Consider the following 72,089-nt stretch of genomic DNA (forward strand, 5'->3'; position numbering starts at 1 on the left):
TAATAAAGACAGTCATGTGTAAGCATTCGTTTCAGTAACTTGTCTCCCTTCACACCTACATTGCGCTTACGCTTGAACACTGTTAAATCTCCTGCTCCGTTAATTATTCTCAACAAAATAGCCTTCGTAACCAAAATCAGTCAGGAGAACGTCATGATAAATTACAAAAAAAACATAGAAATATGTCAATTGTAATAATTGTATGCTGCAGTCCGGCTGTGATTTTTACTTAAATGATCTACTTACTACTCCAAAAAGTTGTGAAGTAGTAAACTTCAAAAAACCAAGTAACAAAATTAAATAATCACATAAGAAAAATGTATATTTTTAGTTTGCCATTATATAATTTCAATTATAACTAAATTTATCTTCAAAATGAATAGTAAAATTAACTCTGATGGTGGACAAGTGAATAGAAATAGAATAGAAGTGTTTTTAAGAATGATATTACAAGTATGTTAAAACTGCAAGAAATTTATAACTCTTTCTTAGTTTAAAAAGTAGTTACTAAGAGTTTAAGGCTTCAAGTACTGAGCTTATCTTTTCTAAAGTTCATATAAGGCAATGTTAAATATGAAAATGCTATTGAAAACATAATTCGTTTTTTTAATGTTGAGTATATGCAATAAATCCCAACAGACGATTTTTTCTATTAATATTTCAATTAATTAAAGACAAAGTAAATAACGATAATTATTTTAGCTTGTAATTTATCGATGAATTCTATTCGTTCTATCGCCAAATTTCAATACAAAATTGGCGTATTCTGGTTTGAAAGGTAAGCGAGCCAATTTAATTACTGGCACATAACATCTATAGTCCTATGCTTGGCGGTGCCTTGAAATTAGTATTTTGTTCTTATTACGGTGCCAGTATTTCAAAATTGAAAATTAAAAAAAAATCTTTATTTACGGCTCTTATAATTTTGAATCGCTAATTTACAAGATTATATTCAGAGTAAAGCTACCACTGATTCGAATTGTTTATTCCACTGCGAAGGACTGACAAGAAACTTGTTAGTAACTCTTTTACAGATGAAATAGGTATGAGAATAAAATACAATTCAATTTATAAATACTGTCTGAAAATCAACAAATATTAATGTCACGTTTTATCATCCATGTTATCCTGAATCGAGTAATTTAATTATTTTTATTTTATAACATAACGTTTCAATTCTTTTTAAATCGTTGGCAAAGTTAATCACGTCTTTAGGCGAAGGTGATAAAATAACCTCCTTATTCCACAAAAAATTAAGTTATCGTACAACATATCGAACAGCATTGAAATTAGGTTTCATTTTTAAAAACACGAAATCGGTCTATTTTTTCCTCTCGTACCACTCAAGCATTGATTTAGACGTTTCTTCGCTTGAAATCTACACTCTATTTTCTTTCATTTAAACGATAATTGGATATCAAATTGATTTCGTAATAAAAACAAGTCATTTCAAAAGCAAGAGAAAAGTATAAATTATTTATCCAATATCCAGTGTAGCAATTTTTCAAATATTATTCTTTTTTCAAGGAGCCTAAGGCAACAATTACAATAAAGAAATAACTTAGTATACGGTCAATCTGACTTTTTCTCGACTGAGGAAAGAGACTGTTCTACAAGAAATAATGTACTTAAGAGTTTATGTTTAAATCTAAATATGGATTGAAAATTATACTATTGGTAGAAAAATGAAGTATTATTTCTGTATTTTTTATCCATTTAGGATAACAAAAATTTTTATATAAAAATTTATCCATTTAGGATAAAAAATACAGAAATTATACCTTCTACCGGTAAACAGCAATACCAAGTAACGCTACATTTCGGTTAAGTGAGCCAGAGTCATTGCAGCGAACATAGACTCGTTACATTATTTTTTTTATTTACATAGTTGGCGGCTCATTGGCAGTGAAAGAAATAGTTTATATCTTTTTCAATCCCGGTCTCTATGGTCGAAGTTGGCCACTAATTATAAGGTAAAATAATTTGCTAAAATAATTTAAAAAAAAAACAAATTTCATGTCAGAGTTAATATATACACCTTATATATATATAAGGTGTCTCAAAAGTTATGACTTAATAGCAATTGTGTAGTTTTATATAAAATGCCAACGAGATGGTCCAGAAGCCAGAACTGGTGAATCTAAGCCGAAGATTACGGGATCAAACCCAGGAATCGCCTCTTCAAGTGCTTAATTTGTGTTGATAATTCATCTCGTGCACGGCGAGGAAAAACATCGTAAAGAAACCTGCATATTGTGTAAGATGCGAATATACCATAACAATGTGTATTTCACCAATACATGGACTTAGTTCAGCATTGAAACATTTGCGAAATCGAAACATTTGTTACTTTAACTTATGTGATATCAGCAGCATGCATTATTCTGCACTTATAAGTCTTAGAACGTTCTCTTAAATAGAAGAGAAGCTCAGTAGTGGGACAGACAGTTACGTTTACTTCATAAAAAGTGACCCGGTTTTCTTCACATAAAACAAGATTGAAACTTATTTTTCAATAGTATGGTTTTGCTAGTTTGTAGTGGCTATATTTTAAAATTGGCAATTTGTGCTTGTCATTCCAAAATGAATTCTAAAATCCATCAACATTAAAAGAATTTAATACCTTCCCCCGATTTTCCCCACATTCTTATACATAGTGACTTTTATCTTTAAGAAAAAAATGATTTGATGTCTGATCCACGTTATTGTAGCTCAAGAAAAACTCCACATAACGAGAACATTTTTCCTAGAAACGGGTCCCTGAGCGATCTATTTGATCTTCTTGTGGTATGCGCTGCAGTGCATTTTACTAGACTTAGAATTACTAGCAGAAAGGGACAAAAAAGTTCGCCTTTGTTGTTTGTTGAAGCCTGGGAAGCATCGTTTTTACCAGAAACTGACAAAACATATATAAACTTTCAACGAAGTATTAAAAGTAAAAGTATAGTAACAGACATTAATAAATGACCACTGCTGAGCTAAAGCTTCCTGTCCGTTTGAAGAAGTACCCACTTTTTAACTAATTATAATTGAAATAAAAAAACTAAAACTTAAAAATTCTTTAAAAGGCTTTACGATTTTATTGATACGTATTTACAAAATTTAAGATAAATATTGCATTAATTAGGAAGCAATATTATGTGAGTCATTAATTCTACGAAGTATTAAAAGAGTACTTACTCGACTCGACTACTTACAAATTGATATTTTACACCAAGATATTATATATTTATTTATGAACAAAAATGTATATTAAAATAATGACTAAATTGCCAATCGATCTCTCAAAGCTTTTCATCTTGTCGTTTCCAAAGATCTTGTAATATTTTTGAAATTACTAATCAAATTAAAAAGTATTTTGATCTTGTTAAAGAAAAGTTGTATTAATGAATTTTGTGGATATTTTGTAGACACTGGAGATTTACAAATATCTAGCAAATACATTTAGTCTACCTATTATGCTAACTTTGCCAGTAAATACCTAAAAAGAAAACATTAAATATATAATAAAAACATAATAAGATTTGGATAAAAAATATACATTATAATAAACTATAAACAATTATATAAAAATATTCGTAATAATGAAGCAGATTTATACCAATACAGTAAATCTGTCTGGTGGCATTAAAACAGAGAGATCGATCAACAAGCAAGAATCGTCTAAACGGACCCCTAGCCCCTTGTTTTATCTAACACATCGCTCGCATTGTCAGTATGAGGAGTATTAGTATCGTGCCAAATGATTTCTGTTTTCATAAACAATCCTCTTGTCACCCATTCTTAATACTCGCCTCATTGTATTATATATTACTGCAAAAAAGGTATCAACTGGTAAATCTGCGTTTATTTATTTACATAAATTACTTAAAAGGTTCTTATATTCGTATTTTATATATATCTAATAATAACATTAGACTATATCTAATAATAGTAACCTATTATTGAAATTTAATAGAATTAAAAAAAAGGAAATGAACTATGATTGACTTACAATTTCATTTGGAAAAGTGAAAGTTCTTAAGGATTCATTCATAAGTATTTCCATCTAGTAAATGTGAAATTGTCGACCCCGTCGACGGTGACAGGTGCGGCCGAGTAACAATGTAATTACGCGAACAATGGCAAACACACGGCTCAGCTATAGCCTTTTGTAAACGAAAACAAAGTCCCTAACACTCGCCTTACGAATGTAAGAGAAAAAAAATACAAATAAAAATTACATAAGCACCGGAGATGCACAAACCGCTGCTCAAACTGACTGTAAAAATGACAATTTAGAAAGAAATTTACATTCTAAATGTGTTAATATTATTCTGTGAGTAATAATAAAGCAAATAAACAGTGGAAGGGTTAATTTGCGGTTGGCTGCTGTTGCCGCAAACAATACAAGTGTTGTACATGTAGTTACATATGTTATGCATAAGCGAGCTGGCATTGACTACGGTAAGATCTGACCCCACTTTCAAATATTTAACTGAAGTTTGTTACATAAAATTTGCTATTAAATCAATCAAATGCAATTTATAATGAAAAACAAAATGGTAGAAATATAAGTGTCCGAAAATGTTTTTAAAAAGTTTAATACGAGCTGCAAAACGCTTTTGAATAAATTGTCCAGCGTCGGAAAATTGTTGGGCGTTGGCATTGTTTCTCAGTCTCACGAAGTCTATCCAACTTTCCTCATTAGGGCGATCTGTTACGGTGCTATGGAAATGCTTACAATATTTCGATCATGCTCCATAAACAGTAAATACATTTTTATTAAAAGTTATAAGAATCCTTTGACTTATTGGAAAATATACTATGGACAAGGAAAGAATTCCGAAAACATTTTAGCTCTTTAATAACAGGAACAATGTGTTTTATAAATATGTAAGTTGAGATGAGATTACCTAAACATCCAAAGAATTTTCAATCAAATTAAAACTTTCTTATTTTTAAAAACAGGCTTTTATTAGTCGTATCGATAGCAACAACAAAAACAAAGACAAATAAAAATACCTAAATATTATAGAAAAAAAAAATTATAAAATGTATTGTAATAATAAAAAAAAACTTCAATCGATTGTTTTGAAGCGTATATCAAATATAATGAAGTTGATACTGGGCTTATTAGTTTTGACGTATTATGTTATAGGTAAGCTAACGGAAAAATGGGCCACCTGATGTTAGGTGGTCACCACCGCCCAAAGGCATTGTCGGTGTAAGAAATAATAACCATTTCTTACATCGCCAATGCGCAATTAACTTTGGGAACGAAGATATTATATCCCTTGTGCCTGTAGTTACTTTGGCTAACTCATCCTTCAAACCAGAACGCAACAATCTTAGTATTGCTGTTTAGATGTAGAATATCCGGTGTTGTAGTTATGTGTCGGGGCTACCCCGCGATTGCGTGTCCGTTTATTATAAGCAAATTCATGTGACCGAGATACGGCATTTATTATCTTATTTGTTTTAACTATTTTCTATCTATATTATATAACCGTAAACCGTAACAGCCTGTGAATGTCCCACTGCTGGGATAAAGGCCTCCTCTCCTCTTTTTGAGGAGAAGGTTTGGAGCTTATTCCACCACGCTGCTCCAATGCGGGTTGGTAGAATTCACATGTGGCAGAATTTCAGTGAAATTAGACACTATATTATATAGAGATATAATATTAACAGAAATATATTATTGTTGAATTTGCTTAAGCAATAAATTATAAAATATGATAATTTTTATGTAAAAAAAATGTCTACATAAAATGGTTCTATCGTTATACTCTATTGATGCCTCTTGGCTATTACTTTTTATACTGAAAATTTGTAAACAGTTATAACACATTAAAAAAAAAAACAAAAGAAGTTCAATCATAATTTGAGGAACATGAATGAATTATAATTTACTAAGATTTCGTAAAGCCGAGATGGCCCTGTGGTAAGAACGCGTGAATCTTAACCGATGATCGTGGGTTCAAACCCGGGCAATAACCACTCAATTTTCATGTGCTTAATTTGTGTTTATAATTCATCTCGTGCTTAACGGTGAAGGAAAACATCGTGAGGAAACCTGCATGTGTCTAATTTCATTGAAATTCTGCCACATGTGAATTCTACCAACCCGCATTGGAGCAGCGTGGTGGAATAAGCTCCAAACCTTCTCCTTAAAAAGAGGAGAGGAGGCCTTTAGCCCAGCAGTGGGACATTCACAGGCTGTTACAAAAGATTTCGTATTTAATAATTCCCCTAGATCTTCCTCATAAATCTGAAAATCTGTTAGTTAGTTTTTGAATTTATCGCGTTCAAACAGACAGACTTTAAGGGACTCTGTTTTATATATTCTGTATTATATGAGAGTGATATATTAAGCAAATAAATACAAATTTTAATAAATTTGTGTATCCAGAAAATTTTTAACATTTTTTGTAATTATTATAATGTACTTTTATTTATACTGTTTTGTGGATAAACGAACGGTACTTAATTCTAAAAAAATAGATAGTAAATCTACTTTTAATTTAAAATAGTCTTGTCTGCATGTTAGTCTTACAAAAATAAAATATGTGATACATATGTGTATGTGTATTGTCCACTTTCATGCTCTCGAAGATATTGCTTAAAATCTATACTTGGTTTTTTTTTTATTTAGAATAATCGTCAAACTATATAAATAAAAATCCAATGCTGTTCATTGATTAACGTATCACGAGTGGACCAATTTGATTATTCTTGTTTTAAAATATTTGTAATCATAAAGCTTTTATAAAAAGAAAAATTGGAAAAGTTTGCCGGGAAATTCTCAAATTCGGAAAAAGTGAACGTACTTTTTACTATAGAATAGGGCCCTACGTAAACAAAAGAGTATCGTGGAAAATTTCGTTACTTAACTGACATTCGACATTTAAATTTAAATTGCCTCAACTTTGATGGTTATCCATCATCGTCCATTGTTTACGTTATGCGACATTATTATCTTGTTTTTTTTTTTAAATTTATTTCAAGAGATATATGTGTTGATAGTCTTTATTAGTTATCTGCATAACATTGTTTAAGTGTGTAAAAAGAAGAGTTGATGAATATATACTAGAGGGTTGGTTGCGTAATACCAACACTTTTATATGCTGTGATACTTCATCACTCATCAGACCGAAATCTACAGACACCTACCGACAGCTAGTTTGAATTTAAAAAGTTTCGAAAGATCTTACAAGTCCTTTAGTCCTTTTACGAGTATGAGACAATGTTTGTATTTGGTTATTAAGCTGAGAAAACATTTAAGTCTGCCTAGCCACTGTATCTCTGAAACTACTTCCAATCTGTTTTCATATGCATAGAGTCATGAATCATTTTCTACTGGCTAGACCGCATCTGGCGCAGTGCTGGACATTCGGTTCTTCGAGTCTATTTTGTTGTAGCTTGTGTTTGAAGTTATTTTAGTTTTTATGTTTTGGGATTTGAGTTGTAACTTGGCTCAATTCCTCCCACAACAGCATTCATGTCTGGATAGGGGTTTGGTATTAGCAATAAATTATGAAAAGTTGCAAGGTGTTTTGGATATCAAAAAAAGGTTCATTTGGAGGTTATGGGAGTAAAATTAAAAACTAAGTTAAAAAGCCTGGTGGTAATAAATGAAATAGTAGTTTTTCATAAATTTTTGTCTGGATTTAAAACATAACAATACATACACACAATACAATTCAATAGCAAACATAACATACGACTATATAATATTTGTTAAAAAAATTGATTCGATAAACAAATAATACACAAGCACATACCATTCGATAAAAAATATATAAAAATTCGATTAAAAATGTCCTCCAGACCGATTTTGGCCACCGCGGCCAATCTCAAGAGAGATTAGCCAACTACGCAGAAGATATTATAGTGCACAAGTGTGTGCGCAAACACAGGTGCACTCTCTATTCCCTAACTCTCATAATCCGATGGGAAGGCAATCCGACACGACCGGAAAGATTTCAGACGCTGGACGGGAGTCGGGAGTGCACACACTTCCAACTTCCAGACTCCAGGCTGCTACTGAGAATTTTCTGACAGAAAAACCCAATAACTTTTTATTGGCCCGACCTAGGAATCGAACCCAGGACCTCCGGGTGTGCGGCCTCGATGAAAAATAATAGAAGGGTCAATACCGCAATGCTTTATGGGTTGCCTAACAATGTAAAAGTCGCAGGTCTTTAAATCAGTCTTTGACTTTGACTTTGTCAAAAGCATTTGATTATTTGATTGTGTAGAGCACAAAACGTTTTTATAATACTAATAAAACTTAGAGTTAAAGATCTCTGAATCTCATTGTTTTATCCTAAATTAATAAATCAGATATGTAATTAAATATATTAGCAATACATTAAATTTTTTGTCTATTCAGTACAGATTTTATACCGATGCAACTTTGTGCAATATACTCTGGGTAGGTAGCGTTCCCTGCTCAGTCATTCTATTTGAATTCTAATTGGACTATTGAAAGGGTGAGTGAACCGGTTTATTAACAGGCACAAAGGACATAGCATCTTAGAATCCATGGATGAAAGCGTACTGAAATTGTTATGAATAACCAACACTTCTAATATTATTACCATCAAATGTTACAGTTGTTATCGATACTTTAAGGTGATGCGCAGTTTTTATAACATGTCGAATATTTCTTCCTAAGAATCGCAAGTGAAATTACTCGTAACGAATAATAATACATCTTACTGCGTCAATATTAATGGATCTTATGATGGTGATTACTCGATGATGATAAAGAAATGAAGGAGGAAATAAACACACAGATTTACTTCAGACAATATATTACTATTATTATTATTATTAGTAGTTATGAAGAGGTAAGTTTTGTTTGTTGGGTTGATAGCCCTATGTATTATGTTAATTTGTTGCATATTTTTCGAGATATATCTAAATATGCTGACGTAGTCAGAGCAAAAATGATCGCTCCAAGAACTATGTAGGTGCTTATAAACTCTGCCAAAAATATAATAGATACAATAAAAAACTTTATAGATATTCGAGATTTGTAGATCTTATATTTGTTTTATATTATATAAATTGTAGTTTTATTATGTTTAAAACAAGCAACAAAAACTGCGATAATTGTAGTATAGTTTAATTGCGAAAAATTACTAGAACAAAAATATTCATGATAACATATTATATAGATGCAGATAAATATAGCTTTTTACTTTTTAAAAATATAGATTATTAACTAAGAGGACTTAAAAATATCTCGGGATAAAATCCTTATTTTACCCGAAAGAAGTCAGAACAGGTAGGGCACCGAAAAATAAAGACAATTTGATCAAAATGTAATAAAATTTCCAAAAAAAAACAAACATTTTTACATTAAACGTACAAATATTTACTTATGAAGGTATTGCATACTCAAATATTTTATGTTAAAGAGATCCATTAAACAAAAATCATAATACTTGAGACTGACTGAGAGGTATCCCTTGAGGAAATCCGGTTAAGGAATAATTTTCGTAGGTTTAATTCGATACCTACTCCATAAAGTAAATGGTGGCTGGATATTTATATTATTTTGTTTTCTTATTATTATTAATGGATAATAATTTATTATAAAATAAAGTAATGATATCAAAAGTAATATAGAAAAATACTTGTTGTAAATAAATTAGTATACGAGGCGAAAAAAAATGAAAATTTTAGCATTTTATGTTTTTTTATTTATTTCTTTTGACGAATCGTTAAAGCTTAAAAAGTTAGAAATTTCACGACCAAACATTTCTAATTCGTTTATTCTATCCGCACGGAAAATTTGAATTATCGTAAACTGTGTATCGTATTCACACGATTTGACTGCTGATTAAGTATTCAAATGGCCATGATCGCTAGATAATAGCTTCTCGTCCGGATTACTAAATTTATTCATAACGAACATACAAATCGATAGCGCCTATGCATATTATATAAATACACTAACGATATACCTCGGTTTCGCTTTAACACTTAAATAAAAATAAAATGTATATAATAAAAAGGGCTATTACAACAATACTAGTTTGTCCAGTGTAGTCATGATGATGGCAACACACCTGATGAACTTGGTTTTGTTTCGAGATGTCACATTAACAAATTATATCCGAGAAACTAGACGAAAAAATATTTTATTACCAAATGATGTTACTGACGCTTACAGTAAAAATATTTGAATCCAGGAGTAATTATGCAAAAAAAAAATCATACATAACTACTCGTGGCAGGAGGGCTGATTTAATTTTAGCCCAGAGAATCGGTATTGCTATTCAACGGAAAAATGTTTTAAGATCTCTTGCCTCCTTTCCACGTGCTCGTGGTTTACAGTAACAGTAACAGTAACAGCCTGTTAATGTCCCACTGCTGGGCTAAGGCCTCCTCTCCCTTTTGAGGAGAAGGTTTGGAGCTTATTCCACCACGCTGCTCCAATGCGGATTGGTAGAATACACATGTGGCAGAATTTCAATGAAAATAGACACATGCAGGTTTCCTCACGATGTTTTCCTTCACCGTTAAGCACGAGATGAATTATAAACACAAATTAAGCACATGAAAATCCAGTGGTGCTTGCCCGGGTTTGAACCCGCGATCATCGGTTAAGATTCACGCGTTCTTACCACTAGGCCATCTCGGCTTATACAGTTGCTATTTTGGTTTTGATCTGTATATATTATCTTAGTTACTAATGTATATAATCCTTATGTAAATAGAAGTTTCAAGTGAGTAAATGAATATTAATCTTGTTAAAATAATTGAGATGATCCAGTCGATAGGACAAGTGTTTTCTATCGAAGATCATGAGCTCAAATTCGTTTGAGTTTCCATATGCTCCTTGTATGACTAGAGCGTGGTGAATTATTAGCTCCAAACCTTATTACGTGGAGAAGAAGCCAGCAGTTGGATATTAATGGGCTATTACTTTTATTCAGTCTTTTTATGGCTACTACGATCGAGAAATAGGTGAAATTCCTAATTTATAATGTGAACCGCATCAGAATTAATTCAGTACCTATCCGAAAGCACTAATATGACACATTGACAAGGGTTTTGTTTGTATTCTAAGTAGTATTTAATAAAAACGTATAGGTCATATTGAAAAGTAAATTGTTTCTTATACTGTTAGTAATTTCCTGTTGAAAATAACTATCAACAAACTCCTATACATTTTTGACAGGTTGGATAAAATGAGAGTAACTTTAATGTATGCACTTAATACGAAAACTTTAGTAGATTTGATCAAAAAAAAGTGGGTAAATATGTTGATCGTGTCTTGGGATGGTATGATGAATGATCTCTTTTCATTCATCACTCGATCCCCTTTGGGCATAAACTACTTTTTACTATCAACATATCACTAGTATTTATTTGTGTTTTTCGTACAAAGCTAACATTATTTTGCTAAACTGTTTACATTACATAACAGCTTGTTATGACTGGTAGAATAAACTTTTTCACTTAAACTTACTACACCTACATTAAGTTCGATCGTAAGCATGCTTAAATAACTAAATCCTGACAATTCTTAGAAGTCGAGACCCCAAAGCTCAGATAGCTGTATAGCGTAGAACAAGATATGAAGACAATCCGTGTAAAGAACTGGAGAGAGAAAGCCAAGAAAAATCAGCTTCATCCACTTCAAAAGAGAAAGAACGCACGCCACGCACGCACGCACGCAGCTGTAACGCCTCGGTGAATCCGAGTTAGTGCGATTTTTCTACGAAGTTTTTTACTTTTTTATCTTTTGATGGGAAATTTTCACTTCACATGAGTTTTAACGCAAATATATAAATTATATATATAACTCATAGCGGCCCACCCCGACTTCGTCCAGATTTGAATTTTTTTTATATAAAATAAAATGTAGCCTACAGTTAGTCGCTGATAATATAGTTTTTAATAGGTGACAGAAATTTTAAAATCGCTGATGGAGATTTTTAGTTTATTAAAAAAAACATAAAAAAGATTTGCCTTTATACTATTAATATAGAAGTATAGAGAAGATACAAACAACATCGAGCCAATCGATCTCTCTGACCATACTTCGCTTTATTTCATTTCTTGTAATAATAATTCTAACACGACCGGTCAAATTGTTTGCGGCAAATTACAAAGTGTTTGTGGCCATTTTCATTAAATGGAAACGTTTAAGATCAACATTACGCTATTAAATCTTTTTTTTATATATTAAATGACAAAAATATATTGTTTTTTAATTTGTCCCATTCGCATAAGTTAAAAATGGTTATTATGAATTAACATCAAAATATATTGCTTGTGATTTTTCTATAGACATCTGACTACAGGCATAAGGAACGTAACAATTTCATTCCCAAGATTGGTGGCGTATTGGCAATGTAAGGAAGGATTAATCACCAATGTCTATAGGTGGTACTGACCACTTAACACCAGTTGACCCATTTGACCGTTCGAATACCAATACCAATAAAAAGAAGATTTTATACTTATCGTTCACTTGGAAAATGCCCAGACTGACAGTTTCACATAACCAGCTGTATTAAAAAAAATGCAGCACACAAATATATAAAGTCTAAAATATTATAGTTTCAAGTTAATATGAAAAAAAAAATTTTTTTTAAATAAATACAAAAAAATAACTTAAATATTTACAGTAGTGAATTTGAATATAAAGGAACAGAAAAACAAATAGAAAACTGATATCATATTTTTTTATATTTATGCTTTATCCCTAGTATGTTAAAACTGCTAACATTAGTTGATATGCTGCAGTATTTGAAACCCCATACTGCTAATTGGCGAATAATCACCGAATGATGGCGACATTTGTGGTTACTGCTTCTAAAATTCATTCTCGAATGTTCGGCCTGGACCTCTTCAGCTTAAGCCTCATTCACGCTTCTTTTTTATCAATTTCTAATATTTTTTTAATTTATGTCACAAAATACATAAATAATTACGACAATAGTACAATACAGTGTGATACATCACATACATTTATAATAATGATGACATAACAACGCACGAGAAGTTATTTGGCCTTACCTACCTTAGTAAACATTCGGACAAGACTTAAAATAAAATGATTTTTCATCAACTTTAATTAACGCAGTGATGGCTATCACTCCGTTATCTACGAGTCTGCCATTTGCGTCTATGCCTGTAAATATTCTCAGCAAAGCGGATGTATGATCCGGCGTCGAAACGTCATCATGCATGGCCTATTAGAATGGGTAATATAAGCTGCAGTGCATGCCACGAGCATGTAATTGTAGCAGTACATCACATGCGATGTATCATGCGCGTATCATTATACGCGATACTTAAAAATAATCAAATAACAAAAATAAATTAAACAAAAGCTTTAAAATTAATTTAATAATATATAATCTATTAAATTAAATAAGAAAATTATGCAATTTAAAATCAAAACGTACACACTATAATTTTTATAAACAACGGACTTAATCAGTTAAGCTGTTTATATTTAATTAATTATTTACTTTTATAAACACCGCTCCTCTTATAACTCAAAATGTAAGCAGAAATCCTTGATAGTAAGCTAATTTCTAAAGCGTCTGCAGCGTACTAACGTATTTCCGCAAGGTTTTATAAGAAAAACTCCTAAGCACAGTTTAATTTACTATATTTATTTATTTGTATATTCATTACAAAGTCGCGCTAAATAATTTATTTATCAATCTGTGAATCATATTTTTACAAACAATTGTATTATTATTAATTATTATTAAACAAAATGTTACAATATTATTGCTAGAATACTCCACCTTATAAATCCACTATAAACATTTTATTTTTATACCGTTACTAAGAAAGCCGTATTTTTTTCCATTGATGTCATTTATTTTTTTATAAAAGCCTATCGAAAATACCTTTTCTATTTATCAGATTGAAATCCTAAGTCGGTTTAACGATTAACAAAATGAGCTTTCAATTCCAGTAGACATAAATAAAATTAATGATTGCTTCGAAATATATTTCAAATAAAGAACTTAAACACAGAAGAATCTATTTTTTACTTTTACAGATCTGTCATTCTAGTTTCTGTAAGATCCAAGTTTAGAAAGTTGTAGAACTCTGGTTACAAATCCTATGAACTAATTATGCACTTTTAATTAAAAGGCGGCAATGCACCTGCAAGCCCTCGGGTGTTACAGCTGTATGGACACCGCCCATGGCGCCCATGGTAGTCATTTTCCATCAGGTCAACCTCCTGTTCGTTTGCCCCTCTTACATAAAAAGAAATCACAATTAATTTAATTTAAAAGGATTTTAAAGAAAAAAAGAAAACTACTTCACTTCTTCTAGCGACACATTGTATTGACGGGTATCAATATAAAAATTAAGATATAACATTGTATAGCATCGCTATACAATGTTATATCTATCTATACAATGTTATATCTTTACTAGCTCACGGCTTTTTCAGATTATTCGGCCCATTAAATAATGATCCCTCTTATTTACCGGCTATATAGCGCAAGATTTTCGGTTTCTGGTTCCTGTGCATAGCCACAATATTATTAAACATTACGAAACATTTATTACTATTTATAAAGATTTAAACATTTTATTGTTATAAAATTATAATCGGTCTTAAAAACTGTTAAATGTAGCAGAATAGAATAATTTACATACTTTATTACTTACAGCAACTTTCAACTTACTTAGTCGTAAATTTTTCTTCCTCGACCTTATCTTGGTTTCTTTCCGTGACTTATTTTCAAAAAACGGTCGTTGGCCAGCTGATGCGTTCTCTTATCATGAAGTTATCTGTTTATCTTACAAACTCCACCCACTGATTTAACTTCCAAAGTTAAATCGAAAATGATTTTGCAGCGTAGTTTTGGCGAAACGATTAAAACTAAACTTAGACATGATGCATGTCAAACTGGTTTGCTGATATAAACGCTGACACAATTGATCAAGAATTGATGAGATATTAAACATATCAGAATGAACTTAACGCTTTGACTGACTGAAGATATAAGATATTTAATTGAAGAAATAAAATATAATATATAAAAACAACCATATATATAAATTAAATAAATCAGATAAATTAGCATAATCAACCTTTACCTTTGAATATTAAACAAATAAACTATATTTTTTTCAAATCAATTAAACTGAGACACCAATCTTTTCTTATTTTAAATTAATTACATTTATAAATGGAATTGTCTTACATCGATGCTCCGACCGAAAAAAGCGGTAATATCTCATTACACCAATAAAACCATTAAAAATATCTTTAAACTGTGGAGATGACCATGAAATAGGTAAATAAGGACCATTTTATCAAACTAGATTAAAAAAATGGTAGACAGAAAAAATAAATAAGATTAAATGCATATTATATTTATACGCATATACACTAATATTGTAAATTCTTATGGTGTAAATTCCATTGCATTTTCATTTAAGAAGACAGGGCTATTGGTAACGGGAAATGATTTTAATGACTTTGGAAATCACAAAGAAAATAATGAAGTTTATTATCTTGATTTGAAGTGATATATCCTTCTTCTTTATAAAAAATAAGTTTTGTGATAAATATTAATTTTGAAATTTTACTGATATTATTTAAAAATAAACTAAAAGTTTCATGAGTTCTTTTCCCTTGGTATTCTAGCAGTATAAATAGGTAATATATATTATGGAAATCGTAGTGTCAAACTAAGTCAGATTGTAATATGTAATATTAGACGTAATACGAATTATTATTAAATATTATTGGAGAATATCTGTAATCTTTTATATTAATCAATAATAATCTATATTTGACTTGGTCAAAGTGAAATCATCAAATCATTTAAAAAGCCGAGATGGCCCTGTGGTAAGAACGCGTGAATCTTAACCGATGATCGTGGGTTCAAACCCGGGCAAGCACCACTGAATTTTCATGTGCTTAATTTGTGATTATAATTCATCTCGTGCTTTACGGTGAAGGAAAACATCGTGAGGAAACCTGCATGTGTATAATTTCACTGAAATTCTGCCATATGTGAATTCTACCAACCCGCATTGGAGCAGCGTGGTGGAATAATCTCCAAACCTTCTCTTCAAAAAGAGGAGAGGAGGCCTTTAGCCCAGCAGTGGGACATTCACAGGCTGTTTCGGTAATCTATATCTTTAATCTGGCAACAAGAACATTGACAGATACTTTTTATGGCGGGAAAATGATAGACTTTGAATGCTTTTCACGAGAATCGCGGTAATTGCGTGTTGAGATCTAGATTTTACTTAATATACGCTTATGCAAAAAAAATGTTCTCAAAACGTTTTTGACCCACATCTATATATGTTAAGGTACTTCTTATTTATATGAAAGCTTTTTTTTTTCAAATATATGTCATTCTTATCAATAGATACGTATGTTTTAATGGAATACCGTTAAAGCATACGTGTTGAAACTGATTGTAGCGTGATTTTGGCTCTCCTGTAAAATTTTGATTTTCATAATATAACCGCTTTACTCGGTTGGGGCGTCGACATAATAATATTACTTATCTAATACATAAATAAAGTATTTATTTTCTGTGTCATTGTAAATAATATCCCTGTTTACGTATTGGTATGTATATATATGTAGGTATAAATACGACCTAGCCTATTTACTCTTAAATTTTTTCAAATCTCATAACTTCTTTTTACATGTTCTGTAATTCATTTTGTCATATTTTTAGCCAGTTATATATGATACAAAAGCTGTCTAGACACTTGTTTGAAATCAAATTAATATAGAATATTAGAAGTCCCAATTAATAAAATCGTTTTATTTACATTAGCACTAAATTACGTTTTATTGAAATTACTTTGAAATAATTAAATAAAATACTACTAATAAGTAATCAACTGGGCTGTGTTTCAATTTCCAAACGATTTTTATGTATGCATTTGATCGGTTTTTTCTTAAAATAAAAAAATACGTTATACTCTTATTATTTTATCGAAGTACAGTCGAAAAATGCTGAAATAGGAAAATTCGAATACAATTCCAATTTTTGAGAACATTTTTATAAATATAATATTTTTTATTCGTTTTATTTCTGTTATCGTTATTGACTGAAACAAACTTAAAACAGTTTCTGTTTTACATTCAAATTTATTTTTATTAACATAGAATTCTCTGTGAAATGTTATGTTGAGTTTTATATTATGTATATTCGTGCGAGTCTGATAAGTGATATATTGAGACTTAGAATAAGATTGAGTAGATCGGCGAAGACACCATCGGACACTGCGCGTCACACCCGGATGGTATGTATAGTGGTATAGATGGAGCATGTGATCTTCATAGAGGCCCCAGAGCCATTCCATGATGGCCATCGTAAACGCAGACCTATCGCTTCCGAGCGTGATAAATCACATAAACTGAGTTATTCCAGCGAGTTAAATTTTTTATTGGTATACAGAAAACTAATGCTAATTTTCGTCTTGTTTGTGTTCGTGTTGTTGTATTTCTAAGCTAATGTTAAGAATTACAAATGCCTTATTTTTTATTTAAATGAGAAAATATCAGAAATAATAACCACTACTTTGGACGATATTACGTCTTTGGTATATAGAACACAAGACTGACTGATCTTTTATTTGATTTAATAATGTTCCACTACCGATTTATTTGATATGGATTTAGTTGTTGACAAATTGCTTCGTTAGTCTAGTGGCTAGATATAAGGTCGCAGATCCGGAAGTCCTGAGTTTGAATAAAAATTTATTGGGCTTCTCTATTAAAAATTCGCAATAGCAGCCCGGAGTTTGTAAGTTGGCAGTGTGTACACCGTGCCTCGAAAAGCACGTAAAGGCGTTGGTCCTGCACCTGACCTCTTTCCGGTCGTGTCGGATTGCCGTCCCATCGGATTATGAGAATTAGGAATTAGAGAGAGAACCTGTGTTTGCGCACATACTTGTGCACTATAATATGACCTCCGCAGTTGTGTAAGTGACTGGCCGAAATCGGTCTGAAGGGCCTTATTATTTGATATGACAGTATAGTGGGGTTTTATGTACACTGCAGTGGGGTTAAGTAATAGAAGCGCTTTGATTACAAGTTGGTGATTCCGGGAAGGCGTATAAGCTGAAGTAATATGAAAGTCAGTAATATAGCTCTATTATTATAGCTCAGGGTTTCGCTCCGTTTGCTCTTTTGCGGTCGGCAAAAGTTGTAGCCGATGTGTGCAAATTTAAGCTTTAAAGTGACTAAAAAAAAAGAAATGATCTACTGTCCAGTGAACGGGATAAATGAGCACAATTCCCGCGTAATCTGCACCGCCTTACCGTACGTTAATCTTAACCGAAGGTTATGGGCTTAAATTTGGGTAAAAGATTTTAAATTTTTATATGCTTAATTTCTTTATTATAGTCTATCTCGTACTTAGTGATGAATTATTATATATATTATAGCTATTAAATTTTACTTTTTAATTTTTATAGAAAATAAAGCTACGGTCATACATACCCACTGTATAACACAAAGAAATATTTTTGCTCTATTTGCTTTTCAAGTTCGGAAAATCTTTTTAGGAAATAAGCGAAATACAACTCATAACTGGTTCTCCAGAACGACATGACACAAATAACTGAGTGTGACAGATATGGCTACGTGGCTCTTCACTACAGATACATTTGAGCAAATCAAACCCCTAGGGGGACGAAAGTTGTGTGAGTGTTGGTAAAATTCTGTCTGTGACGATAATGTTAACAAACATGAAATCAGGGAGTTATATTCCATATTTGTTTGAACATACAATAACAATGAGTTTTACAGTTACCGACTCCTTAAGGAGTACAAGAGGAGGTGAATGGGGGTAGAATAAGGATTGAGCGGATTTAAGTAAAATGGGAATATTTATTAGGACAAAAAACTGTAAAATATTTCAAATATATAATAAAAACATAAAAGCACAAACAAGCTAAGTTTCTACTTTCACATAGAGTAGACAATTCCAAATTATAATGATTTATTTCATTAGCGGAAATATCCGGTCAAATAAAAAAGATAATAAGCAAAGTAAAATTATAAATTTATGTCAGTTAAATACAATTTGACGCTCGTTAGAAGGGTCGTCGAGAGCGAATGTTGAAAACGAACTTACTTTCGGCGCGAATAGCGGATATAATGCAGAAAGAGTTTTGGAAATTGAAAATTGTGCCGCGGAATATAACCCCATTACTAAGGAAATGAGCTACGTGAGTATGTTTTACAATTTCTTCGCCGTTTACTTGAGTTACGGAGCTAGAGGGGAAAAAATCCCACCTGAGTATTACGTAACTATATCATGCGTATCACTTGATCTGCAAATTGAAAATTTACATTACTATAATATATAACTATAACAACGATTTCAGATTTTTTAAACTGCTAGATATTTTTTTATATAAGAACGTGTCCGTCTGAATGTCAACTTATGTGAATTTCGGATCGCCAGTCTTTCCGCTCCCATTCAGAACATAACACCTAGCACAATCGCCCCTCTATCGATATCAGTAAATTTAATGTATTGGAGGGGAGCATTGTGCAGGCCCGGGTAGGTACTCATCAAATATTCTACCGCGGAACAGCAATACTTAGTACTATTGCGTTCCGGTCGGAAGCGAGAGAGACAGTGAGCGGGCGAGATGAGTGAGCCAGTGTGACTACGGGCACAAGGGACGTGTTAATTCCCAACGTCGATGACGCATTGGTGATTTAAGAAATGGTAAATATTTCTTACGGTAACAATGTCTATGGATGGGTAGTGATTACTTACCATCAGGTGGACCATTTGCCCATATTCCTACCTATATATAAGATAAATATATAATAAATAACCTATTTCATATAATAAATTACAAAATTTTTTGAGATAGTTGAGAGCGCTAAAATATAAACAATTTGTTATTGTCGGGTTCCAATTTCCTTACCATCAATCGCAAATCGCCACGTTCAGTGATGTGTAGTTTGTTCCTCTTCTTCGACAGTAAATTGCTTACTGCACTGAATCCACGTTCAGTGTTGCATATAGGATGAAGCAAATGTAGTTCATCGTTAATTGGAAGTTATAAGGGTTCCTCTTCTATACTTGATGATTCTCCAACACCTGTGCTTGCCACTGATCTAAAGCCACAGTATATTCATCTTTAAAATATCTTGGAAACGCTTCGTAAAATCGCTGTGAATAACTTCTAAGTTGCAACAAGTAAATCTTCAGGTCTTGCAGTTACTGCTGATAATGGGAGAAAGTTGTCTGTCTATTTTTCGTTTGACTAAAGGAAGTTATCCCGCAAGAGTAACAGATGTTTTTTTATCTTACTTAACAAAAACTACTCTGTCGAATGAGCGATGTAATTTTTTGACATAAGCAAGTTCAATTGTTTCTTGTCTTGTCTTCATGAAATTCCAGTATTTATTCAAATAAAATGGAGAAACGTTTCAAACCATAACCTAAGTTATTATTATGAATAAAGACTTAAGTTACTATTAAGTTAGTATTAATAACATACAATAAGAATGATTAATAATAAAGAACTACATATGTATATTCAAATCTAGAATATTATCTTCATAAGTAATACTGAAATAATAACATTTTATTTTTTTTAAACGCAATAGTATTTAATTATATATTCACAACAAAAACATATTGAAGTATTTGTTCAATTATAACAAATATACCATTCTCTAACACCGAAATTGCAAAAATAATTTGCGAAGAAGTATTTTATATAAACCTACAATTTTTCAGCTAAGGTAACATTTAAAATGATTGTCGGGCAACACACATGCGATGCATATGAAATGAATAAAATGTCCACGAACAAATTATTGGTTCATAATAATCAGTGGTTGCGCTTTAATGCTAAGTAAACAAAGAAATCCTTTGAATGGATGTGGTTTTATTTGTTAATTTATTATTTCGATAGGTACAGTTTATTAATCGATGGCGATTCGTTTCAATTAAAAAAAATTAAGTCAGTTATTTGGTTAAAAACAAATATATATATATGGATTTAATAATGGTTTTCGTCTAGCACTGGACGGCGAACTAAAAAAAATGAAAAAAAAAAAAAATATTTGATCTGCGCTAAGCCAATATTATGGATTTTAATTAAATATTTTAGAGATTTAAACATTGCAACATTAATATTGCAAGTTAAATAAGTAAAACACTTTATCGTTTAATTTCATAACTTCTTGTTTATTTCCATAAAACAAATGAAGCGCGCTTCTCTTCGCCATTATAAATCGAAGACCGCGATAATAACAGAATGACAGAATTCATTCAACTCAATAAAGAATTTTTGATACCATATAAAACTATATTAAATTATTTCAGATGCTCAGGAATAAATATTTTTGATGAGAAAAATGTACTTATTTATAAATTTAAAGGGATACATTTCATATTATTCTTACTCTACATCTGCAGTACGTTAAGTCATTCGCAATATGTTATACAAGAAGTAATGGGCGGGACGAATTTGATCGAACTAGCGGTTGATTTATCTTTTAGTTTCAATTGCATCGAAGGTAAGTAGTAATTCATTTTTAGAATGTTATTTCGTCGCCATACATCAGCCACAGTTGATCAAGGACACCATTACGAAGGATAATAATAAAGAGAAATAGGATTAATAATAAAGTGCATAAATGTGTTGCACGGTTGCATCATTGTTTTCTTATCCTAATATGCTAATGACAATCCGATGAGACTGGACATAGATTGCAATTAAGGTTTACTTTGTTTTCTGAGGTAAAAAAAAAAGTGAAAAAGCCTAAAAAGAAAATTATAATCTTATATATATTTATGATTTTGAACTACGACAGAATCTGAGCATATATACTATATAATGAGTATTATTAAAATTATTTACAGAATGGGTATAATAAAACCAGGATAGCGATATGCATATAACAATGTATTCATGAAAATTGAATAATTTCACTATTTCGTTTGAGGAACAATATAGTTGTTTAATTTACCGATTATATCATAACATTATTGCATGCTTTACTTTCACTACTTTAAGTCGAGATGGCCCAGTGGTACGAACCGTGAATCTTAACCGATGAACGTGGGTTCGAACCCGGGCAAGCACCTCTGAATTTTCATGTGCTTAATTTCTGTTTATAATTCATCTCGTGCTTTTCGGTGAAGGAAAACATCGTGAGGAAACCTGCATGTGTCTAATTTCATCGAAATTCTGCCACATGTGTATTCCACCAACCCGCATTGGAGCAGCGTGGTGGAATAAGCTCCAAACCTTCTCCTCAAATAGGGAGAGGAGGCCTTAGCCCAGCAGTGGGACATTTACAGGCTGTTACTTTTTTACTTTACTTTACTTTCACTCCTGAGCCTGATTCCACACATTATGTTTCTGATCAAGTTATTTATTTATTTAACAAAGATATATGTTTTTTATTTGTATTGTATTAAAACCACCCACCACCAATTTCACGTCTGCCGGGCTTTGTTTTCGTAACGACCGCGTTTTTTATTACATTTAGAATGGTGATAGTATATAAATATATAAGATTCATTGTTGTAATCTGTTGGTGCCCGAAATAAGTAAATATTAAGTTTTAACCATACGGGTAAAATCTTGAATGCAAGCTCCATTGCATCGTTGTATAACGCAGCAACGCTTTATACCGAATTGAGTCTTTCAGGTGCCTTGGTCCGGAAACCGCACCAGGGAATTGGCAGTGGTAATATAACTGGCTAGGTTTAAGCGGGCCTAAGGCTAGCAAAATTTCAGATTTTACCCTTGCGTCCATTACAACCTCTCTTGGTACACGATCTCATTTCTGTTATTTGTCTATTTACCACGATTGTTTAATAAATTGTTGTTATTTTTTTTTATCTTTATCTCATTTGTAAAAAATGATTATCAATACAAAGCGCTGTCAGTTTTTTTCCGTAGATCTCGCGTCGCTATTGAGGCAAGACTGATTTAAGAAACAAATATAATTATGTTTGAGGTATGGATGATATGCGACAGGACTCGTCGTTTTTTTTCGTGGTTTATTTGTAAATTTAAATAAGTTGTTGTCTCAATATAGCATTACGAGTATAAATTAAAAACAAATTGTAGGTTAGACGAAAATGATATTCTTTAATGTTTTTGATCAAACATCACTACTCTTGAAAATATAATGTAGTTACATACGTACGTAGTTATGTGCGTCCATACAATATTTTATTCCTAACTTTGAACTTGAATTACCAATGGAAAATCAAGTAAAAGATTAGTAATTTTATTTTATGCCCCTGTCCTTTTAAGATTCAACAATGTGGGTATTTTTATTTCATTTGTCATTAACTTACCAACAACCATTATTATTATTTTTTAAGTATTTCTTTTTAGACCCTAATTTTTTATTAAATGTATTGAAGTTAAGTATATTACCTATAACTTTTAATAGTCATAAGTTTTTTGGGTATTGACGTTACCATCGGTTACTTTTACAAGCCGAGGTACGGTATTAGACCTTTTGTTCGCTGCTTATCACATATAACTTTTAATTACTTCTCATTAAAATCATTAATAAAATGTGTGAAGAAATAAATTACATGATCCACATTAATTACGTAAAAACATCGAAAGGAAACCTGCGTGTGTTTAATTTGATTGAAATTCTGCCACATGTGTATTCTACCAACCCGCATTAGAGCAGCGTGATGGAATAAGCTCCAAACCTTCTCCTCAAAAGGGAGAGGAGGCCTTATCCCAGCAGTGGGACATTAACAAGCTGTTATTGTATTATAATTTGATGACTAAACACTTTCTGTATTGGCAGGAATTATATTGACAACTATATTTTATTTAAGGTTCTTTATTATACTTACATTTTTGTGGAATTAAAAATCGAATCAAGAATTATGTGGTGAAGCTCGGTAAACAATGGCGCAATGATGACAGCTTAACTGCAAGATCCATTACAATGAAACGAAATCAAATTAAGCAGATTGATATTTATACTCTTGGTAAGGATAATAAGTTACTAAATAATCTTAGATACTTTTTTCATAAAGGATAACAAAATTTACTTCATAATAGGTCTTTGTGTAAGCCTGTCTGGTTATAACTCATTTATCACATATTCTACCGCAAAACAGCAATACTTAGTATTGTCAGGTTCCGGTGAGTGAGCCAGTGTAATTACAGGCACAAGAGACATTTTAGTTAGCAAGGTTAGAGGTGCCTTGATAATGTAAAGGATGGTTAATATTTCTTAAGTACCAATATCTATGAGCGGTATCGACAAATTGCAATAAGGTTGCTCATTTGTCAATTCATCTAACTACAATAAAAAATAAAATGCAAAATAGAGTCTTAAAGTTTTCAATTTGTTTGTTACTGATATTAAGAAGCGCACGGGCAATTTTATGACGGCGTAAACCATTCTCAAACTTTAACCATTTACTATGCTGTACTAGACGCTTGACCGATGGAATGTTTCATCGACGACATTTCAAAAAACATATTTTGTCAAATATATGAGTAGCCTGCATGCGCTCTCATTTCCTTATTGTCGTAATCCGAGGGGCCGACAATCCGACACGACCCTTAACTTTGTTTTGCTTTGAGTCAGGATTTGGAATCAGTTGTAAGAACTCACTTCATTACTCACTCGTGAAATGTTGACAACCGAATTATGGTGATATAGTATTTTGATGCGTGTATTCTTGAAATGTTATGGTTATTATAGTCAATGTCGCATATCACTTTCTGACATTCCACTACCGATTTCTGCGGTTAGTTCCAAGTTTGTTTTTACACTATAGCCCTACAGAACCTCAAGTTGCAAGACTAAAGAGACGATACATAGAAAATCACAAAATATAGAAATAGGGTAAAATCTTTGTTTTTTTATGCTTCGCCGTGGTCTTGTATATTACCTCGCGTATCACGAAATAATTATCGCAAATATTAAAACATATTTTTTTTAACTTACAGTTTATTGCACACTAGTAAAAGTTTTCGTTCATACATATTTCGCATCACCATTAATAATAATATTGATCAAGAAGTTTTTACTTAATATTGAGGTTGACTACACCACGCCGTTCAAATTTACATTGCCCTTTGATTACCAAAGTAATGTGTTTATATTTGGTGGCGTTTATTTGATGGATTACATGATCGGTAAGAAACCTTTACTAATAATATTTATATTATTTGAATAAAAACCATTGTAGAATTTTCTTGTTAAAACGAACTTCAAATTAACCCAAGAATACAATCGTGAAAATAGCACTTACAGCAGTTTTGAGAGAAATCACTCTCCTATAAATTTTCAATAAAAAGAACATTTGCAATTCCTAGATATAATACAAAAAAAAAGATAAATACTCACCTTTTAATCGTTGTACGAGAGCCAATAATGATATCAACTTCTATGACATTCTCAATCAAAACCTCCATAGTTGTAAAAAATAATAATTAAAGCACTGAATTATGTTATAATGATATTATATTATATTATATTATAATGAAGTTGTTTTGTTGCCAATTTTGTGAATATGCCGATGGCGTTTCTCATATCAACATATAAATAATAGATTAATATTGGAAAACGACTTACGGTAATACGTTATTTTGATGTGTGTATCTTATAAATGTTATATTTATTACAATTAATATGTATATCAATTTCTGACATTTCACAAACGTGGTCTGCGATGAGTACCGAATTATTCGCAGATCATAATGTATGTACATTTCAGTTTTTGTTTTGTAATATATAATTAAGTGAAAATATTAATAGTCTTATAAACATTTCAGCGTGCAATATATCATATGTTGTAACCTGCAGTTTATTCTTCATATCAGTAACTATGAGCCAGTTACGGACATTATTTATGTTATTACAGGAAGATATAAGAGAAGTAATAAAATTGAATAACGTGGACGTACAGATAAAGCTAATTGTTCAGAGACATTCAGTGCTATCAGAGTCAGTATAAAGATAAACATTTTCATCATTATTTTATTATGTTTTAAACGAAAAATATACGTAATAATTACACTGACAAAATATATGATCTCAACATCGAAAAGCTATCCTGCGGTGGATTCCGATAAATCGTTCGTGTTTGAAATACCTGTAATGAGCGAATGTTCATTACCGCAAATAAAACACTGAATAAAATGATAAAATTATTCTTCGGGGTCTATAAATTATGCATACGTTTTTGTACGAGTTTAATCAGTTTATCTCGAATTACCTGCGCTTGACCGCTCGACTACGTTTTGCTTATTACAATCACATTCATTATTACACTTAATTTTATTAATACTTAACAATTACCTCCAAACTAATATTACAAATTCGAAACTCTGTATGTTTGTAACCTCGTAAGGACTAAACCACTGAACCGAATAGAATTGGTATAGAGGTAGCTTGGATCCTGAATTACAGGAATTACGGTGACAATAAATTTGACGCAGTGAAACAACTTTTGAGTCATCTGGGTGGTATCTACTTATCTTCTTGTCAAACATTGCATTGCTGCTTTAAAACCTTGTATTGTTGTGAACCAACTTGAAAGTCGAGTGAGCCATTGTAATTACAGGCACAAGTTTGATTACAGGCATATCTTGGTTAAAATTGAAAAAAAAAGATTTTATTTTAAATTTCTTTATAATATATATATTTAAATTTAATTTTCAGTTTGTTGATTGAGATGAGTGATGCGTTTGGTGCTATTTTCGCTATCCACCTAGTCTTTCTGTCAGTTACAATTTGCTTTTATGGAATCGCCGCAAGAGTAAGTTATATAAAATTATGAACATTTCGTTCATAAATAAATATATACGAATGAATTCAAAAATTGCTACTATACAAACCTAAAACACGCATATATAGAAATCAGATTGAATGCGTTCATTTATAAAACAGAAACCTTAAAATGAGGACATTACATAGCATACAACGCGGAATAAAATAAAAATTAAATAAAATAATTTTGAACAAAGTTTATAAGCCCTTACTGGTAATAATTTTGAAGCTTCGAATAAAAAATAAATATCAAAATTTGATTTGATAACTGTTTGTATTCTAAATAAATACATACTTATTAAACTTAAATTTTCTCTATTGTTGAATGATAATAATTTAATTTTAAAATCCTTTAATTGTAATTGATTATTGATACAAAACTTTTACGAAGTTTTTTACTTGAAATATCTATTAAGGTAGCCTTGGTGGTAAAATAACTCGTAAGCCGAGATGACAAACGATATAACGCTCTCTGCCGCCGCCAACTTTTTTTATAAAAAAAAATATTTTCTTTTATTTCCAGATTAACAGTAGACTGGAGGATTTAAAGAATTTTCTGATTTCAGTAATAACAACAATCAATATTTACAATTGCTGTAGACACGGTCAACTCGTCACGGATTCGGTGAATACTGCTTTATATATTTTTTTCCTAAATATATGATACATTAGTTCCATATAAATAGATAAATTGAAATGACTAATTAAATTCTAATTAATTTAAGGCTTTAGATATTGCAACTGTAGCGTACGATAGTGCTTGGGAGGATCTATCCTGTAAAAATAAGAAGATCATTCTTCTTACAATATTAAGGTACAGAGAAAACTTAAATAAAATAGTGGTAATAATCCGTCCGTCGGGATGGATACGGACTGCCCAAGATCGGGATGGTTGGCGTTCTATGGGGGAGGCTTTCGTCCAGCAGTGGACGGCAAAAGGCTGAAAAAAAAATCCGTTATAGCTAAGAAAGAATATAGTTATATTATAATATAGTACTAATATTCTCTAAATGATTCAATGATGAGTATAATCCAACAAAATTCGATTGAGAACAATAACTGAGCTTCTTGACGGTTATTCTCTCACGAATCTATATTCCAAGCTGGTTTTATATTTACTTTAAATCCATAACATGAAGATTTAAAATTATTTATGAGTGCAAATGGATATAAAGATTTTGATTTTTTGATTCTTAATTTGATTTGTTGAACATGCCGTTAACCTTATTACGTTCTCCTTGAACGTTGAGCACGAGATTAATTAAAAACCGAAAAAAGCACGTGAAAACACAATCGTGCTAATGTGATTTGAAACCGTGACCTTTGGTTAAGCCAACTCGATTTAGTGATGTTTTATATAACGAGAACGCTTCAGCATAAACTTGCAGAATATTGATGACTTAATGTTACATAGCACATGTTTTATTTAAAATCATTCCAAGTAGATTATAATAAACAGTACAGTACAGTACACTAACAGCCTGTTAATGTCCCAATGCTGGGCTAAGGTCTCCCTCTCCTTTTTGAGGAGAAGGTTTGGAGCTTATTCCACCGCGCTGCTCCAATGCGGGTTGGCAGAATACACATGTGGCATAATTAAATGAAAATAGACACATGCAGGTTTCCTCACGATGTTTTCCTTCACCGTCAATCATGAGATGAATTATAAACACAAAATAAGCACATGAAAATTCAGTGGTGCTTGCCCGGGTTTGAACCCACGATCATCGGTTAAGATTCACGCGTTCTAACCACTAGGCAATCTCGGCTATAATAAACAATATTAAATATTAAATTGTAACAAAGAGAGGATTAGTTCGACAGTGATCGCGAGTACAAGCTATTATGTACATAAATATACATATTTTCTTTTATGAAACGGTACAAATAAATATACTCAATCAATTATTAATGATGTTAAAATATATTCATATGTTACTATTGAAATGTATTTGCGGTTACTATGCTAATATTCGTCTTATTTGTTTGTAGATATCTAAAGTGTCTACATAAAAAAGTCATAGTAACTATTAATGTGTTTGAAATTAATAAAAAGGATAACTTTTCGTTTTCTGATAGCAGAATATGTTGCTTAAATTTTGCATTTTGGAGCACTTTTAAAGATATTACGTATGAACACGGATAACTCAATTGTCAATATTTTTCTTCATGCACTTTATTTTTTATTAATTTAATACATTTTTTTTTTCATTAGCTTATTTAAATAATCCGTACTAATATCATAAATGCGAAAGTAACTTTGTTTATTAGTTACGCTTTTACATTTTAACCGATCGTCATAAAATTAATCATACACGTACCTGCCCTAATCGCGGGCGAAGCCGTAGGCGTCAACTAGTATTTAATATTTGCACAAAACTGAGTAAATAAAATATATAACGCTTAATAAACATAAATTTCTACCTTATTCAAGATAGTATTTGTGAGATCAATAGGCTGATAGTAGGATTTATACAAACTATATTATGGACAAAGCGTTCTATTGTCAAAAAATACAAAAAGCAACTTATGCATGTACAGACTTATTGCTGATTGGACTAAGCTTCAAATAATCCTGAGTGCTGCACAGTTTTCAAAGATCGTTTATTTGCAAATTGTGTCGATTTTATAAAAGTCTTATTTGGTTTTATAGTGAAATTTATCTAGCTTCAATTAGGCATTGTTGACATTCCATTCCAACATAAAACAATCAGGTGGCCTAGTTGTCCGAAAGCCTTTCTACTGTGAATAAATAGTTAAACGATACTGCGCCACCAAAATTAAGATTTCGAAAATTTACCATTATATCATTAATATATTTGTTTTTTATTTAAATACCGTAAGGCAATCAGATTGTAATATATAATAAAAGATGTAATAAGAAAAATTAAAACTGAATCAATTTCCAAATCATAAAGAGTATCTGTCAATGAGACGAGATGTTGCAGTTGGATGAAACACGTCAATCTTAACCGAAGATGGCAAGTTCAAGTTGAGCAAATCTCTGACTTTGCTTTATTTGTATTTATAACCCATCTCAACATCCGCAGGAAAAAATATACTGAGGAAACCAGCATATTCAGTCCGTTAAACAATTACTATCCTAGTGCGTGGTGGAAGAAGCTCCAATTTTTTCCTCAAAAAGAAAAGGCCTTAGCCCAGAAGTGGGACATTTACATGCTTCTACTTTACTTTTTCTACATTTACATTGCGATACATTTTCAGAATTTGTTCATTTAAATATTTAAGTAGTGTATCAACTCTTCGTTGAAGATTTTACTATTTAAGATAAAATTGAAAAAGATGCTGTTAATTTTTTACACGTTAACTTTTTAGGTCACAGCAAGCTTCTTACATTCGCTCCATGAAATGCTCTGAAATTTCTTTTAAGACATTTATAACGGTAAGTTAGAAAGAGAAAGAGTATTTATATTCACTTAAGTTTATGGATTTGTTGAATTAAAACGATCAAGTCATGCCTTTGCCTGAAGTGCTAGAATTTACATTGTTAAGGATTTAACGAAATTCTCGAGATTTTATAAAGCTAGACTGCTCGTATACTTAATAATATACCAGCTGCCCCGGTCTAGTAGCTTGATGTGAGGCCGCAGACTCGAAGGTCCTGGGTTCAATTCCCAGGTCGGGCTAATAAAAAAATATTGGGTTTTTCTGTCAGAAAATTCTCAGTAGCAGCCCGGAGTCTGGATGTTAGAAGTGTGTTCACTTCCGCGCCACCAAAAGCACGTAAAGCAGTTGGTCCTGCGCCTGAACTCTTTCCGGTCGTGTCGGATTGCCGTCCCATCGGATTATAAGAATTAGGGAATAGAGAGTGCACCTGTGTTTGCGCACACACTTGTGTACTATAATATCTTGTTCGTAGTTGGATAATCTCTCATGAGATTGACCACCGTGGCCGAAATCGGTCTGGAGGACATTATTATTAATATACCAGCTAAATTCATACATATTATGTTAACCTTGGAAAATTTTGACAATGTTTATAATATTTTTACATGATATGTTATTTATTAAATACTTTAAGCTAAGTCTTTAATAGTAATTGATATTCAATTGGTTTGTCAAAACTTAGTCCAGAGCAAATAAGAGTTATACTATGTTCTGTAAATAAAAATTGACGAATCAAACTTTGTAATTTGATTTATTGGTTTCAAAAACATTAAAATCTTTTAGAAAAATGCAATAAATAGATACCGCATATTAGATTCCTGTAAAATTTCTTTTTGTTAGCGGTGTGGTAGTATAAAATGAATCAAATAATAGAACCCAAGCGCCGTTCATAATTAATACCCTCAACAAAATTCTAGAAAGATGTAATACGATTATGTTTTATATTACAAACTTTAACGTTGAATGTTTTAAAAGATTTTTATTTATAAACCAATTTTAAAGATGGTGAAGATTTTAATTTCGTCTACATATAATTATTTATTTACGTTCGAGTATAACTTTCATGTGGATGATTGATTTTGCGTTGAGTTCAGTCTAGTCTAAAGATGGTAACATCTTAATCTCATTGGTTTTGAACATTGTTAAGTTATTATTCGAAGCGTACGTTCAGATTTTTTTTTCAATTAATTCTTTCTCAAATAGCTTTATACAATATTTTCTGTTTCAGATTATGAATATGACTTGGTCCTTTATCTCTTTGGTCACAAAGCTGTATCAAGATTAATAAATTTCGAATTATACAATAGAACTATTTTATATAATAAGCACAATACATGACCACATCACGCAACTATGTATGTAATTTATTATAATATAAGCCGCAATAAGCGATTTCTGCCTTTATCCACTGTACTTTACTTACACATATGTATTTTTTTCGTATACCTATTAACTATCGTATCTTTATATTTAATGTGAAAATTAATAAGTAATAAATAAATAAGTATAAAGTTTGTAGTTATTGCAACAAAACTTATAACATTCCTTGCAAAAATCACGCTAAAATACTTTATAGTTTTAAAGTCATTTTATTTAAATTTTAAAATCAAAAAAAGTTCTCGGGTCTTTGATATTAATTGTCTTAAATTCTTTATCGCCAGCTATTAAACGTGAATGTTAAGACATTAAATTGTAAGTAGAGACCAACCCACGATTTTTTTTACGACGGTACATTAAAATTTAAATTTACCGTATTTTTTTAATTGACATTGGTTCCAATATGTGTGCTGATACTAAATTATTTAGAAGTTAAATTTGAACCACAATACATGACGATAAAATTGTTATTAAAAGAAAACTTTTATTTAAGCGAATAAAGTCAATTGTGCTACTTTGTGTTGACGCCAGCACTAAAAGTATGTGAAAAGTTTCAGCTCAACCGGTTGAATGGAACTGGTTTTAAATTCAGTTGCAACATTAGACATACTAACAGGTTAAGCTTACATAAGCATATGAAAAAGCGTTTTGAAAAGAGAATACGCTATCACTGAAAAGCTCTTTCCTTTAAAAACAAAGAGATCTGAGGTTTTTCTCAAGATCTTTGTATTTTATTACACAAAAAACAGAAAAATCCACTTGAAGATGTTTTTGCATGTGTAGTAGTGTAACAATGTGATTAAAACCGAAATAAACCAGTTTGCGTTATCTACCTTGTGCCTCAAAACTCTTGAATAATAGCGTATAGCGTAGCGTTAGCAGTGTAATTTTATTTATTCTTTTTTTTTACTAATTAGTTCATAATAAAATACATAGGGTAAATTAAAAATCCACTCACTCAGCACACATCCACATTTATGTCGCAAAAATGTACCAATGTTTTTCGACATGCCATTGAAAAGAAAAATTAATTTCTAGGTAGACAGAAGTATCATTAACATGAATGATTATATCGTATGATATCGTATGAAGATGAGGATGAGGATGACGAGAAGTTGAGTTGAAGGAATTCATGATTAAAAATAACGTTTAATACGTATATAACATTAAGTACCGATAAAAATAAAAAATAAATATTTTTTATTTATTTATCTGCTAACGGTGCACAACTAAACGCAAAAACGTCTTCGAGATGATTTTTATATAGAACAAAGAAAGATTTGTTTTGATTGGTGATGATGTTTAGAAAATGATGGCTTAAATCACTTTAAAATGTATTAAAAATTATAACACCACAAGCAAAGACGATATAAAAATAATACATTTTAAGGCGAATATATCTCAATATACCTATTTCTTGGTAACAGTTTCATTTATGGCCGTATTTTATGGTTGAGCCATAAAACTGAAAGTTGAAATGTGCGATAAAAAGTTTCAATAGAAATAAGAACATTCATTGCAACTTGAACATGGTATACTAATAATATTGAGGAAAATGAACCACGACCTTCGTCGTGTATTACGTTTTTCAATAAAAATCACTATCAAGCAATATTTTTCAGCCTCGTTTTCTTTTTAATAAAAAATCTTATATTAAACAGCGCTTAATATTGAATTACTTTAATTTGAGTATCTCAATGTAAAATACAAAAATATAATCACGATCGAAGTTAAAATCTTCACTAAGAAGCACTTGCTTATTGATTTCCAAAAGTCTACCAGTTCGAAAATCAATACTGACCTGAAAAGAACAGGGAAAAGTAATACGGTCGCATTTTTTAAACAACTGATACTTATAATATCATTATTTATATTTTTGTTTGTGTTTAATCTCCAAGAGTTTATTAGGCGTTTGTATTATCTAATGTTAATAAGGTAACAGATATACAAAGCTACAATCGCGTTTACGATATAAGTATAGATATAGAAAGGTAGAAATACATAGAACACTCTTGTTAGACATATCCACTTTGCTTTGCCGCAGACGGGTAAGCATGTTGAAATGTATTCTTAGTTGAATATTACTGCAGTGGAACCAATCGTCGGGAAATCGGAAATTTGAGAATATCAAACGTGTTGGGGAATGTTCACAGGAAATTATTCCAATCGAAGAATGGAATAGTATGAAAAGATTTAATTAATATATTTTGGTCGCAATATATTAATCGTTTTCTTTTGAGTATTAGCACTGGAAGCCAATTTTTTACTAATTTATAACGGTTACGATATGTTTCCGATTCTATTGCGATCCGACTAAATCCGTTGTGTTAGTTAAATCGGAAAACGGTAAAACGGCAACAATTACGTTTCGATTCGATTGCGATATTGAGAATTTGTTAGCAGAATTGATATTGTTTAAAAATATTTTTTTTCAACAATTATTTCTTAACAGTTGTATTGTCGTTGCTTTATATTATTTGAATTGTCAGATGTTTATACATCTTTCATATATATTCTTATAACATATTGTTGATTTTATAGGCCTACGTCTTCTGTTTTTTTTTTTATATTAACGCCTTCTTCATTGACCTAGATTTTCGTGTGCCAGTTATTTCGATAAAGTTTTACAATAACATCTCCCACAACCATTCGAAAATTTAAAAAAAAAATCAATAATTTCCGTAGTATTTTATAGTAGCAAAACTATTATGCCGACAAAAATAATAGGATCAAATTATTATACAGAATATAAATCCAGGAATTATTTTAAGCTGTTTCCGATTATGTAAATCAGCTGACATTCATCAATGATGACGCAATATCCCGGTATTTACTCTGAAATTTGATGGTAAACATTATTACAGGTATATTGCAACTAGTTCGGTTAAATATCTCCGTAATCTCTTTAAAACAACAACCGTGCAGTTAACAAGATTATAATTAAACAGATACTTCATTCGTAACTGTGTTATCACATGAAATTTTATTGGATTAAGTGTGTTCAATGGGAGATAATTAACGGTCAGTGGAACTAAGGAGATTTTTTTAAACTAAATTACAAATAAATTATCTTTAACTAATTATTAAGTATTGAAAGTGAAATTCATTAAATGTATACTACCCTGTCTGTTTGTCTGTTACGCTTTAACATCTACCCCAATTACATTAATGCAAGCTTGAATTCCAAGGAAGGATATATTTATACGTAACCCCCCCCCCCCCCTAACACGGGCGAAAATTAGTACGTAATAAAACAATCCCTGGTCTGCTATGATGAAGGAATAGACAGCGCACCACTGTTTATGCACTAACTTGAGTGATAAAGTATCTCCTTTGCACTTGACTATACTTAGTCGTTGGTTGTGTTTTTGGCTGTCAAATTGTATTGGAATGGTGATTTATTAGCATTATATTATTTATTAGCGACAATTGTTTGAAGATACAATAAAATATGTAGTTAATTTTCAACTTTGTTAATATCAAATGAAATCAAAATATACTTTTTTTCAAGTTGGCCTTTACGAGCATTTCTCAATCATTATTTAACCTTGTAAAATTTAAATTTACCAGTTCAGAATGTAAATTCTACCGACAATATCCTACAAGAAACTCAATAGTTGCTCTTTTGACAGTAAAATTACGTAGGTAGTTAAATACAGTTGAATAATTGTTTATTCAACATTGAAATCAAAGAATGCTAAACTCCAAACTTTTTTATAATTTATATTATATTTTATCGAACAATACGTCTTATTAATCAATTTTTATTTAAAATAAGGTTATAGTTTATTAATTGGGAAAGCTACAATTTAAATAACAATGATAAAGTTTTATAGTCTAAGTAGGTTTGATTAAAACAAGATTACATTGTACGTAAATATTATTACTAGAGACGGCAACAATACATTGTCTCCTCAACTACTGGTGCATTCAACAACGATTAGGCTGGCAAAGCGCCAATGTCTCTGCTTTTGAACATTTATCTTTGAATACAACATTTATATTCAATAAATACTACAATTAAAGTATTTCTATTTTGAAAAAAAAAAACAAAACCTAAGGGTATTATAAAAAAAATCTGTAAAAATTTGGATTATTTATCCCTGATTAATTAAAATTTTTACTATGCAAATATTACCGTAACCGTACCGTAATAGCCTGTGAATCTCCCATTGCTGGGCTAAAGGCCTCCTCTCCTCTTTTTGAGAAGAAGGTTTGGAACTTATTCTACCACGCTGCTCCAATGTGGGTTGGTAGAATACACATGTGGCAGAATTTCAGTGAAGTTAGACACATGCAGGTTTCCTCACGATGTTTTCCTTCACCGTAAAGCACGAGATGAATTATAATCACAAATTACGCACATGAAAATTGAGTGGTGCTTGCTCGGGTTTGAACCCACAATCATCGGTTAAGATTCACGCGTTCTTACCACTGGGCCATCTCTCTCATACAAATATTACATAGTAATAAATATTATACATTTTTTCAAACAAAAAAAATTCTAAGAGGTAGCGTATCCCTTTGTACTTGTATTATATATCTATTATTTTGACTAAAAGACTGCCAGTATTAATAATATTATTGTGAGGGATTTAATTAGAAGTCCCAGTCCTATATGACGATATCATGATATTTATATCATTAGTTTTAAAAGTTAATCGCGTAATAATAATAAGAAAATCAATTTAAGATGAGGATTAAATAAAAAGTAACCGTATTTGATATCGTATAAAATAAATCTTAACTGGTGATGATAAGTATAATAATAGAATAAATCCTGGAATTAAAAGTATTAAATTGATTACGAAATTCTCTCCATTCATTTAAAGAGAAAGAACTTTTTCATGCATATAGGAAGGCAATGTGCTAGACGTCAAGGCACCAGCTGGGAGGCTTCGTGGCAAACCATGCGAGAATAGTGTAGCGGCTTCGTTTCAAAACTGGAGCTGTCTTGCTTAACTGAAGATTTACTACTGTAATTTCAGAGTGTTATATTATTTTAAGTGATATTTTTTGTACAAATAAGTAGTTGTTTTTTTAATCTTTATTTTTCAACCATTCAATAATATATAAATATATTTTTAAAAACAATGTTTCAAAAGCTAAGTATATATATATATTCTAAAGCTTAAGAGTTTTTAAACGACATATATATCAACATTAACTGCAGAACATGAACCGATGTACGTGAACAGCTACACGTAATATAAAAACTAAGGTGTAGACGCAACGGCTTTGTAATGAAGAAAACGGAGTCAGCTAAAGCTAATAAAATGGAGGATTATGTCATCATTGCTATTTGTGACAGAGAGTGGACCGTAACAGAAACTTATTGAAGCTAGGAGAGCGAATTTTGAACAATGAAACTCCCTAAGTGACAACGCAGCATCCACATTGAAAATCGATAAAAGAAAAAATTATTTGTCTGGGAACACAACAGAAATTATTTCTGAAATAACTGATTAGTATTAACTAAGAAGTATAGATCTATAATTATATAATATATATTATATAATTTATATGTATGTGTTAACAAAACCAAATATGATAGCTATTTCGTTTCAAATTAGAAAAGAGTTCATCGCGGAACTCTAAAAACTTCATCGAAATCATTATCAATAGATAATACTCGAATAGCTTGCATGCATGTTAAATTTAATTGGATTTTTCACCCACTTGATACAATAAACACGCTATTGTATCTTTGAATTTTATCAATAATTATATTTTTTTGTTTAAAAATACTTTTTAATATCACCAAACTAGTTTCCGCCCGCGGCTTCACCCGTCTGAGGGGGAAGGGGAGGTGTTAAGTATGTCTTTGTCCTTTTCTGTACACTTGACAACGTTTTTGCAAAAGCGGCAGCGATATCTATTCACGTTCACCTTGCATTTTTGTAAAATTACAATTACAAAATATATTCGAATCTCAAGACCGACACATATCGACACGTATTGTTGAAGACCCTTGGTGCGGTGCGTCGCCGTCCGTGGTTGTTGGCGTACGTTGACATCTGCTTGAACGTTGAAAGCTGCATCTTTACTTCCCGCATCGATAAAGTGTAAAGCATTAAATCACGAAAATACACTAAAACAAAAAAAAATATGTTATATTTTTTATATGATCAGCAGTCGCCGGCACATATTTAAAAAAAATCATTATTACCGAAATTGATACCTTATAATAATAGTATAGAGGTAACAAACATGATTGTCTAGATTTTAATTTTTTTTAATCTTTAAGTTCGAGCAGGGTGTGAATGTGAAGCGTGAATACCATGGTTGTGCCATACTTTTGGGAAAGCAACCTAATACTGTTGAATAGGGAATAAAATAACTTTCCATTTCATAAAAAAAATTAAATAACTAATGAGGGTATATTAATAACGCCTGTTTACCTGTGTGTACCTTGCTACTTCATAGTTGTGCTAAAGAGAAAGTAGACAACTTATATTTTTCCAATTCCTTGTGTAAAATTCTCTCGACTAATGTCCGATTTTCATCAATACCAAATTGGGGAAGTTGATCAAAAAAAAATGAATTAAAGTTAATATTAATTCTGTTGGCCCGTGATTTAGCTAGGCAAGCCATTTGCGACTTAACAATGTACATACTATCTAACATATACCTTTTTTATATAGAATAGGAAGGCGGACGAGCGCCCATATGCTCGCATGCATGTACCTGATGGTAAGTGGTCACCAACGCCCATAGACATTGGCATTGTAAGAAATGTTAACCATAGCTCACATCACCAATGCGCCACCAACCTTGGGAACTAAGATATTATGTCCCTTGTGCCTGTAATTACACTGGCTCACTTACCCTTCAAACCGGAATACAACAATACCAAGTATTGCTGTTTTGCGATAGAATATCTGATGAATGGGTGGTACCTACCCAGACGAGCTTGCACAAAGCTCTACCACCAGTAGAGAGCTAAGCTTTGTCATCTTCAAATAACAGATGAGGGTATATATTTCTGATATCGTATCTTAAACTATTATTATACTACAAATTTATAAGACAACACAATGCTTAGAAACAAGATTTAGCTAGCTTTTTGTGAAATGCTTTTGATTACTCTCTTCATTCACAATAGAGGAAACCGAATAAAAACGTTCCTATTTGTTAGAAGCGCGACTACAGCGCCACATACGTTGAACTATTCTCTTCTCATCGATAGAGCGGATCGGTCGATATTTTACGCGCTCTCGTAAAAATATTGAAATATTATATATATAAGTGTGGACGACACTGGTTCCTTCAGCAACTGATAACCTAAGAAAGACATATAAATAGGAGGACGGAAGACACGTTCTGGGCCCAGTCTACGTAAGCTTGTTGGTGCTGTTGAAGGTAGGTGATTAGGCTCAATTATCTCTTATATGTTACAAACTTACAACTAATATACAATAAATAATGAACGTCATGTTTCTATATTTAAATTTTCAAGTTATTTTAATGAGCTTTTTGAGTTCAGCGAGCATAAAGTTTTGTAACCTGTAACTTTTTATATAGAAACGTCCTTAACGCAAAGTTTTATTTCTATCACGTGTACTAAGTTGCATGCGAGCTTTATTTTTTAATATTTATTTTTTCATAGTAAGATTTTATATCACACATAAACTGCTTGGTCAAAACAAATGATGAAATGCTCAGGTATATTTGTTCTACCAGGCAAACTTTATTCAGTTTGTTGATTCTTGTACATTTTCAAAGTATAAATATACATTAAGTTAAAAGAAGATAAAGTTTTAACATTATTTATCTCGGAAGGCAAGAAGTGCGGAAGTTTGTGAAGGACGCTTATATTGTCACTACAGTGAAAACTGCTACTACACAGCTAAGCCATCTGTGACCCACGACCGCAATGTGATTTTAAGCAAAAAAACAACATTTAGCTGTATAGTTGTACCCTCAAACGATTCATAAATCAATGGATGGAACTGAAACTTGTTTTAAAACGATTCTATTTGGCTACTGTGATATCGTCGACCTATTTATTTTATCGTATAAATATAAATTTATTTCTTTATAAATGTAAAAATAAAGAGCAATTGAAAATACTCTTTGATAGTCGAAGCGAGCACTAGTGCCCAACTAGATCAGGCGATGGCGAACGGACGAATTTAAATTAGGGCGTGATTACACTTACTGCAGCCGGAATTGCTGATTGATTTTACGTTTATGCACGTTGCAGATGCAATTACCTGAATAGTGCAGCAGCCTGTGTTAAATTATAGAACTCGTATCAATATTTTTTATATATATGAATACAAAAATTAAAAAAAAAAACAGTTTAAAAACTTAGGGAATCGTATGTCAAAGGTTATTTTTGTATTCTAACTTTAAGTTAAAAGAATAAAGTAATCAATCAAACATTTGTAGTACACAGTTTATGTCCTATTTATTTATTATTATTATTTTTATTCACATGGATAAATGTTTTAGATTTACTTCTCATCAAACAACGTATGTTTAATTTAAATGTTAAAGATTTAGTATTACATAATCGATCAGTATATCAGCTTTCGACAGAACCCCAGAGAATGGATTAGGTTCATTGAACTCGTCGTTGACTACAACGACGATAAGTTATTCACATGCTTCAATTATGTTACTAACATTAGTTTTCGTAACATTCTATTTTTTTTAAATATATTTTTTCTTTTTTTTATCTAAATTTTCTTCTATAAAGCCAGTCTAAGCAGATTTATTTGTTCCTTTTTTATGAAACACTCACACTCATATGTATAAAATAATAAATAGATTTCGAATGTTACTCAAAAAGCGGAAACCAATTTGGAAACACGCTGTGCTAAACCTTTAGTTGTTGACAGAGTCTAAAATTAAAGCAAAGTTAGTTCGCTGCGGGTTTCAGACACGACTAGCCACTCGATCGGTGAACCGCCTCGGGCAAGTTCACCTAGGATTGTGAGTCAGGTACATGCTGAATCGCTACTCTGAACCAGTATTAGTTACATTTACACAAAATTTTCACCATCTGTGCCTCCTCACGGATCCAACTCGAACTAAACTTATTAACATGCATATTTGTATGATTTAACTTTACATTTGCAGATTTGTGAGAAGCGAATTTTGTTTAAAAACAATCCTATAAAATATAAAATTAAATCAAGTCAAAATATACTTTACTTGCTATTCATCATGCTTTGCACGGGTTGAATAAGAGTCATAAAAGGTGCATAAAAAGTTTATATAATTATACGTATACGCGGCGCCAGTAAAGTCGGCATGACCTTAACCTTAATGAATTATACACCTAAACCGTTCTAATGAATCACACTTTTGGTGAAAACCGTATGAAAATCTGTTTAGTAAGTACTGAGCTTATAGCTTTCAGACAGGTACACAGACAGACGGAGTAAAGGGATTTTATTTTACTTTATAATATGTAGTAATATAACAAGTACATTTAAATCGTAATTTTTACACGATTATATTAATTTTGAAGCCATACCATCGATCGGTTCGGAATGTAGATTCGTCGGAGAAGAAGCAACAAGCAAAAAACGCAGTTAGTACTTCTCACGACCAATTAAATAAGTAAGTTAAATATAATTTAATTTATACGTCCTGCCTGAACATCAACAAAAAGTATCTCCACGTTTCATTTATCATCTTTATAACTTTGTATTAAGTAATGTGATTTGTATTTAATAAAATTTCTTATATTTTTTTTCACGGTCTGTCTCATCAAAGTTGTATAGCTTTTAATGGATGTTGCAGAATATTTTGGATATAATAATGTGATTATGTTTCACAAAATAAACTGCTGACGAGATTACTTATTTAATATTGTTAACAAGATTATTTTTAATAAGTCATTACTAATTGTTTGCGTTTTAGATAAACAAACACTATTCCTTTATTTATATTCATATTATAGTTATATTCCTGTACCTATCTTTACACTGGCTCACTCGCCCTTCAAACTAGAAAAGAATAATTTATGAGTTGATGGTGCTCTAGACAGGCTTTCGCGAAGCCCTACAAAAGATAATTTGTCTCAAATTACGAAACCTTTGTTATAGAAAAGTATATACACTAGATATAATATATTTTTGTAATCGATCAAGTAGATTCTCTCAAGCACTTTTCTCCTCCTCTTTTAACCTTTACAATTTAGTTATAAATTCGGGAGTCGAACCCCTAATATCAGGTTGGACTGATGTATAAGGCAACCATTAGACCAAGACAATTATAACTAGAAAACATAACAACTGAAATGAATGTCTTCTCTAACATCGTGTATACAACATTTCATGATGATCTATTCAGTAGTTAAGTAGTAAAAGCATAACAAACAAATAAATAAACTAACAAAAAAACTCACAGTCTCATTTATAATATAAGTATGGTAAGGACTTTTAAAATATGTATGACTATACAAAAATTCTAAGAGGCACTCTTGTGAACAATTGCTTTGAAGTCAATGTATATAAAATTCTAACATAGCAGTAAATAGATAGGGGCCGCATACCCGGACCGAGTTTTTTATTCCGGCTTTATATATATATATATGATATAGTTTTGTGGTCCGGCGCTGTTGCAGCCGCAGCGCCATACACACGAAGCGTCTACGAGCGCGGTCTACAAGCGGTTTTTATTCATATAGTATAAATTTGTTCAGTTAAGTTAAATTCACTATTTTTTCTATAACTTTTACAATCTTTTTTTTTAAATGTGTAGGCTAGTTCTTGACTGTTATCACACCTGATGGAAAGTGAAGATACAATCTAAGGTGGAGCGCGCTTGCCTAGAAGACGCCTATTCACTCTTGACTTGAAGGTACCCATATTGTAGGTGGTGGGAAAACGGAGGTCAGGAGGGTCTTCCAGACCTTGACGGTGCGTAACAGAAACGAGGAAGCAAATCGTTTCGTACGTGTCTAAATACGTCAACTACGTTTTACAATCATTAATCAAATTAAAATAGTTTAAATTCAAGGAAACTCAAACACTGGTTATTATATATTACATTATTAATTTCAATATAAACTCTTCTTGTATTAAAAATAGAACATTCAGAACATCAGTTGATAATAAATTAAAATGGTTATCGTAGTCAACGTGCCATTTATTCAAGAAAACTTATAACAGCATTGTATCAAGAAAACACTTATAATATACATTTTAATATATATCTAAATAATAATAATCAATTCTATGGAACACTAACAAGTCAAAACTGTGTGCAATATGACGAACGGGCAAACGGTTCATCTGATAATATGTTATCAACATTTCATATAACGATTCATATTCGCACAACGCCAATACCAAGTATTACTGTTAGGCGGTAGTATATGTAATGAGTGCGTGATACCTATCCAGGCGGGCTTTTTTATAGAATAGGAAGGCGTTGGAGCATATGGGCCACTTGATGGTAAGTGGTCACCAACGCCCGTAGATAATGGCATTGTAAGAAATGTTAACCATCGCTTACATCACCAATGCGCCACCAACCTTGCGAACAAAGATGTTATGTCCCTTGTGCCTGTAATTACACTGGCTCACTCACCCTTCAAACCGGAACACAACAATACCAAATACTGCTGTTTTGGGGTAGAATATCTAATGAGTGGGTGGTACCTACCCAGACGAGTTTGCATAAAGCCCTATCACTAGTAAATTTTTGTATTCTTACTGTAGTCATAAAAGTGAGTGAGGGCTAAGAAACCTATTATTTATCGCAATAGTTTCAAAGTGCGGTGTTATCATTGTAACTTACTTTATGTAGATAGCTTTTTTGAAATAATAGATATTTGTTTTGTGAAACTTGTGTTTATGCTTTTCTCAGTAAAGCAAAAACATTAAACGGTATTTTAATTCATAATTTAGAACAAAGTACATTGCTTAGAAAACAATCTAACCACCTGTACCTACTCTGCTAATACATCTTACTCAAGTGCCAAGTGTTTTCTGCTTATGTGTATCTTTTACTATTGTTCTTAAAATACATTGTTACATACATACCTAATTGTAGACAGTGACCGTAAATCTCCCAATGCTGGGCTAGACGTTTTTGAGAAATGGTTGAGAGCTTTTTCCTCCATTCTGCTCCAATGTGGGTTAGTAGATATAAATGTGGAATATTTTCATCCGATACATGCAAGTTTTTGACGATATTCTCTCAGAGCATGAGATGAACTATAACCAAAAAAACATAAAAATTCAATGATGTTAACCCAGAATTTAACCCGAAGATTTACGTAATCTCGGGTCATATACCGACCCCACCTAAATATAAATAGGACGGTTTTTAAAAACAAACACCGTAAACCAAACAAGCGATTCAATTCTAGTTACGTACACTTCACTTTTTATTTTTTTATGTTATTTGAAACAACCTGTATCCGAAATTGTTAGACTAAATTGGAAAAAGTAGAGTATTTTTATTTGTAGAAAACATTTAAAATTAATATATTCGTTTCGATAAGGATTGAACATTATTTCTGAATAATTGGTCTGGATAGTACCTACATTTATATGTTTATGAGCGCTAATGTTACCTGCATTATTTCTATATTTATAAATCTTACCTGCCTCGTTGGTGTAAACATCTGGTAGAACCATTAAAAGTTACTGGGTGTTTCTATAGGGAAATTGTCACTAGCAGCCTGGTGTCTTGAAATTTGCAATATTTATATTCCCTTTCCTCGGAAAGCACGTTAGGCCGTTGGTCCTGCGCCTAAACTCTTTCTAGTCGAGTCAGATTTGTCGTCCAATCGAATTATGCGAGTTAGGAAACGGAGAGAGAATTTGTGTTTACGCTCGTACTTGTGCACTGTAATCGGTCAGGATGACATCATTCGTCATATAACGAAAACACTAATGATTCATCATGTCATTAGGAAAAAACGATTAAAATAAAAATATATATAATATATGCCTAAATCTTTATAAATACAACGCAGTTTAAATAGTCGAAATCAGAAGTGACAAACGTTATCGAGAAGTAAAAATAAACAATTTACGAGATTTATTGATGATATTATTATATTGATTGAAAAACATATATGCTAGTTTTTAAAATTGTTATTGTTTGTTTGTTGTTGTTTGTTGTTTGTTGCAATACATTGTTTTAAATTATATACAACAGCTTAAGCAGCGCATGCAAATAATTATGTTTTCAAAGGTTTTTTTCAGACTGCTAGACAAAAATAATGATAGCTCGCCTAATATGTATATGTAATAGTTTAGCTTTCTACTAGTGAAATATTTTTTAAATAGAATGATAAATTCGAAAATTACTTCTTACATTCAACCAAATGTTACCTCTTTATAATGTAGTACAAATTGTATATACGTAAATAGAATTTATTATTATCACGGCACTCCGCTGATTATATGTATTATAATCTGTATAATGCAAGCTCTCAACATCAAAGCATAAACGTGAAGCCAGTTGTCAACTCAGAACCCAATACATCGGCGTAACGCTGACATAGTAATCAGGATTGACTGACGTATGTTTGACGTCTTTAATCTACCACAAGTTTCAAACTCCGTTGTAACTATGGTATTTTGTATTGAGAACTGACTAAAATGTGCATCATCCTTATATATTACTATTATGTCGTATACTAGCATAATGATAAGTGAGTTTGTTGCTTGTTTCCGTACGAAAAACAGTAATCAGTATTTTGATAGCCTATAGTTTTAAAACGAACATAGGCTATACGTATAACGTATGTGTAGTTTATTTTTTAATCGGACCTCCTTAGACGGCGAATTGATAAAATCTTTAGATAGATATTAAGAGTAAAATTTTTAGGGCGTTACGTTTAGGTAAATTTCGTTACTTGAGAGAAGAAAGGTATTACCTTAAGAACAAGAGAAAGAGAGCTATCTATTTAAGGAGTTTCACTATTTATAATACTGCTGTCACGTGTACGTTACTGCATGTTCAATTGTTTTTTTTAAATAGCTTGATTCGATATTATCGAATATAAATTCTTCGATCCAGGCGTTTTACTGACCTATGTATTAAATAAAAGTATATTATCTTGTTTATTCAATGGATATATATACAATTTATTTTCTACATATTCTGTGTAATTTTATAAGAAATATAATTAACAAAATAAAAGATAAATCTTAAATATAAAACGAAGCGTAATTGCAAAGTAAACAACCGCTAAACCGATTGCGATACCAACGAAACAATAAATGTACAGATTTACAACGTAATAAAGGCGTTGATTGTTTTTCTCATTTTATTACACTTTCAAAAACAAAACATATTTTCCAAATTGTCGGTATAACACGAAAAGGTTGTTTTATTACAAACTTCCGTTTTGATAACTTATTTGTTGATTGTGTGAATTTAATGTTAAAAATATTACTTTCGTAAAATATGATTATGTATTAATAACATTATCCTTTTCCTATATTTATTGTGATGTATGTGTGTATGATTGGAAATATTAAATGCTTACAATAAAAATACTATGCATGTAAATTCTTAGTACTTATTACAGCGTAATGTTAAAATAAAATAAATATAACTAAACAAAAAAATGAAAAATGTCTTCAAATATTTACCTGCATAAACCATTAAAATAAGAAACTAAAATATTTATATTTACGAAATTAACTTAGTTATTTCTGGTATCAATTTATTTTTATTCAAATTTAATGTTACTTTATTATAATTTATCTTATATAAAGTGTTACTATAAATAATTATTATAAAATTTTTATTGACGTATAGCCTAGGTTTCTGCATTTGTATTCAACCGTATTGTTAGCGCCTGTCATAAAAGCATAGCAACTCATCACCCGCTAATTTTATACGTATGTGACCATAATGATGACCATATGATATCGCACTAGACGATACTCATAAAATATTTAAGTTACATCTAATGTTATTTACTCGTTTTAGCTATGTCATTGTTCAGACGCTTTTAAACTCCCCGTCAATATGCACATCAAAATAAAGAGCTGTTAATTTTATATATGTGAAGTTTTCTTTGTACTCATTTCACACAATTTAAAATTACGAATTAATTTTTCGCGAACCTTATTACGAAAAACTTAATAGCCATCGCCTTTATTCACTAAATTCATAATTTTATTGATTCAATATATAGTTTATTCAATGAAATAGTAATCATCGATATTGAATAAACACATAAGTGCCAAATCCACTGGTTTTCTACTCTTATTCCACTACCATAACACATAAATAGTATTCATATTTTTTATTTCACCATCTCTTTCATTGCATTATTCTCATCTTAAGATAGTCTGGAAGACTTTGCTACTAAGCGATAAAGCCTTAATATGCTAACCTAATATTATAAATACTTTTTTATTTTTTTGTATACAGTAACAGTAACAGCCTGTTAATGTCCCAATGCTGGGCTAAGGCCTAATCTCCCTTTTGAGGAGAAGGTTTAGAACTTATTCCACCACGCTGCTCCAATGCGGGTTGGTAAAATACACATGTGACAATTTCAATGAAATTAGACACATGCAGGTTTCCTCACGATGTTTTTCTTCACCGTCAAGCACGAGATAAATTATAATCACAAATTAAGCACATGAAAATTCAGTGGTGCTTGCCCGGGTTTGAACCCACGATCATCGGTTAAGATTCACGCGTTCTAACCACTAGGCCATCTCGGCTTTTTTTTGTTTACGCGTGATGTAAAATAAAAGAGATATAGATAGATATCCCTAGATATCCCTGCCCTTACACAGATATGGGCAATTTTTTTTAAATTAATCATAATAACCAATCGAATATAAAAAAAGTTATCAAAATCTCAAACGGCGAAGCTATCAACGAACATACACAAAAAAGGCCGAATTGATAACCTCATTTCCTTTGTCAGCTAAAAAGTATAAAAGAGGTCAATGATCTCACATGTTCCGAGATGTAGCTTGAAACAATTGCTTGACTATATTAATCAGCACATATTACAGCACAGAGACCCCCGCCGCATCTGTCCGTCTGAATGCGATAAACTCAAAAAATAAAGAACGGTTTTTCATACGGTTTTCTCCGTATGAAATCATAGAGTGATTCATGAGGAAGGTTTTGGTGTATAATTCATGGATTGTTTTATATGATTTGGTTGAAAGTGGACGATAATTGTTCAAGAAGTCGAAAAAATCATAACGACCTTTTATGGCGCAATTTATGGGAGCTTTTATGGCGAACGCTGCGTAAACGAATAGTTACATTATGTATTACGATACTTTTTATTCTGAACCGTGTAAAGCCGGCACGGGTAGCTAGTTTATAAGAAAAAAAGTCGTTGAAGCCCCCAATGTGGTCGATTGTTGCCAAGGATCTCATTCTCTCATATTTAATACCATACGCCTGCACATAATTATAATGCAACAATTTTTTAATCAAATGAAACAAACACTAATTCATTTAAAAAAAATCACGAAAAAATGGCGTTACGTTTTGATTAACAAAAACAAGAATATATAATAAACAGAACCTGTATCCTGGTGCTTTCGTGTATCGTGTAAATTAAAGGTATAAGTCAAGTTAGTTGGTTCAAGGTCAAATCAAGTATTAAGAATTACTAATATACCTTTTGAACCATAAAGACTACACAAACATGTTTAATAAGTACTCTATTGACGTCATATTCTGAGAATTTGGTCTTTCTAGCATTGTCCAGACCGAATCTATAGATGTCGCGGAGCGGGAGCGGATAGAGAACGGTGCTGCAGACCTGCTCCGCCGAAGAAGACCGGCCAGAAGAAAGAGGCGCTATGCGCACCTTCTCACTCCGCCGCAATAGGCATCGCCGGGACTAGTGTAGTTCTCAGTACCCTGGTAATCCCCCTAGAAAATGGAAGTATTCCGATGTTCGGGGCGCACTCGGTGCCTTGGAAACCGACGAGCCCTACATGCCCCCTCACTGTTCCCGTGGGGGAAACGCGTAATGCGTTTTTCCAGCGTGAAAAAAAACAAAAAAAAGACTGAATCCCCGTCTTGGTAGGGGCACTACTGTGCCCCCAGAAATTGGTTATAGCCTGAACTGTTCTTGTTTAAGCGATATTTAAATTAATAATTTCTACAACAAACTCGTTCCTTGCAAATTAAAATAAAAACATAAGAATCGCATAATGACAATAGGTAATTTAAGTCCGACTTGGACAACGATAAGGTTTCAAAGAAAGAATACCGGTCTACTATTGTTATGGAGAAAAACGAAAGAGACGTAACTCTACTTGTGTACTGAGTATACAAACTCTTTATTACAAATTGTTTATTCGAAATAATACAAAAAATATATGTTTATGGTTATCCTTAATGATAATAAAAGTAACATATAGGTAATCAAATTATTACAAAGATACAAAATATAAGAATTAAATTAAACTTAATTGTTCATTCCCCAACGGCCGTAAACTATCTCAATATCGAAATGTCGACAGAACGAAAGTTGTAAATAAAAAAAAAAAATAAGTGCACAGATACGCTTTAGAAAACTTAAATGAAATGAACGGATCGGCCACGATAGCGATATCAATGATAATAATTATTCAAAAAAAAATTTAGAGAACCACATAAAATAACGGAATGTTCAAATGGTGCTGCATATATTCTCAACCATGCCAATAGACTTAAAAATTTTATAAAAATGGAGGTTCCATCTTTGAGATTTTTTTTTAAACTTATAAAAAATTGAATGTATATTATTAATATATATTATATATATTATTATAATTTATTTATATATTATAAATAAATTACTTATGGATAGGCACTTATGGTTGTTGCTTTTTAAGTGGATGCTTAAAAATATATTACATATTTATTATATAAGATATATATAATGCATTTTAGCAATACACTTTTGACTAATTTAAAAAATCTATATGAACGTTTGTATTATGTACTGCTGTGCTTAATCTAATTAAAAAAAAAAGGTGGCCACAAGTCAGGACAAATCAATTATGACCTACGATATCAAGACATTATCATGAAACTATAAAAAATAACTGGTTAAAATGTTTATTATTACAATCGTACGGATGCTTCGGAACCATATATAAGTCATAAAGAATTTACAAGTTATATACAATAACTTATATAATTATATAATTGTTATATAATCATACGAAGAATAGCACTGTCAGGGCTTAAAGTATATTTTTTTTTCAAATGCAGCGCTATATACTGAATATTATAAATAAAACATTTGTTATCAGTTAATTAGTCAAATTGATGTGACATTTTTCAGTATTGACGAGCGCCTGTTCATCAATAGGTAGCCCACATACTAAATATAAAATAACGATAACGTATAATTCAAAATGTTACTTTTTCATAACATTTTTAACCATAACGTCAAAATCAAAACTAAAAGTAAATATTCGGAAATTTCATTTATTTTTTATTTCTCGAATATATGTTTCTGAGATTCATCGCAGAAGTATTTTGTTTATGACATTAGGCGAACTTTGTATGGACGCGGAGTAATATCATATCTATCGGTGTAGCTGTGTCGATTACCAGTCAGTCAAAATATTTCATTTTAGGTATTACATTAACAAAATCCCACAGAAGTTGTTCTGTTGTGTATTTAATGCCAAATATATTTGCGATCAGTGATACAGAAAAATCATATTATTCAACTGTCATAAATCGCTGAAATGGTATCGAAAAATCTCTATTACACCGACATCAATTTTATAAAGAAAAAAGGTGCCATTGAACAATGAAAAATAATCCCTTACAATATTTCTTCTTTGAATAAGTTCAAAGTAAAAAAAAATGTATCCGAAAACATCCTTAAAATCAATCCCTAAAGGGGTAAAAATTGTGTAAATATAGATGTGCCCACGAGTACAGCTTTAATACCAAAGAACCGCTGGAGTGCGCCGTAGGCGAGATCATTTAGAAGTTATAATATGAACATTTATGGCTTATTTCTTGTCATTAATATTAATATATATATATATATTAATACCCAACTACCTATTAATGTATTTATAATATATGTACGCTCAGTATCTTGGTCATTGCTAATATCGTTGATGTATTATTGTTAATATTATTTATTTACCTATCTAACTTTATAATACATGTTGCATGTTTTATAAATAACTATCCATTGGATTTCACTGCGAGGCATAATTGGTTTACGTAATAATATCGCGGCATATATTAAAATATTTAATATTTGTATTTCCACAGATTTTGTTTGTACATTATGAATCGTGGGTGAATGAATTTAAATAAAATATAAAGGTGTAAGTTTTCTCTGTAACAATTCCAACTGGCTCAATAAATGCCTCCCACGACGACCGAAACAATTAAGAAGAGATTGATTCACAAGATTTCCATTATCACTTCTTTGCTAATTCTCCGAACGCTTCGAATGGATCAAAAGGTTTTCTTAAAAAATATAACTTCTTTTGATTGCGCTGTGTAATGTTGGTCGAAGTGTATGAAGCAGAAAATATGCCCCCGCCTGTGTTTTGTTTTAGCGCTTATAAAGCGGGGTGCCTTTATGGTTTATAGCTCAATAATAAAGACCGTAAAACCCTACGGACCCTCGTCGGGAGTTACTTTGCTTCACAATTGAGTCATTGCGTATTGAGACCCTTAGACTCCGGATCCTCTTGAATAATTTTATCCTTTACGTAATAGATTTGAGAAAAGGATAACAATTATTATTAAAATGTTCCGTTTTTTGCTTTATTGATATCCTTTTTATATTATGCTCCATAATGATGTTTGATCGCTTGTGCCATTAGCGAAATACGAAAATGGACGGGGCTAAATTAAATTAGATTTGATAGTCCTAAAACTTTTGGGACACATTGACAAGTTTCGCACCCAGATTGTCGTTATCATCCATCAATTTAGGTAATTTTAAATAAAATTATTGATAAATACTGTTAAATTAATTATATTATATTATTAAATTGTATTATATTTATGTTAATTTTATAATTTATTAGAAAGTCTCCTTATTTGATGAACAAGCTCTTAGCATCTCCAAGCATTGCGCTACGCTATTCCAGTTCAGGTTGTGGAATACACGTGGCATTCTCATCTGACGCAAGCAGATTACCTCACAATGATTACCTACCGCTTATTATTCACAAATTAGGAACATAAAAAAGTGAGACTGGCTGAGATTTGCACTCATTTGAAACATTTTGATGTGATTTTAATTGACGTTGTCTATGCCTGGTACAAATTATGTTATTAATTAAAAAAATGAAATAAATAACTAGTTTCAATTAGAGTATATTTTTCTTCAGCTAAATATGCTATGAAGGTTTACGGTGGCCTTTCTTGTCTCTGAATAGGGATTATTCACAAAACGCTGAAAGTTTTTAATGATAGGTATGAAAAAAAAGTAAATAGGTTAAATATATTATTAAGATACGATAATTAAAGTGAATTTAACATTTTTAATTCAAGACTTATTTTGGTGTATAGTAGTGTAATATAATTCGTAATATATATATATCCATATTTGTTTTTTCATCTAGATAGCAATAAATCTTCATAAATAAGAAATGAAACTTTTTAAACACCTCGAACAGTAACGTGAGCATTCAGTCAAACCTCAGTATCAACCGACCACAATTCACAGAGGTCTGTCACAAATTACAAACTAATCATAGTCCACCAATTGGGTCGCTCGGAAGAGGTTAATTTTCCCAATCTCGCCACGGCGTTAACAGCCTTCAGAAGATCATTTTTTGTAGAAATGGCATTATACAGTTTAAGATACAATATTTATTAAAATACGACGATATTGACAGACACGTGACTCTTAATCTACGATTGCCAGTTCGTCATAACCACCAAAACACAACTGAATTTTCTTATGCCCAATTTATGTCTATAATTAATCTCGTGCTCGGCGGTGAACAAAATCGTTGTGAGGAAACCTGAATGTGTCAGATAAATATTTACCGTATTTGCCAAATATTTGTCATATAATAAACACTCTGCGTAGCACTTCTATTCTAACCCTCTGTTCTAAGGTTCAGCCTGTAACTGCCAGCCCGCCAATTAGCTTTTACTGCGCTTGTGGTCCGATAACTATTCTACGAGACTTATCTATCGAGAACCAGTATTATGCCCTAGTAAACGTTAGTCTGAGTCTTCGCACTTTAACGCTGTAATTGATTCGAGTGCCTTTGTGAATTAAGGGAGATAAATAAATTGCATAGCAAATTTTAAGGATATCGATATATTTCAGTTATTTTTTTAAGACTTGGTATTAAAATGGGTACATAGTATGTTTAATTTTTGACTTATTATTTTTTATTATTATAATTAAATATAGAAACAGCACAAACATCACCCTAAATTGTTACCCTCCAAGGGTACCCTCTCCTACTGATATATATAAGCATGTTCATAAATGTTTCTTTCATATCGCATATCTTGAGAACAAAAGATTAAATAGACAACAAAAGATGAAATAAACTCCAAAACAGTTTCATACATAATGTTAATGAGAACATGGGTTTGGTTTCATTTGATCAATGAATTGGCCTTTGTTTATAATAAAATCTTCATGAAAATTAGATAAACAATTCCACACTTATTAGTATAAGTATATATAATAAGACTAAGTATTATTTATCATTTTATATACATTTAAATTGCATTAATCGCTGTGCAAATAATGACGGAGTAGAAAAATGCCAACGGTTTTTTGAAACATTTCCCCTTTGATTCGTATCTCGGATTCTATGGACAAAAAATTAACCACCCTTCATGTCACCAGTGGAGGCAATAAAAGGAGTTTTATGTCGAACAATTCATCTCAGACATTTTAAGGGCTTCGGATCAATTTATACTTATAGTATAACAAGTTTCCCCCTCTTCTCTTATTAAGGTCCATTCCATGTCGCTGTTTCATTAACGATGGCACGCATATTTATTTACTTATTTATTTATTATAATATCAACAAGAAGTACACTAATAAACACAATTGAGTCTTTAAACATGACGTTATACAAATCAAGTGTCTCCTAAATTATAGATGTTGCAAAATATATCAACATTTCGAGTTAACAAAAATAATAATGCCATGATTTAATGCCGGAATTTCATCCAACATACGCAGGTTTAATCTCGATAGTTATCTTTACCATTATAGACAAAAATGATTTATAAGCAGAAATTAAATAAGTGAAAATTCAGTAACACTTCTCCAAATTTAATCCCACAGTCCTGTCGGTTAAAATGCACAAGTGGACTTGGTCATTTCATCTCAATTTACTAAAACACATAGTTACAATGTATAATATGTAAACATATGTAGAATAAATCACGACACCCGGGCATAATTATAGCTTCGATTAAATTATAAAACATAGTTAAACGCAGACGAGATCTAATTACTTTTTTATTGAAAGCGAGCAAAGAATAACAAATTTGATATATTAAGAATATTTATTTTACTTATTTAAAACTTTGTGCAAGCACGTCTTAGTAAGTACCACCTACTCATCAGAAAATTTTCCGCCAAATAGTTATATTTAGTATCGTTAAGTTCCCGTTTTAAGACTTTAGTGAGCCATTGTAACTACAGGCACAAGGGTCATAACATCTTAGTTCCCAAGGTTGGTAGCGCATTGGAAATGAAAGGAATGGTTAATATTTCTTACATCGTCCATGTATATCGGCGATGGAGACCATTTACCATCAGCTGGTACATCAAGTCCATGTGACTATACTTAAAAAAACATATGAAGAGTTTCTAAGCCAATGAGAACTTATTTTTTACAAAACAAGTTCCACTTTATTCCACTTTTAAAACTATGCAGCTCGTTGTTACAAATACTAAAAGTATGTGCTTTTTTATCTAAACTACTTCCAGAGGTTTGATATTGAGCTGCAAAGTTTGTTCCATACTTATATGTGAAGTTAAATGAATGCTAGTAAATAAAACTTAAATATATATAATGTAAATGGTTTAAATATGATCTAACTGCAATGTGGTGCTTAAATAATTGTATTTAAAACATTTTTTTGTAAGCAGATAGGATGATTTTCTCATTTGTACAAAGAAAATCCTTTATTTCATAATAAAGACCAAGTATTGAAAAACCATCTTTAAAAAGTTAATAAATATTTCAAAGACTTTTTTTACTAGTAGTAAGATTTTGTGCAAGCTCGTCTGTATAGTTACCACCCACTCATCTAATATTCTATCGCAAAACAGCAGTACTTGGTATTGTTGTATTCCGGTTTGAAGGGTGAGTGAACCAGTTTAATTACAGGCACAAGGATATAACATCATAGTCCCCAAGGTTGGTGGCAATGCGTGGTTGGTTGGCATCGGTGCATTGGCTATGTAAGCGATGGTTAACGTTTCTTACAATGTCAATATTTAATTGTCAAAATTTAAGCGTTGGTGACCACTTACGATCAGGTGGCAATTTGCACGTCCGCCTACCTATTCTATAAAATAATAAAAATAAAAAATATTTTGTTTTGAGCATTTTAAAAAAGGAATTTATACCAGGTGAATATATCATTGGTATGCTAAATATATTTAGATACCACGTTATGTGAATTGAATATTAAATATATAACGTAACGAAGCAACTGTGTTTAGATTTCGTGCGCTAAAAAAACACCGTTTCTAATTATTTATTTTTATTATTTTTTTATAGAATAGGTAGGCGGACGAACATATGGGCCAACTGATGGTAAGTGGTCAAAAACGCCCTTAGACATTGGCATTGTAAGAAATGTCTACCATCGCTTACATAATGCACCACCAACCTTTGGAACTAAGATTTTATGTTCCTTGTGACCCTTCAAACCGGAACACAAAAATATAAATTACTGCTGTTTTGCAGTAGAATATCTGATGAATAGGTAGTACCTACCCAGACGAGCTTGCACCACCACCAGTACCCTACCACCATTTATACCAAAAGAATATTACGTGTACTCTGTTAAAATTACGCTTTCTTTAAGAAAAAAATTAGGGAAAATCCCTTATCCATGCCCCTTATCCGTTCTATACCTTAGTTCTAGGTATTTTGGATTTGCTACCAATTTTACAAAATTATTATTTTACAATTTAATGAGTCGAACTTAATAAAAATATAATTATATTAACTTTGGTTGACATGCAAGTTATATTATTTTAGTGAAAATGATGATGACGGATGTCCTTCTAATCGATTTCGGCCACCGCGACCAATTTTAAGGGGGTATAGCCAACTGTGCAGGACATATTATAGTGCACAAGTGTATGCGTAAATACAGGTGCACTCTTTATTCCCTCATTCTCATAATGCGATGGGACGGCGAATCCGACACGACCGGATATAGTTCAGGCGGGTGTGTATCCACTTCGAAAATCCAGACTTCAGTCTGCTAATGGAAATTTTTCGACAGATAAAACCCTTTAATTATTTATCGGTTCAGCTTAATAAACATGTGCATGTGCAAATACAGACTGCTCCGAAGCATATGACCACTTCTAACGTCCCTACTCGAGTCGTAGTCTATAAATGAGAATTTTTTGACAGCTGAAACTTCTCAATTACTCTGCGACCTGACCGGAATAACGAATCCGTCCCGGATTCAAAATATGTATTCTTATAAGCCAGCCAACATAAACAAAGATAAATCCCAATTCTGAACATTTATTTCATACGACATTAAATTAATACGAACACAAATATTGGTTATTCCACAAAATATCAACAGTAGGTACCCTCAAAAGCTCTCCACTACATGTTCAACGATAACATAATGTATGTACGTTAAAAATAATACAATTAGAAATTATTGCTACGTTTATCTGAAGCATTTTCTGTCTTAATATTATGCAAATTCGAAGTTGTTGAACTAAATCTGTTACAGACGGGACAACCGACATAACAAAATTATCCTGGACCTGAGTTTGACTACTGAATACTAAAATCAACTTTAACAATCAACTTTAATATGCAATATTTTAAGAATCGTAGTGATAAACGGTCATTAGCAGTCATTGACAAATAAAAACACGATTTTATTAGTATAGGGCTCTTCAAAACAAACTAGCCAAAATGAGCTTCCAAATTCAAACAAATAAAATGAGCACAAACGAGTGATTTACTAGTAACCATTAAAGAGCCCACTCAATCGACCTCTCGGCTTCGTTACCCTTCATCCAAATTACATATATTGTAAGGTTTGAAATATATTAGAATGAAATTAAAATCTGTGAGCTTTTTATGTCCTGACTAATAGCTATATATATAAAAGTTAAGCGAATATAGACTTACAAATGAATATCTTTTTTTTTAATTAGCTAGCCATTCTGGGTTTGTACGAGTAGAAAAAAGATCTACATAAAACTTATGAAATATACAAAGAAAGTTCTATTTTTGGACCAGGATCATGATACACTGAAGAAACGGCCATGTTTTTATTTATTTATTTAATAGTTAGCAGACGAGTATATGGACAACCAGATGGTAAGTGGTCATCAACGCCCATAGACATTGGCATTGTAAGAAATGTTAAACATCGCTTACACCACTGATGCGCCAACAACCTGTATGTAATTACACTGAGTCACTCACCCTTCAAACCGGCACACAACATCACCAAGTACTGATGTTTTGCGGTAGAATATCCGACGTGTGGTTGGAGCTTGCACAAAGCCCTACCACCAGTAAGAAACCAGTAAGAACTTTATTTTCCTTTCTCTCTTTCGTTTTCATCACAGTCGGTTAAATTATTTAGCAAACAAACAAACATTCTTCTTTATTTATATAGGTATATATACCTTACTCTGTATCAAGCCATATTCGTTTGACGCCTATACAAAGCATAAAATATATGCCTACAGAAGTTGAAACGATATTTTCCAAACGTACACTATGATTTGCGAGCAACTCTCTCAATTTCCCTTACGCATTGATATCAACGTTTGTATTGCTTGACTTTTTCTCTCCCCGGGCCACATATAAACTCGTCACAAATCCAACGGAGGGTTTGAAAGTGTCGTCTTAGAAATTTTCCAAGTCGACGAATGTAAGGAGCGACAATCTCGGCGACCTATGTCTTATTTTTTCAGGAGAGCCGACCCGTTACAACGACGGAGATTTACATTTGAAATAGGCGTGATACTCTTTTATTTCGTAGCGTTTTATTTTGCCTCCTATTGTGACACCACTGATTTATAGATATTATAATTATTTCCGACTCGGTCATACATCCAAATTATAAAAATATGAAGACGAATTACAACAAATAAAATTAATATTATTTATTTATTAATTAATTACAATATATAAAAATGTAAATTCGCTTTTTATCTAATATTTTTTATATTTTTGCTTCTTCATTCGAAATACAAACATTTGCAATTAAATTAATCGTTAGACTAAGTAGCTTTTAATCTATTACCAATCGATACACTGATTTTATTTTAAATATATATTTTTATTATGTTATAGTTAAGTGTATTATTTATTAATAATATTGTAAATGTTATTCTTAGGAATATTTTTTTAAAATTTGAGTAACAAGGAAATATAATCATGTATGTACTTTATTATTTCAGAGAGTAGACTGCAATGATTATTCTTATGTAAAACTTTTTTTTATATTTGCCGGGGAGACAAATGTAGAATCATTTCACCATCCACCACCATCCACATTTCATCGTCCACCTGAAAGTAAGTGGTAGTAGAGTCCAAACGCGACGACGGCCAGTACAGTCGGGAAGAATAAACTCTTTATAATTAAACTTGACAAGCTTTGAATATATTTTATCTATATATATATATAAATATATATATATATATATATATATATATATATATATATATAGATATATAAATATATATATATATATATATATATATATATTATATATATAATATACATATATATATATTATATACATAGAATTATATGTTTTAAGCTATAGCTATATTATGCTTTAAAACTGTGTGGTTGAATTGAGCCGATCAATATCGTTTCAAAATAAATTAAGCCAACTGCGGACCATTATCCAATTGATAGCTGTGTATTACTAGGATACAAATTTCAGAAACATGATTGGAATTTATTGCGAATTTAATTCAATCATTTGCTGAATTTTATACAGAATAAAAAAAAATATATTTACTTATAAATATATTTTTTTTGTAAATAGTTCATTTAATTTGTTAAATGAATCCCGAAAATGCATTTTTACTGTGATTTAATAATATCCGTATTTAGACTGATGTGACAAGCTTGAGAGAAAATACAACGTAATATTACTAATCTTTTACTTGATTTTACTGGAGGAAGTCAAGTTTAAAGTAAAAAATAAAAAAAATCATAGTTTCAAGGGTTGAATTCGATAAGAATACAAAAAACAAAATTTTATCCTATATATATTTATGATTTAAAAAACACGTAATGGTTTCTAATTTTTACATTTTTTATTAACTCCTAATGCTAAAGATTTATACATATTATTGTCAAAAGAAATACACAATAGAATATTTTTTAAAATATGAGTAACAAGAAAAAAAAATTACATTCCCACATACAAACATGTACGTACTCGTACTTTATTACTTCAGAGAGTAGAGTACAATGATTATTTATTTATTAATAGTATTACTCCACTAAAACAAATAACCATTTTTTTGTTAATTATATTATGTAAATCAAATAAATTATTATTACAACGATACCGTATAACTGTATCATTGTAAATTTAAGCAATCATCCGTCGAGGGATGCAAATTGGTAAGCATAACAATGTAATTTGTGATAGAATCTGCGGCTAGTTGGATCGCCGTTACAGATTCCTTGGTTATTGCGGTGTACCACTTGTAGCTCAACCTCGTCTAAGTATTGATAAGATAATAGGAATTTATAGCCATGCAGTCTCGAATAGAAAGGCTAATATTGGAAAGGTACTTTCCTTACTTCCTTAAAAGTAAATTTTCACAAAGGGTATTTTGTTTATTATTAAATTTATTAAAGGGTATTTTTAAATTTTAAACTTGACTGAATCTGTAGTCTAGTGCTCGTGACTAGGATGTACGCAAATCACCAAGGTCTTATGTTCGGACACCGAAATAGACCAGTAGCTTTGTCTCTTTTGTTTAATAGTAATTGCATGTTTTATTAGAAAGTCACACGTTTTATTATAAAATTATCTTTAACGTGTAATAATGAAAAAATATGCATTTTTTTATATTTACTTAAATAGTGTTATAATATATAATAATAATAAATTTATTTATTCTCTCCCGCAGACAATAATGTTTACATTTTTTAATATATATATAAATACAGTTATATGTAGGAGACAGGAGCCCAAACTATGTTGCTCTATACTAAGGGTCTCCCCCTCTTGGGTAAGGAACTATTTATTTATTTAATTTTATAGAAAACAGGAGAAACACTAAAGGTTATACAATATATTATCTAGTAATGAGTACTTATGCTAATAGAAATAAAAAGATAATGTAAGCTTATGTGCTTATGTATGTGAGCGCATGTCTATGTATAAATTATCTACTAAAAAATGCTTTTTTATAGAATAGGAAGGCGGACGAGCATATGGGCCACCTAATGGTAAGTGGTCACCAAATTGGTATTGTAAAAAATGTCAACCATCGCTTACATAGCCAATGCGCCACCAACCTTGGGAACTAAGATTTTATGTACCTTGTGCCTGTAATTACACTGGCTCACTCACCCTTCAAACCGGAACACAACAATAACAAGTTATTTCTCTTTTTTTTAAATAAAAACTAGCTCAATTTGTAAATATTACAAACGAAAAGGAAACTGGAAAATAAAATATTCGATACCCTGAGGAGAAATCAGAGTTCCAAAAGAAAACTTTCGGATACGCCATTGATTACAATAAACTCCAATACAAAAATTAATGAGTACTAAAAATCGAAGGTAAGATAGACTTCTCAATTAAGATGCAAGTCGTACATTTCATACTTGAAACAGATCTTTCTTTCTCTTTTCTTTCTCTCCCTCTCTCTCTCTCTCTCTGTCTTTGTATTAGATATAGGCGAGCATGCGTGCTTTTATGTACGTGCGCGCACATATGTATATGTGTAGGTCCATATGTGTTTGAAAAAATCATATGTTCATTCATAAGAAAAAGGTTTGTAGCTTATTACAAATCTTCAACTCCGTGCAAGTGTGGATTATGTGTCTAGCATATATGGCAGATAAAGCCGAGATGGCCCTGCGGTAAGAACGCGTGAATCTTAACCGATGATCGTGGGTTCGAACCCGGGCAAGCACCACTGAATTTTCATGTGCTTAATTTGTGATTATAATTCATCTCGTGCTTTACGGTGAAGGAAAACATCTTGAGGAAACCTGCATGTGTCTAATTTCACTGAAATTGTGCCACATGTGAATTCTACCAACCCGCATTGGAGCAACGTGGTGGAATAAGCTCCAAACCTTCTCCTCAAAAAGAGGAGAGGAGGCCTTTAGCCCAGCAGTGGGACATTCACAGGCTGTTACGGTTACGGTACGGTATATATGGCAGAATCGATGTATAAAGACTCATGATAAATCTCCAAACTTAAGCCTACAAAATAATTGTAAACAAAAAACTATTTATTATCCTCTATTTGTCATGATGACAGAAGAGCTTGTTTTTTTTATGATCAGAATTGTCGTTTATTACGTAATGCTAGCAAACAACTAAAATTCCATACATCCATATATTTTGCTTAGTAAATATAAATATTTAGGGTGTTATTGTAAATACAAGTATATGGGTACCTTCTGCTTATGAACCGTTAGTCAAAGTCAAATGAACTAATTAGGCAGTAATATGAACGCTGAATAGTTGGTGGCAGCTGATAATGTAAAAGGCGACCAATGAACGTCTTGATTGAGCCTTACAGGTCTACTGGATGATTTTGTAATTTATAGCTGTTATAATTAGAAATATATTATTACCTTGTAAATTGAAATTTCTTTTTAAATACATGACATTAAATATGTGAAATTTAAACGCAATACATGATATAAGCCCTCATGATTAATATCATCAAATTACTATGAAAGACAAAACTAATTAATGAAGGAAAGGAATTCATTAACCAGACTTCGTTTGTAGATGAAACTCGTTCTGAAACAATTTATGCATTCATTTAAGTAATTAATTTATATTACGGTAGACTTTCCCACGAGGATCTTTTAATGTCCCACTCATAAGATCGGAAAGCATAAATTAACAACGCGATTTGTTATGCGTAGTCACGTGCGCGTAATAAAATTATTACGGGCACGTTATTTTTCCCCAAAGAAAGCACATTTGATCTTAGCATTTATTCATATTTCTTCGTCGCTAAAACTAAAAGACACTCACTTGAACTTGAGTCATACCTCATTTCGAGGTGACCTCCGTTCAAAAGGAAGAGAAGGGCGCTCTATACTCTTCAATCCTTAACTTTGTCATTTAGAATTACGTCGGATGTTTTTCTGTTACATCTTCAATCGATCCGCATTGCAGGAGCGTGGTGAATAAGCTCATCAGTAGAAGAGGATGTAACAGCAATTGGACATTTATATGTAAATTTTAAATTCTTTACGGAGAAAAAACTATTATTTTTACTTCTATGACACCATAATATAATACGTGTTGTAATTTAGTTAATTGCAAAAAGGTGTCAAAAATTCCGAAAAATAAAGCGTATAGAAGTAAATAATAAACGAAACTTGAAAGTTGTGATAGTTAATTTTTAGCGTATTTCCTCGTATTTAATGTATATAAAGGACTTAACAAAGTACTCGTTGGTCCTAAAAACCAATTTTTGCGCTAAAGCCCATCTCACTGGCAACGTAAAATGGAATGGCGTAAAAACGACTAAAACTCAGTTTCGCAAAGTTAAAAGGTGTCGTTTTACGAAAGTTAAAAAAACATTTCATCACGTTCGAAAAATGAAATGGATTGCTAAGGAGCCTGCAGATGATCTCAACTAAGCAAAGACCCTTCAATTATGAATATCATTTATTCAAGTATGCTCATACTTTTGACTCTGCATTTTAACAATTAAATTAAAGTTCACTAACTATACGATTTTTGTCATCGATACGGCAATATATTTAAATGAAAAGCAAAAACATTTTTACGAAAAAAAAACCAAGCGCATGTTTATCAGTATAATGTTGAGATGTATCAGTACTTCTACTTAGTATTAAGATAATTTTATTGTAAATAATAGCCAATAATGACCCCATGGTGGGCAAAGACTTCCTCAAACATTGAGGTAAACTTGCACAAGCATTGCGCAATGACCAAAAAAGAAACATTTCTATGTGGCCTTTTTAACTTTACGGGATCTCTGTATAAAAATATATTTCGGTCCCCAAGTTTCTAAATGAATAGGGACGCTCTAGGTCTCTCTATTAAATCGATATTGGCGTTATCTTCTTTACAATGTTTATAAAACTAAAACTTTAATTTTTCACCTTTTTCAGTTTGTGCTCCTTGTCCCGATGACCGTTCCTTGATTATAAATGTGACAGTGCTGATATAATTATTTTTCAAGATATTCGTGATGAATACTTGTAACGAAAGTAGATTCATATATATGTTTGTGTATATGTATATAATACGTACACATATACACACACACATAGAAAAAGACTATATGAGGATATGTCAAATATTTTCAAAAATCAAAAGTTAATAAAATCTTTTCGTTAAAAAATAATACTCGACCAAACTGAAACATGAAAAGATTTCGTATTTTAAAAAGAAAATAACTTCATTTTATACGAAAGATACACGGTTTATTCCGTCTAAATCAATTGATTAGTGCATTCATTCCACTAGTAAAACTTTTCTTAGTACTTCAATTGAATCTAGTTTGCAGCAAAGAAAGTATGTTAACAAATGTCGTCTGTATAGGGAACTAATGACGATGTTTAAAAATGTACAGTTTTACGTAATAAATAAACCACCAAGATAATCGTAATTAAGAAAGAAAGAAGATAAAACCAGTGCACACGATCATGAAGATTCTTCAAATAGAATATAAAAATAACTTTTTTATTTAAGCCAATTGCAAAAAGCAAAAAGCATGTCCCTTGCTTTAACTTTTCAGCTTAACGTTGAAATATTCGGAAAAAACTTAAACACTTTGAAAGAGTTAGTTTGAATAAGATATGTCATACAGTTTGTCAGAAAAGGAATATTTCGGTTAGATATTCTTTTGAGCATAGCTAACGGAACACACTACGTTATTTATTTACTGTTGCCGAATCAATTCATGTTATTCGTGTGTAAGTATTTTATTACATTCTTAGCCTAACAAAGTACTTAAAAATATTAAGTGTGTATTAAGTTTTCGATCTTTTAATATTTTTTTCTGAATAAATCAATGTATATTTATATGGATATATATTAATAAATAATTGGCAGAATACGAGAATATGTACGTCATAATTGCTTCATAAGGATTTTTACTTATGAACATTACATTATATAAATATAACCACAGGCACAAGGGACATTTTAGTTTCCAAATTTGGTGGCGCATTGGCGATGTATGGGATAGTTAATATTTCTTATAGTAGCAATTTATATGGTTGGTGATGACCGCTTACCGTCAGGTCGTCCACAAACTATAATAAATCTAACATATTTCAATTTTATATGGCTAAGATTTGATAAGCACATCAATTCAATGGTAACAGTACTTGGCTTTATCTTAAAACAGTCAAAGGATTTCAAAAAGTCATCAACAATCCTACAATTGTACAACAGCTTGATACGAAGTAAACTTGAATATTATTGTCAAGTATGGTCCCACACTTACAAGATCCATATTGAGAGAATAGAACGTGTTCAAAAGAGACTCGTTAAACATTTGGTATTTCGTTTTAAAGCTTCAAATCAGCTAGAGTCCTACAAAAACAATCTAGATTTTTTTTTAATGGAGCCACTGGAGATTCGAAGATCTCTACTAGACATGAAATTGCTTTATAAAGTATTTAATGAAAAAAACGATGACGATAGACTGTTGAGTAGATTTAATATTAATGTTCCTAGAAGACCACCTCGCAACCGATGTCCATTCTTTAAAATTAACCGCACTCGAACGAAACTTGGGCAATGCTTCAATATCGCGAATATCGCGAGAATATAATTATTGTGTAAAAAACACAGTAACACTGGACATTGGTTGTGACGAGCTCACATCGTTCATGAAAAAATGTGATGTTTTAATAAGTATCTACATTTTGTTTCTGTTTTTGTTTTTTGTTCTTTAATTTAATATTTTTATTTTCTGTTTTTATTCTATTTTTGATTTGTATATTTTGTAATTGTGTTTGAGAATGGGTGTTCGCCTGTAATTGGTTGTGCGTAGTTAGTTTTAAGTTAATGTAAAAATTGATTTGAATGTGTGTTATGTACAACTGTTGGAGATCCAAATAAATAAATAAATAAACTTTTGAAAAGGGTATCTATTTAGAACTTTATGTGGTCCCTACAATATATTAGCAAAACCCGTCACACGCAATCCAGCCTGCATATAACTGTGATGGCGATTGGTTGAATGCTTTAGAAAAATAATTGAGGAACGTAAAAATAAAATTATTAATCGAATCCATAATTAATTCCTATCACAATTTTAATTTAAGTAAATGCCCAAATTACTGGAGTTCTAAGTAACTAAGTAATTTACTACAAATTAGCTAATGAATATTTAAAAAAAAACCTTGTTTTTTAACTCTCTCTCGTATTAACTCAGTATCGTGTCGTTTATATTAATTAGTACCTTAATCACCTTCAAATAAGCCTAATCTATTCCTAGCTTATACATACACAACAAATGTCAATCTAAGATTCACAAGGGACTTAGAATAATGTGAGTCTCGAATAAAGAGAACAATAAAATACCTCAAAGCTTTTTCTTTACCCAATTTTATATAAGCCTATTGTAAGTCGTAAACTATAGTTTGTATATTGAGTGGTATTCATTACATTTATAGGTATTCATTATCTTTATATTATGACTTATATTTTTTTTTCGTTTTTATACATAGCCACTTTTTTACACAATGAGAACTTATAAATAAAAATAAGTTAAATTTAAAAATAGCTATTGTATTAATGTATTATAGCAGAGATGGCCCAGTGGTAATAGCGCGTGAATCTCAACCGATGATCGTAGGTTCAAACCCGGGCAAGCACTAAAATTTCATGTGACTAATTTGTGTTTATAATACATCTCGTGCTTGATGGTCAAGGAAAACATTCTAAGAAAACCAGCATGTATCTAATTTCATTGAAATTCTGCCACATGTGTATTCCACCAAACTTCATTGGAGCAGCGTGGTGGAATAAGCTCCAAAACCTTGTCCTCAAAAAGGGGGAGGAGGCATTAGCCCAGCAATGGGACATTTACAGGCTGTTACTGTACTGTACTGTATTAATAATTATTATAAATATTATTAACTGTATAATTTTATATTAATATTATCTGATGCTCAAAGTTAATTAAATTTCATTAATATTTGTTTTATTTATTATAATCAATTAGCCAATACAAAGCATTTTGCAATGTCTGTTAATAATGATTAATGATAAATATTTAATATTTTTAAAAATAATATCCGATGACCTATCGGAAGTTGATGGTAACAAAAGAATTACTGTACTAAGCAATCAATTCAACTACATTGTTGATACTTGGTAGGGCTTTGTGCAAGCCCGTCTTACCAGACGGGTACATGCATTTCAATCACTTATTTTTATTCTAAGCTTTGTAAAGGAAAACAACATAAAATGATATAAAAGCACCTCGCTTTGATTCTTTAATATTAAGGAATAAGAAGTTCATTTTATTTGTTATTTTTCTTATTTGTAAGTCACGTGTGACATAAAGTCTAATCATAACTATAAAATGTTATTACAAGAATATGTTGCAGTGATTCATAAGGCTACCAACGCAATAAAGTTTTCTACGTATGTATTGTATTCTATTGCTTTACTTAATTTTAATCTTATTAGAGAAAAGATATATGTGGACATATGTTATATATATATAAAATATCTATGTATGCGGCGACGGAGAGGCATGACTTAATACAGCGTCGTCTTAGTAAAGAGCTCACGAGTCGGTCTTACCCCATGGCTTGTTGATTGATGTTTCAGATTAAAAACTAATAGATTAATAACAAAAATAAATGCATGAAAAGACGTCAGACAAATACATATAATCCGATATTGTATTCTCTACAATATATTGTAAAGAAAGGATGTCAGTAACGAATAACGTCAATGAGGGACCAAATAATTTCCAATAGCTCACAGTTAAATTGATTATCCCTGTGGACCTATCGTACCCTATTGACAGATCTCCTGAGATATAAGCGTGAAACATACTTTGTATCAAGAGAAAGTTTAATAAATCAGACATATATAAATATCAAAATTGTTTAAGAATAATTCAATTATATATTAAGAACAAGTAAATAACGGTAAAAAAATATTGGTAAATTATGTTTGAAATGAACAATACCAAATAAATTTTACTTTTCAAAATTAATAATTTAATTTACCTTAAAATGTTTTATATGAATTACAATATATCCTTTTTAAATATGATACTACTGGGGAAAGGTTTTATCTCCTTTTAAAGAGCTTATTCCATCACGCTGAATCAGAGTGGATACACATATGGCAGAATTTCATCCAACACATGTAGGTTCCCTGATGATTTTCCTTCGCCACGTGCGAATATGATATAAATTATAATTACAAATGATGTACATACAAACTCATTAGTGCTAGACCACCTCGGTGATTTTGTTAAAACAAATTAATTCGTTCTCCGAATGTACTGTTCACTATTAATTTATTTTATGCTTTTTTATTTTCTTATTTACTTCAATAATTATTTATTTCGTTATTATTATTCAAGAAAAAATCTACTTTGTCTTCACTAAACGAAATGAAAGGAATATATATTATTTAACAATACCCTTCAAGAAAGACAACTGAAACACAACATTACATGCCGTTTTAATGGTAGGCATCGTAGAGTCCAAATAAAACTTGTATATAAATCATAAATATATACCAAAGGCCAAATCCTATATTATAACCCTACAAGCAAATTTAAAGAAACTTAAATGAAGTTTACGTCCAACTAATAAAACCGCTAGTCCTTTGTACCGAAGTGTGGCCCCTTTTTGAAATTTGTGTTTTTGGTGAAATATAAGTTTTACACTTAGCAATTTGAACTTACTTTTTGAACTACTTATCTTATGGTAAATATAAACTTGCTGCACAGTAATCTGTGGTTTCATTTAAAAGACGAACGAAATATAAAGGAAATAAAAAGTAACTTTAATTTTCAACGTAAAATTTTATTCTCAGCGAAAAATCTTTAATAGCTTTTTTTCAAACCGTATCTTGGAAATGTATTTTATTAAAGCGTTTTCAATTGTTATAACTGATTTAATTTAAAATAAATTTTACATCAAGTTTGAATATTTATAATTTCTATAAATAACTATGTTCAAATATATATAACAATGTTCAACTCAAATATCTTGAGAGGGTTTGAGCTCACTCCGCCACGCTGCTTCACTAGTGCTGGTGGAAACACATACTGGGCGAATACTAGGCAGGGTTTGAACCTGCAATCTTTAGTTGAGAGCCACGTGTTCCAACCACTGTTTCATGTCGGTTCTCGATGTAATATTTATATGTCAATAGTATAAATATTGTGAGAAACTTAAATATAACGTAAGGAACGTGATATTGGCGAAATAATCTTTGCCATGTTGGCAGAATTGAAAGCCAGTAAGCAGAGAATTGAAACGTAACATCAATACGTCGTAAAATAAAATCGTAAATCGAAAGGGTTTACTATAACTTATTCTTTATTTAAAAAAATCACATATCGCAGGCTGTATATAACGATGTAGGTTCTTTATTGCTGTGCCATCAAGCCTCGCGACAGCTTACACATGAATTCGGGAATAGACAAAGAGTGCGAGATGAAAGAGCTTTTCATCCTGAATCTCGCTTACGGGAACTACGGGTATGTATAACAGTTAACTTCAATGTATGTGCTCGTTATTAAGTATAACCATTCGCTGATTTCATGTGCAATTATATTAAGCATTAACCAAAACATTTTAACTTAGGTTAATATTGAAACTCTATTTAATTATTTAAATAGATTTTTAAATGACTTTAAATTAAAAAAATGTGACTCGAGATATTTTAGAGAATAGAGGACGTCAATTCAAGCAACTCAACTAAGCTATCATTTGCGTGAGTTGCGTTTAAAGTCTTCTCGAGCATTTTGATGAAAAACACTCATTCGTTTGCGCGTATTGTTTAAAAAAGAGTAAAACATAAAAACTTTCACATTTACAATATTGGTAAGATTATACAATATTCATATTTACTATAGACCCGTATTTGACTGCTTAAAATATTACTTCATACAAAAATGGTTGTGAATGTCTACGGACATGGAGATACGAGTTTTTGACTATCACTTGGGAATACTTTCATTTCGCAGAATAAAAATATACATTATTTTACTCCAAGATACAAGCTATTATGCTGACTTTTCATAAAAAAATAAATAGTTTTTTGTAATATGAAAAATAAAACTTGCTTTACTGTTTATATGTATTTTGTATAGGTACTTGTGACATTACAGTAGCTAGCTTATATAATAAACCCGAAATCCTGAAGTCGAACCTCGGAACGATCCAATAAAGAGTTATTAAATTTTTCAGTAAAGAATTTCGAACCATGCCTGACTCTCTTCGGACGTGTCTTATTTTGCTGTACCAACGTATTCGCATTGTTGTGTTCCGATTTGAAGGGTAAGTGAGCCAGTGTAATTACAGGCACAAGGGACATAAAATCTTAGCTCCCAAGGTTGACAGCGCATTGGCGATAGAAGCAATGGTTAAAATTTCTAACAATGCCTATGTCTATGGACGTTGGTGACCACCTATCATCAGGTGGCCCATATGCTTGTCCGCCTACCTATACTATAAAAAAAAGTATAATGAGAGTGAATAGAGAGTATAAGTATAATATTATGTCCTGCGCAATTACCTTGGAAATGACTACCTTAGGTGAACATCATCATAGTTACTCGTATCTCTCCAGACAACCATCTGTTCATCTGATACAGTTATTATAGCGAAGAAAGTTAACTGAGAACGCCTTGATTAGGTACTCTAATAGGCTAAGGAAAAAAATGACCTTTTCAAATCTAAAAGAGACAACTTCGATTTGTCTTCATGAAAAATCTATTGCTCAATTGATACAAAATGTAAGCGATTTATCTGAATAATAGAATTATTTTACATAATCGAAAATAGCAAACCAATATGAAGTATGTCTGGATTAGATATACGAAGTTGGTATTGATGCAGAGAGAGTGTCCCGGTTATTTGCGCCTCAATGTAGACCGGGAGTCGTTTAACAAAATGACGGACCCTTTTTATCTTAGTCGGGCTGTTATTTGTTGCCCGTTCTATTTTCTTCAACCGCAAACCGTCGACTGCTATTTTGAATATAAGGTTTCTGTAAAATTAAATAAAACCTGCTTTATTTACTAGAACTTGCAACGATATAAACTGGCTCTTATTCTTCATGTCTCCTCGTACACTGCCAGTAAACATAGGACTTTTGTTGACTCCCGTATAAATCTTCAGTATATTATATATTTGCTTTGAACAACAAAGAAAACGTACAAATGACGCAAAACCCTTAACTTTTAACGATAAATATTTTTATCTTTGAACGCCTTATCCTTAACTTATAAATAAAAATAACCCAACACTAATAAGCATTGGAGTAGCAAGATAACTAGAGATTATAATATCATACAACTAATTATAATCTTAGCCGATGATTGCGGGTTCAAAGTTTAAATCCAGGTAAGCATTAAGTATTTTCATGTTCTTAATTTAGGCTTATAATATTTAATCTCGTGCTCGGCTGTGAAGAAAAAAATCATGAGTTTTTAAGGCAGCGTGGTGGAGTAAGCTACTAACTTATTCTTCAAAAGGTAAGGAGACCTTAGGACCAGCAGTGGGATATGGGCTGATATATTACTTATACTAAAAATGTATTGCTTATTAAATATGTTTTTTAATATAAATGTAAAGATTGAAATGAATAATATTTTCTCATATTGAACAACCTCATGCTACAATGAGCGGTAGTTCAGTTATTTAAAGTAAGCGCAAAGAAAATTTGCTTTGACTACAAGTTAGAGTCTTGATTATTCATCTGAAAGTGAACGGCGCGTAGAATAGCTTTGTCTTGAGTCAGAAAATTAATGAACTTCCCTTACTTTACGTTAAATGTAGCTAGCGGAACGACTCTAGTACAATGTTACATAAATATTGTACACGTATTGTTTAAACTTCGTGCAGAGTTTATGAAAGATATTTTTGTCGGTTAAGGACTTTAATCTTTGGGCTCGGTTGAAGACACTTCGTTTGTCGAGATATCGTTCATAAGCAAGCGCTATCTACGTCACCAGCCTCCTATTCAACCAAAATAGTACCTCAAGGAGTTCGGTAATGAGTTCCTCGTAGGCTCTCCTTACAGCTAGCACAAGTAGTTTTAACGGTGCTTTTAAAAACCTTATGAACAGTGTCTATAGAAATGCAATTTCTAAGTTTTGCGGTGAAATATAGTTCTGGGAATATTGTCTGTATACGAAGTATTTTAAAATGTGAACACGAGTCGTTTTTCAAGTTTCCCGTTTACACTCAAATATAAATTGTTTCTTGGTGCTTAACATGAAAATGGCGGTCTAGTATATGGTTTGCCTGTTCTATTTCTATTAGTTGCAATGAATGGCTGAAAGTATAAAGATGTATTGACAATGTGTTGTCTGACATTTATTTTGAATTTTTTTTTTCATATGGAAGTAGTGTAATAAAAGTATGGTAAACTTTCAAATAGTTCAATTTACAAAAAGACTATTTTTTTTAATTTATTTAAACATACTATTTTTAGAGATGTAAGTCACTCGTAGTTGAGCTGTCAGGAAACTTGTTAAATCGATATTTATATGTTTCTATTATTATTATTTTTTTTTTCAAGAATATATAGAGACAATTAAATTTATATGACCCGCTAGAAAATCAAGGAATACTTACTCCAGTCTTTGTTACTCGCCTCCAGGTCAAGTCAAATAAAAAAAATCTGTTATTGTATCTTACTTATAATTGTCAAATAAAGTATTGTAACTGTCTGGCGATAAAAAACGATTAGATCAGCTGAAATTTAAATCAGTATGCAAAGCGTATATATAAGTCGCAAAAAAAATGAATTATTTTAATAAAAAACTACAAGTCTACAAGTATTGCGCTTAATAATCCAATAGAGGCTACAATGAAATCTGGCTAAGCTAGTCGATATTGATACTAAGCATAGCTGCATAGCGCTTATAACAAAATAGTTCAAAAGTATTCAGTCGAAAGACTTCACGGATAATCTTTTAAAAATAGAATGGATTCATTTATGAC

General features: G+C 31.4%; 1 protein-coding gene and 1 long non-coding RNA gene across 2 annotated transcripts; one reads left to right on the forward strand and one right to left on the reverse strand.

The window, feature by feature from the left end:
• The first annotated feature begins 21,433 nt into the window (after nt 1–21,433).
• Nucleotides 21,434–57,762, forward strand: LOC126771336 (odorant receptor 85c-like). Its single transcript, XM_050491187.1, has 9 exons — nt 21,434–21,514; nt 23,817–23,972; nt 24,946–25,134; nt 25,774–25,945; nt 26,663–26,759; nt 27,294–27,395; nt 27,496–27,584; nt 30,107–30,173; nt 57,634–57,762. The coding sequence occupies exons 1-9, from the start codon at nt 21,451–21,453 to the stop codon at nt 57,670–57,672; spliced, it is 975 nt and encodes a 324-aa protein (XP_050347144.1). The 5' UTR covers nt 21,434–21,450; the 3' UTR covers nt 57,673–57,762.
• On the reverse strand, nt 36,452–44,501 carry LOC126771381 (uncharacterized). The gene is made up of 3 exons (XR_007669528.1): nt 44,127–44,501; nt 43,561–43,734; nt 36,452–37,646 (listed from the first exon to the last, which is right to left on the reverse strand). It is a non-coding gene; the product is annotated as an uncharacterized LOC126771381 (long non-coding RNA).
• Nucleotides 57,763–72,089: the final 14,327 nt, after the last annotated feature.

This window comes from Nymphalis io, chromosome 10 (genome assembly GCF_905147045.1).
Source record: "Nymphalis io chromosome 10, ilAglIoxx1.1, whole genome shotgun sequence".
Lineage (NCBI taxonomy): Eukaryota > Metazoa > Arthropoda > Insecta > Lepidoptera > Nymphalidae > Nymphalis > Nymphalis io.

Excerpts from the sequence above, each read along its gene's own strand:
- LOC126771336 (XM_050491187.1), top strand. The coding sequence starts at position 21,451 with ATGGGCGGGACGAATTTGATCGAACTAGCGGTTGATTTATCTTTTAGT. Across the intron at positions 21,515-23,816 it reads TAGTTTCAATTGCATCGAAG|GTTCTTTATTATACTTACAT; the intron begins GTAAGTAGTAAT and ends ATTTTATTTAAG. Across the intron at positions 23,973-24,945 it reads GATTGATATTTATACTCTTG|TTTATTGCACACTAGTAAAA; the intron begins GTAAGGATAATA and ends TTTAACTTACAG.